At 43.4% G+C, this 72,089-nt stretch overlaps 1 long non-coding RNA gene across 2 annotated transcripts; it reads left to right on the forward strand.

Annotated features, from left to right (window-relative positions):
• Nucleotides 1–905: 905 nt before the first annotated feature.
• LOC128348989 (uncharacterized) lies at nt 906–28,210 on the forward strand. Of its 2 annotated transcripts, none has more exons than XR_008318470.1 (5): nt 906–1,138; nt 1,226–1,257; nt 24,718–24,761; nt 24,892–24,989; nt 26,440–28,210. It is a non-coding gene; the product is annotated as an uncharacterized LOC128348989 (long non-coding RNA). The 2 variants fall into 2 exon arrangements; XR_008318469.1 differs by having other exon boundaries at nt 24,892–24,984.
• The last annotated feature ends 43,879 nt before the right edge of the window (nt 28,211–72,089 follow it).

The raw sequence follows: 72,089 nt of genomic DNA on the forward strand, positions 1-72,089 counted from the left end.
GGAGACATATTTTATTACATACATAGAACAATATCGGACCTCTGAAAAGTATACAGTATACTGTGCTTGATTGGCCAGCAAACTCGCCTGACCTGACCCCATAGAGAATCTATGGGGCATTGCCAAGAGAAGGATGAGAGACATGAGACCAAACAATGCAGAAGAGCTGAAGGCCGCTAATGAAGCATCCTGGTCTTCCATAACACCTCATCAGTGCCACAGGCTGATAGCATCCATGCCACGCCGCATTGAGGCAGTAATTGCTGCAAAAGGGGCCCAAACCAAGTACTGAATACATATGCATGCTTATACTTTTCAGAGGTCCGATATTGTTCTATTCTACAATCCTTGTCTTCTTGGTTCCATGTAATATTCTAATTTTCTGGGATTGTGGATTTGTGGTTTTCATGAGCTGTACGCCATGATCATCACAATTATAACAAATTAAGGCTTGACTTATCTCGCTTTGCATGTAATGCATCTGTCTCATGTATCAGTTTCACCTTTTAATTTGCATTACTGAAATTAATGGACTTTTGCACGATATTCTAATTTTCCGAGTTTCACCTGTATATACCTGCTACAGTCGCCTCATATATTCATACAACATCAATACTTTTGGTTTTCTTATCCATCCATTTAAGCTCCCCCCTCTCTCTCTTACACACACACAACACTCAAAGATTTCCATGGAAACCAATTTCCAGATTTTGCTGCAAGGTTTAGGGGATAAACTGAACCCAGTTGCTAAGGAATGTGGTTGAGTGGAGTAGAGAAAAGAGTTTTATGGTTTTAACATTGTCTTTTTAATAAGAGCAGGATTCAAAAAAGGGTTCCTAAGCTCCTTTAATTGAAGATATTCTCAGATCTATCAGCTTCAGGAGGGGAGTGGGAGGGAAGGAGTGTCAGACGGCATCTATCTCTCCCCCTCTTCATGTGATTGGCTGATGGATGCTCAATGACCTTTCCCTCAGTGTTGAGCCTGTCAGTCAGACTGAAGGAGAGGGGGGCTGAACCAGAACACTAACCAGTCAGGAGAAGAGGAGGAGGGAGAGAGGGAGGGAGAGTAGGACGGTGCCTGATAAGCCTCCCTTCCCTCCCAGAGATGAGTTGAGAGGCAGGAAAGGGAAAGCAAAGAGTGAGCCCATATTTTCAATTTTTCTGGCTGTACAATGCAGATGTACAATGCAGACCACAAAGTTTAATCTAGCTTCTTCTTCCTCAGGTAGTTTCTCTGCCCCAGCAAAAAGCAGATTTGTGAGTATTTTACCCTTTTCTTTTTTTAAAAAAGGGATTGTGCATGCAATATTTTGCATGAGATCTGTTGGATTGGAGCCACTTACTTGGAAGTAAATGCCACTGACTTCAGTATACCTCTTTTCCAAGTAAGTGCAAGCTACAGTCTGACACTTTTATCTTAAACCTATTACATGGGCATTACTTTGTGTTGTGATGTAGATTAAGTACAAAATCCTAACATTACTTCAGAATGATTGTTGTTTCTGAAGAGAGAGATGGAATTTATTTTTTGCTCCTTCCTATGCAGACCTTTGTTGTTATAATATTCCATTAAAATATATTTTAAATATATTTAACATTTTTCTGGTGACATTTTCCACAATCGGGGGGGGGGGGGGGGAGATGGAACCTTTTCTGTTTCATTCAAAGACTTAAAGTACACAGCAAACATATTGAATTTTCTTATCTGAACTTTGTCATTTATTTGCATATCAAAGAAAGCACCTTAACAAAACAAATGTGACTCGCATACTCTTCTAAGTAGAAGTGTGCAACAAAAGCTCAACGACATTTGATGGGGTCTGTGGAATTATATATCAAATGTCTAATTTAAATATTTCTATTGCTTGGTCTTTGTGATATCCTGCTGTTTAAAACCTATTAAATTTGCCCTTCTTTCCCCACAAAAGATAACAAGAGACAAAACATGGGACATGCAATGGGATTTTCAGGATGTAATATTTTAGAGCAATGCTATATTTTTAAAGACAAGTAAAGACTGCAAACCTTCACTAGGACCCTCAAATAAAAATGATATAAAGTCTACAGGTGACAGTTTAATGGGCTCTGGCAGGAGGAAGGGGCTATATAATATGAAGACAGATAGTCCTGAATCCCATGGATAGATTCAGTTACTGACTCTACTGATCAATAATAGCAATGTGGATGGAGATTTACTGTGAAGGAAACATATTTTGGTACTGTCTCAGGCTTGTCTGACAATGCATATTTAAAAGATAGATTGGATGCCCCAGCACATTAACCTTGTCGGTTAAGATTTTAGTGCATATTTATATGGACTAAATTTCATTGTCTTTGGCTGTTTGTTCCTTTTTGCCCTGAGAATTACTGCTTGAATAATAATAAAAAAGTAATTTTCTTACGGTGGTCAGACACTTGGATTTTTTCACAGTGCCAGTTGAGGGGCAGGGCGGGGGGAGGAATTGAAAGCATCTGGAATATTTATGTTGTATTATGATGGGTTTCTGCTTGTTTATACCATCCAAAGAAATACAGGTGTTCCTAAGGAAGACTTGAAGTTTTCACTTGCGAATGGGAACCTCATCTTGGCGCTGATCACACATGCAATGAATATTTGGATATAGTAATCTCCTTGCTCACTGCATTTGATCACTTTTCATGCTGCTATGATGCTCACGCTGCCCATCTAATATTACTTTGACCGTTTATGTGATTTTAGAAAGTGCATTGATCCAGAAATTCTTGCCCCACCTGCTTTAACTTTGGGTGTAGCCTGTGAGCACACATTCAAGGTTAAATTGACTTCTTATCACAGGATACTAAGAACGTGATCCAGCAAAAGTAGTTTTGAGGCCTGTTGATGTCAGTGGGAGATATTAAGCCCTCTATAGAAATGATTGGGGCTTGAAAATGCATCACTTCTGCTGGGCTATATCCTATTTTGTAAGTGATATGCCTTTGCTTTTATAGCACTATAATAATTTCTCTTTTCACTAAAGAAAGGGGAAAGGAGAATGAGACTGAAACTTGGAGTTTTTGAAAATTGCTCTTCTATTGCAAACATTTAAAATCTGAATAAATGTCCTTAAAGAAGCTATCTTTGCGGGGGGGGGGCGCTTTGGCATGACTGTAGGAATACTGGAGTTTTGCCCAGTAAATGAATATCACTGCCCCTTGGTGAATTCTATAAGAGAGTAAAAGGTAAATTCTTTAAGAATCTCCATAGATCAATTAACTTCAATTTTGGTAGAAAAGGATGGATTATGTTACCGATCTTTTTCTTTTCTCTTGAGATAGGGAAGGATTTATCCAGCACAGAATTAACAACTTAACTTAAATCTCTTTCCAAAATATAGGGTCCTGGGAAATCAGCCAAGGTTAGAAATATTCAGCGAAGGTAGTCATGTGAGTTAAATCTTGGAGTGAATAAATTGAGTAATGTAGCTTGCCGAATGCTGGCCAGTACATATTTAAAATATACTAGGCCTGTCTTCTTCACTCTTTCAGATATATTTTATATTAAGCCGTTTGCCAGTCAAATGTATTATTTCTTTAGAATTAAAGCAAATGAACAAGTAAAACTATTTTCTTCTCTACAATCACATGGTACCATAGGTTGTTAAACTGTGCTATGAAATAAAAAACCTCAAAGTAGTATGGCTGGAATCTGAAAAGGTATCATATGTGCACTCAAGATTTGTGGCATGTCCATTGGAATTGTTGAATTTTTCTTTCTTTGAATGGCAGATTTCCATGCCATAAAACAAGCTTTTTTCAAATGTTCATCAGCTCCAAAAAGTGTTTTGCCACGCAGTGTGGAGAGCTGTTTGAGTGAACGACAAGAGACTTGTGTCTCATGTGTAAATCCATCTTGGACATGCAGATCTAGTTGTGGAGAGTTCAAATAGTTAAGATCCAGAGAACCACACAAGTAGGGACAAATTTGTGATGGACCACTTTGAATCTCTTTCACTCATCAGCAGACTGGTGTGCATAAGATATGGAAAGGTTTATGGGTTGTATATATTCTGTATGTTTACAGGGTGTGTGTTTGCAAATTTGCCTACAAATCTAAATGTAGACTCGCGATTTATTATTGTACCAGTTGATTGAATGGGAAATATATGAAAATACTTGAAATAATGTGTGTTCACATTACATGCATATTTCTTCAGCAGTGGAAAAAATGCTGGAGATTCTTGGTAGAAACAAACAAAACAAATAAAATGAAACTCTGCAAAGCTCGGCGGGGGGGGGGGAGAGAGAAGTCCTTTGCCCCAACACCCCCAGCCTCAATGATGACACAACACAAATATTTTGGTATAAAGATTAAATAGCAAATTTGCGAACTAGATGTAGACAGAAAACTCCACCCTGCAGTGTGGGCCCAACCAAGCTGGGTTCAGACTTTTAGGTTTTTCACCAAGCCCCCTCAGGGTGACAGACCCTGGCTCAGAGGTGGAACCAATACAAACCTGCTGCCTCCTCATCAGTGCCAACCCGTAAGGTCAGGGTTACTTCTAGGGCTTAAACTCCCCCAAGCCGCACAGCCTTTAAGGTCTGTGAAGCCCTGAAGTAGGTGTGGTGGCCAATTGCAGCCCCAAAGCCGCAAAGCCTCTAAAGGTAGACAGACCATTCACCTTTTTAAAGCACTAGGGTGCTCACCAATACCAAAACCAGGGTGGATTTGATTTAAATCAAACTGATTTAAATCACGATTTAAATCACAATTTAAATCACTGGCAGGGTGGATAAAAATCAATGATTTTTTTTTAAAAAAAATCAGAAAAATCCGATTTAAATAAAAAAATCTGATTTTTTTTTATTTTTTTAAAAAAATCATTGATTTTTATCCACCCTGCTAGTGATTTAAATTGTGATTTAAATCAATTTGATTTAAATCAAATCCACCCTGACCAAAACCCAACAAAATATCCACCCAGCCCACACTGCATTTGCCACAAGGGAAGCCTAGCTTTGCCTACCCTCCCCACCCTTCCAAGAACTCAACCCCCGCTGCGGGTTGGCCCAGATAAATATCATAACCCCTCACGGACAAATGGAATGCCTCCACTCTGGTATTTAAAGCGTGCAGTATGCCCATATCATCTTCATCCTCAGAAGAGGAAAGTTGAGGCTGAGGCCTTTTGGGTTTTTTCACAGGGCACCCCGCATTTTGCCTGTAGCTTTCTTGGAAGGCATTATCAATAGCCTAAATCAGGAGACAAACAAAAGCACCAACACACTACAGTTAAGCCAAAAGCCCCAAACTCCCAGGAAGACCAAGAGGCCCCTTAGCACCAGTACTTCCACCCCAACTACCCACAATTCAGAAACAGATAGACAAAAGCCTCATACCAGCTCTCCAGACTGCAGGCTTCACCTAACGAACCCCATGTTGGAAGGAGGGATGTAGCCCTTAGCCCCACCACTCTCTACGGAGCCCTAATACAGCCCCAGCAGCCCTAGGGCCAATGATATTAAGGGTGAAATCTCTGCGATCTGTCTGCGGGGTTGGAGAGATCAACTCAGGCAGGGCAGCGGGGCACAAGGAACCCCTAGTCATGAAACAAGCCCAGCTGGGCAATGTATCAATATGCAGCCAAAAGCCACCAACTGGGGTAAGAGAACCCTTTCACCTACTCCCAATCCTCACTGCTAAAAACAAAACAAGGCCGAAACAAATGCTCCCCCCGGTGCTTTCCCCTTTCGGGTAAACCACACTCATCCTCCATTGAGGACCATGCCACTCCACTGCCTGCTGGTCGAAAAGCTGCTTGGCTTCTGTGAGGCCTCACATGCCTCACCGGATCAACCCCCGATCAGCCCAGCCGGCTTCTCCTTCACGGTGGAGAGCCCAAACACGCTCCCTCCTTGAAGCCACTCTGAAGCAAACTGAGAGGGGAACGGCACACTGAGAGCAATGCTCTGCCTAAGCCAACCCCTGCACTGGGAAAACTGCCCAATGAGCTGCCCTGGTGGCTGTCCAAGGACTGGGGTGAGACAAAGAACCATCCCCCCCCACGAGACAGGAGGATGGCACATTTAAGATATTCTTTAAGATTTTCATATAGTGTTAGCCTGGGATGCCTTAGCCTCCTGATTACAGAAATGACAGCCATCATGGATATGGTGTTCTCCTTTTCAGACAAATACTGCTGTAACTGTGAGCGGAGCTGGGGGCTGAGTGACAGGGCTGGGGCGGGACTTCCAGCCCCACTTTGTATGCTTACACAAGTACAACATCTTACAAGAATACCTGAAGATACCTAGATCCGTCCATCCCTAACTGGTTTACAAATACTGCTCAGCAAATGGTGTCTCATTCAATCAGTTCATAAAGAGCTGATTCATACATGCATGCACATCAGATTCATTCCCATCACATGACTATTTAGCTCTCAGCCAAATGTGGGAACAATGACCCTTTAAAAATAATGTGTCTCAGTCAACAGTGATTTGTGAAAGCATTTAGATATACAAGTAATCTCCTGACAAGTGAATGAGGAACATAGTTCTCACTCATCTCCTACACACACACACACACACACACACACACACACACACACACACACACACACACACAGAGTGCAGTATGAATAGCAGGATTCTTCTTTGTTTAAAAGGCAAAGCAGACAGAATAAAACATCCATGGGCATGTTTACTTTGAAGTTAGCAAAAGACAGGTGGAAAGGGGATTTTGTATTATTATTATTTTTTTGTTGGCCGTTCATTGCTATCGCTGAGATTCAACACAATGGATGAGAAGTACAGCTTTTGACTGGGCACTCTTTGGTGGGGTCACTTCATCTTCTGAACCAATCAAGGTACAAATTTGGAGGGTGCTAGAACTGCCTAACTATGCTCAAAGTCTCCCTAAGGAAACACACTAAACCACTGCTCTGAAATTCTTTGAATGTGTCAAGTGTGATTTGGTCATCCCTAGAGTTTGGCTCTTGAGAAGTCGTCCCATCCTTTACCTACTTTTCCACCTCTTGTGGGCCAAACTAGTGTTTTTAACAACCTTGCACCTGCAACTGGATTCTTTGTTAATATTTTTTAAAGCCACAAAAAGATATTTCCTGTCATCACCCCCAATAAGCTATTTTTTTCAAATTGGAATTCTTTACAGTGCCTTGATTTCAAAAAGGAAGCCCTGCAGCAAAGGGAGAGACCACCTGCTTCCCAGACAACTCCCAGAGTGAGAGACTGTTATTGGCTGTCTGCTGCTTCCGCTGTTGAGTACCTGCCTGCAGGAGTACCTGCTGCTGTTGAGTACCTGCCTGACATGTGGGATTGTGGCCTCTGGCAGTGGCTGCTTTGCAAGACTGGGGCCCTGGAGTGACTCAGCAGTCCCTGCTTTCCACCTGACCAGGGAGGCCATCTCTGGCCCTATAAGGGATGCTGCCTGTGGCAGTGGGGTCACCACCGGCGGGGTCGCTACCAAAGGTGTGACACCAAAGGGGGTCGACCATTTGGGGGGAGCCACTTTGGGAGATGGCGAGGGCCAGGTTTCTTCATCCATTTACTAATGGGGCTTCTGTTTTAATTTGTCCTGGGAGAGGCTCTTTTATAATGTGTCTGGGCTTACCTGGAGATGGGGAGAAAGGGGGTGTGTCCACTGACTGTGGGACAGCTATGACTGTGGTGGTGGGGAACATAAGAAGTAACGTTGGCAGGTCAGTGGGCTGTTACAAGGGAAGGGGACATAGAAATTTAATAGCTGTTTCCCCTTCCGACTGTCGTGCCAGCTCTTTGACCTTGGGGAGCAGTGCCAACCACCCTTGGAACCTCACCTTGCTCCTCTGTAATGCCAGGTCGATCCAGAACAAATTAGAAACCATCTATGATTTGATTCTGGATGAAGGCACCGACCTGGTATGTATTACAGAGACCTGGCTGGGAGAGGCTGGGGGCCCAGTGTGGTCCCAGCTTCTCCCTCCAGGGTACTCTGTTGAGGAGCAGGTGAGGGACCGGGGGTGGGGAGGTGGAGTGGCTGTGGTTTATAAGAATAATATCTCCCTTACCAGGATCCCTGTTGGAGTGTCAGACCATATTGAATGTGAGTACTTATGTTTGGAGACCAGGGAAAGACTGGGGCTTCTGTTGGTGTACCGATTACCCCGCTGCTCAACAGAGTCCCTAACTGAGATGATGGACTTGGTCTCGGGTTTGGTGTTGGAGTCCCCTAGGCTTGTGGTGCTGGGCGACTTCAATGTTCATTTCGGGAACAATTTGTCCGGGGCAGCTCAGGAGTTCATAGAGGCCATGACGACTATGGGCCTATCTCAAGTGGTCTCGGGACCGATGCACATTGCAGGTCACACGCTTGATTTGGTCTTTCACTCTGATCAGGGTGGTGTTCCGTGGGTGGGGACTCCTGTGATTTCCCATTGTCATGGATGGACCACCATCTGGTTAAGGTTGGACTCACAGTCACACCCCACCTTTGCAGGGGTGAGGGACCTATTAGGACGGTCCGCCTGAGAAGGTTATTGGATCCTATAGGATTTCAATAAGCCTTGGAGGGATTTAGTGTTGGCTCTGCTGGCGATCCTGTTGATGCCCTGGTGGAGAACTGGAACAGCAAAATCACCGGGGCAGTAGACCTGATCACTCCTAAGCGTCCTCTCCGACCCGCTTCAAAATTGGCCCCTTGGTATACAGAAGAACTAAGGGGGCTGAAGTGGCAAGGTAGATGACTGGAGCGCAGGTGGAGAAAGACTTGGCTTGAATTTGACAGATTGCAACATAGAGCTCATTTGAAGATCTATGCTCAGGCAATACGTGCGGCAAAGAAGCAATTCTTTTCTGCCCGTATTGCATCCATAAGTTCACATCCAGCAGAGTTGTTCAGGGTTGTGAGTGGGCTAGTATGTGTCCCTCCTCCCTTGAATCAGAATCTGGAACTATCGATTACCGCTGTGATGTGTTTAATGAATTCTTTGAGGGGGGAAACTCTCGTATTCGGGCCAACTTAGATTCTGTATCCACAATTACTTCAGTGTCTGATGTGGAGGTGTCCAGTGACTCCTCTTATGTGGTTAGGTTGGATGAGTTCCAGTTTATGATTCCTGAGGATGTGGACAAGCTGATTGGAATGGTGCGGCCCACCACCTGTCCTCTTGACCCCTACCTGACATGGCTTATACTATCTGGCAGGGCAGTTGTTGTAGAAGGCCTGGTAGAGATTATAAATGCGTCTCTGAGGGAAGGTAGGATGCCTCCTAGTCTTAAGGAGGCAATTATTAGACTGCTTCTGAAGAAGCCTACCTTGGATCCCTCAGAGCTGAGTAACTACAGGCCTGTCTCCAACCTTCCGTGGCTGGGCAAGGTAATTGAGAGGGTGGTGGCCTCCCATCTCCAGACAGTCTTCTAGGAAACTGATTATATAGACCCATTTCAAACTGGCTTTCGGGCCGGCTATGGGGTGGAGACTGCCTTGGTCGGCCTGATGGATGATCTCCAACTGGGAATTGACAGAGGAAGTGTGACTCTGTTGGTCATTTTGGACCTTTCAGCGGCTTTCGATACTATCGACCATAGTATCCTTCTGGAGCATCTGAGGAGGTTGGGGGTGAGAGGTACTGCTCTGCAGTGGTTCCGCTCCTACCTCTGAGGGAGGTTCCAGATGGTGTCCCTTGGAGACTGCTGTTCTTCAAAATCTGAACTTTTGTATGCTGTCCCTCAGGGCTCCATATTGTCTCCAATGTTGTTTAACATCTACATGAAACCGCTGGGAGAGATCATCAGGAGATTTGGTGCAGGGTGTTACCAGTATGCTGATGACACCCAAATCTATTTCTCTATGTGAGCATCATCAGGAGACGGCATAACCTCCCTAAATGCCTGCCTGGAGGTAGTAATGGGCTGGATGAGGGATAACAAACTGCGACTGAATCCAGATAAGACGGAGGTACTCATTGTCCGTGGTCGAAACTCTGGAGATGATTTTGATCTTCTTGTTCTGGATGGGGTCGCAATTCCCCAGAAGGAACAGGTATGCAGTTTTGGGGTGCTTCTGGATCCGAGTCTCTCCCTGGTGTCCCAGGTTGAGACAGTGGCTAGAGGTGCCTTCTATCAGGTCCGGCTGATACGCCAGCTGTGTCCGTTTCTTGAGATAAATGACCTCAAAATAGTGGTACATCTGCTGGTAACCTCCAGACTGGATTACTGTAATGTGCTCTATGTGGGGCTGCCCTTGTACGTAGTCTGGAAACTACAGTTGGTTCAGAATATGGCAGCCAGGCTGGTCTCTGGGTTATCTAGGAGAGACCATATTACTCCTGTATTAGAGGAGTTATACTGGCTGCCGATATGTTTTCAGGCAAAATACAAGGTGTTAGTTATATCCCATAAAGCCCTAAACAGCTTGGGCCCTGGGTATTTAAGAGAACATGTTCTTCATTATGAACCCCACTGCCCATTGAGATCATCAGGAGAGGTCCGTCTGCATTTGCCACTGGCACGTCTGGTGGCCACTCAGGGACGGGCCTTCTCCGTTGCTGCCCCAAGGCTTTGGAATGCACTCCCTAGTAAAATATGAAATAAGAGACTCTGCATCTCTGACAGCTTTTAAAAGGTCTTTAAAGACACATCTGTTCACCCAGGCTTTTAACTGATACTGTTTTGATTATTTTTAATGTTGTTTTAGAGCATTGTTTGAGTTTTAAATTTCTTGGTTTTGTTTTTAACTTATGTTTTAATGTTGTTTTTATCTGTTGTGAAGCACCCAGAGACATAAGTTTTGGGCGATATAAAAATATGTAAATAAATAAAAATAAATAAATACAATAACAAAAATCTATCACATACTACAGCACAGGAATGTAAATTCATTGGCATTGTTTATTAATAGGAAGTCAGTTTACTTGGAATTCAAAGGAAAAATATAGTTAAATTCCCAGCCTGACTCCTTTTTAAAAGGCATAGCTTACATGTCCTGTAGGGTAGCATGGATGTTACAGAACCACCTGTGCTATTGTGGGTCTCTAGCATGTGTGACAATGTTGTTGTGCAAGTGAGCATGTCATGACCCAAGTTTGGGGGGTTCGTGAGTCATGACACAGGCCATGCAGAGGCCCATTGTGCAAATGCGGCGGCCTCCAAAATGACCACCGCGAGGGGGGAATGCCCGAAAATGACCGAAGAATGCCCAAACTGTGTGATTTTTGCCGCAAGGAAGGCCAGCAGGGAGAGGGGGAACCTCCCTCTGGGTAAATACTAAAACCCCCAAATTTTTAAATTAAATTTGACTCATAACACCACCACCCCCAAAAAAACACCCCTGAACCAAACTGGTGGGGGAGAGGTTTGATGGGGGGCAAAATTGAACTGGCCCAGTCCTGAGTCCGTTTCAGATTCGAATGGAACGGGACCAGCCGGTTTTGTGCACATCCCTAGTGGATAGTAAACCAACAGAATCCCTAATCTATCCCTAGTTCCCAGCCTCAAAACTGGACACTCAATATGTCAGCTGTCTCACAGGGGCCCTGGTAAGGGAGATGATATTCTTATGGATCACAACCACTCCACACACGCACCCCTAGCAGTGTTCCCTCTAACAGTGATTCCCAGATGTTGTTGACTACAGCTCACAGAATCCCCAGCTGCAATGGCTTTGCTTGGGGATTATAGAGTTGTAGTCAACAACATCTGGGAATCCCTGTTAGAGGGAACACTGACCCCCAGTTCCCCTAGCCTGCTCCACAACAGAGTAGCCTGGTGGGAGAAACTGGGCCCGAACTGTGTCACCCCCATCCAGGTCTCAGTTATACATGCCAGGTTGGTTCCCTCATCCATGATAAAGTCATGGATAATTTCAGTCTTATTCTGAACTGACTTGGCATTGCAAAGGAGAATGGCTAGGCTCTATGGGTAGTTGGAACTGCTTCCCGAAGCCTGACAGTGCTGCTGGAAGGGGAAACAATTACTAAATTATTAGTTTCCCTTCCCCTGTAACAGCCAGCTGATATACTAGGACCAATTCTTCTATTACCCACCACAACCGTAATAGCTGCTCCAGAGCTGTCGGACAATTCCCCCCCCCCACATCACCCTTCCGAAGAGAGCCCAAACATGTCAGCAAAAGGCTTGACACAACCCAATAAAAGGACTAACAAACCTTAGCCCAGACCTCCAACCCCACCTTAATAAAACCTCTCCATCCCCCGCCAGGCCTCAGTCCCACACTGAAGGCCTGGCACCAAAAGCTGGCCCCTTTGGTAGCCAGCACAGTGGTCCAGTGGCTACGCCATCAGCTATGCCTCCAGCATGGCTTCTTCCTTTTCTGCTCCCAAAAAGAAGAAATCTCCACAAATCTCCCCTCTCATGAGAGCTTTCTGGTCCCAAGGGGCATATAAAAGTAAGTCAAGCAATTAGGTAGAAGGCACAGGTGGAACACGGCCTGTTAGCATCAAGCAAAAACAAGCTGCAAGCAAGCTGCTCTTCAGAAGGTCCAGGACTACAGAAAAACTCCCTTGGCCTCCTCCTCTCTCCCAGGTAGAGGAGGGAGAGCTGGTCTTCGTCGGACAAGGTCAAGGAAGCCCACAGAGTCCATCCTCCTCTCCTCTCCTCATCCCCCTCTGTCCTCCCACACTCATATATCACTGATAGGCATCTGCATGGCTCAAGAAGTTACATTCCTGCCCAAAAGTGGTGATGTCGAGAGGGGCCATGTCAGCCTGAGCCAACTGACAGTTGATATTGTCTGTATCAAAAATATTTCTCAGTTCTTTTTTGATGTTGGGATGGCAATTTATAGGACGAATGAACAAGGCTCTACCCTGCTTTCATAGCTCTACCCTGCTTGTCCAATACATTGAAGAGACACCATATGATCAGATTAGCCATTTCTTTTTAAATTCAAGTGATCAGATTAGCCAGTTCTTTTTAAAAGACCGTAAAGTCTGCCAAAGAAATAAATACTAAGCTGGTATGGTGACATTAAATTAAGAATTTTGTTTTTACTAAATTAAAAAAACAACCAAAGAAAAGTAAATGGATAATAAGAACATAAGAACAGCCCTGCTGGATCAGATCCAAGGCCTATCTAGTCCAGCATCATCAACACAGTTGCCCACCAGATGCCTCTGAGAAGCCCACAGGCAAGATAATAATAGGCAGTCATAAATTCTTATGAGAAATAAAAACCCAAATTCTAAAGGCTATGTCTAAATGCAAATTCTTCAGCCAATAATTGCAATAGCCTAGAGAAAGTGTAGATGAATTTCTCCTTTAATATTATTGCCACTTTTTATTAGCAAGACAGATAACAGATTCCCTGAGGGACATATTTAGTAAGAAACTGTTATTATTTTCCCACCCTCTGAATTTACATTTACTCAGTCAGGATAATATATTACTTGAGGCCAAGAAAATATTTATTGCACTGTCCACACTACATAATCAGGGCTCATTAGCAGATTTCAGAAATGACCATTGTAGTAGTCATATCAAATGTAGGTTGTAAATTCTTCAGAGATGTCAAAGTCAGGATCATATTTTTCAGTTACTGAACAAAAACCATTGCTCATGGCTTCTGGTTGCTTTCTCATTGGCATATGCTAAATACTGCAAGCAATTAGTTTGCCAATATTTCTCTCACCTTTTAAAATTCAATATCAAGCCAATCTCATGTTTGCTGGAGATAGTTGCCAATTTCTGGATCCAGGTCAGTCCTGTAGGGTGGCAACCCTATAAGTTCTCTTTGCCATTTTATGTTCTTTCATAGCTCTTTGCCATTTTATGCAACATCTGATAAATTTTGATGAAACTAAAAATTTGGAATTCTTATTGGCTGCCAGTGAACTCACATTTTCATCGAAATGGCTGCCATTGTGGCACAGTAACTTAGCCTATATGCACTCATGAATCTCATGTCAAAGAGAACAGAACAGGCATTGATGCAAATGTGAATGGGTCTTGAACCTAGGGATGGGCAAAATTATTCAAATTTGAATCGATTCAACCCAAACCTGGGTTATTTGTGTGATTCAAATTTGAATGGATCATCTCTTAAAAGGGCAATTTGATTTGAATTCAAATCAAATTTTTGGAATTTGATTCAAGAGCCATTTGGCACTTTAAAAAAACCATTCCGGCATCCAATTGGTTAAAAACGGCTCCAAAACAGGGACAAATTGATTCAAATTCAGTTTGAATCAAATTTTTGGACCAGTTTCAAATTTGATTCAGATTCAAAATAGATTTTCAGAATTCAATTCAAATTCAAATTGAATCGAAAAATTTGTTTGGTGCACATCTCTACTTATTGACAAGCTTCAGTAGGCCAGGGTAATGCTAAAAAGCATAAAAGAAAAGTTTGCTGTTCTAACAACTGCAACTATCTTTTGTCAAAGATAGTTGCAGTTGTTAGAACAGCTAAGTAAGGTCAAGTAAGATATTATTTATTAGGCAGCCACATATTTACAGATTATAGAGTTTGACCGTAACACTGTTTGCCTTTAATAGGGCTTATGCTTCTTGGATAGATTGTTGACCTGGTTTGTTTTAACATCAATTAAGATAAGATTTTATTATCAATCTTCTTGCTGTTATTATTATAGATCATTGCAGAACATAGACTGTACCCAGTCATGTTGCTTTTTATAATTGGCCGATGGTGATTTCTGTGGCCCCTATGGTGTTGAGGTGGTCTTCAAGTTGTTTTGGAATTGCACCTAGGGTGCTAATTACCACTGGGATTATTTTGGTCTTCTTCTGCCACAGCCTTTCAATGTCAGTTTGTAGATCTTTGTATTTGGTGATTCTTTTCTATTTCTTTTTTTTCTATTCTGTTATCCCCTGGTATTGCTATGTCGATTATTTTAACTTGTTTTTCTTTCTTCTCGACTACAGTTATATCTGGTGTATTGTGTGGCAGATGTTTGCATGTTTGTAGTCGGAAGTCCCATAATTTTTTTGCATCTTCATTTTCTACCACTTTTTCAATTTTATGGTCCCACCAATTTTTGGCTACAGGTAGCTTGTATTTTTTGCAGATGTTCCAGTGTATCATCCCTGCTACCTTGTCATGCCTTTGTTCGTAGTCAGTCTGTGCGATCTTTTTATATGTGTGTGTGTGTGTGTGTGTGTGTGTGTGTGTGTGTGTATTACAGTTTATACAGTTTACACAGCAGTTTACACAGAGAAATAACAAACAAATAAGATGGCTCCCTGTCCCCAAAGGGCTCACAATCTAAAAAGAAATATAAGATAGATACCAGCAACAGTCACTGGAGGTACTGTGCTGGGGGTGGATAGGGCCAGTTACTCTCCTTCTGCTAAATAAAGAGAATCACCACATTAAAAGTTGTCTCTTTGCCATGTTAGCAGGGGTTTTGACCACCTTTCCACAATACTCTTCTTTTCCTGAGTTCAATAGATGTAGGAATTTAAGTATTGCTATTTAGTGAGTCTGTTGGCCATCATGTTCTCCAAAAACCGCCTTGAGATTGTTTTTAATGAAAGGTGGTATATAAATTCAACAATAAATAAATAAATAAATAAAATGGGACTGAGAGAGATTCCTGTCTGTAACCTTGTAGAAGCCGCTGACAGTCTGTGAAGCCAATACTGAGCTAGATGGACCTATGGTCTGACTCAGTATATGACAGCTTCCTTTGTTCCTATCATCTGCAAATAAATATTTCATTCTAATGAAGAAATTTTGGGACTATCAGAAGCAGTTTAATCAAACTCACTCAAAGCCACTTTGAAATTATCCAGTGCACTATTTGTTAAAGGGCATCCAAAAGTTCTATACAGCAGAGAATAATTTTACTTTCAAACCACATTTCCTTTTTTAGACTTTCTTTAACTTCTTCCCTAAACAGCATGGCATCTCTCCCATTCTAACAGCATTAACACTAAGATATACAGTAAATTACTGTTCATAATGGCATTTACAATAACTGTGTTTTGTTTACTGAAAGTAGAACTAGATATTGTTCAAATAGTGGAGGCTGCTTAACAGCCAATGGAAAATTCATGGCCAATGCACACAAGAAATGATTGCACAGATGCTGCTGTACATTTCTCCCTGTGGCAACTGACTCCATGTGGTGAGTTGTTCATCTGCAGCAAATCACCATGTGGAGAAGCCTTCTGTTTCTGTTGTACCCCAAACCCATATTTGAGTGCATTTGCACCAGAAGGAAACAAGAGGCTTCTCAATGTGGTAGATGGTCATGGATAAACAGCTCATTGCATGGACGGAGCAGCTATAGAAATAGTTTAGTGCTTTTTGGCTCTTTGTGCATATTGGCCTTCAAATGGATGAGATAAGAGAATATCATAATGCAATGGTATTTAAAGAGGCTTATTATGACAAAACAAATCTTTGTAATAATCTCCAAAACTACAGTCAAAGCAATGTTGTGAAGCATTTTTATCGCCTATAAAAATTACTGATTGAATTAGAGCCCTGGTGCATATTGATTTAGATGCCATGTTTGTAAATTATTAGCTGGAACTACAATTTTAAAAATGAAAGGGCGAGGGAAGAATGAAGAAGAGAGAAAGTGAACATTTCTCATGTAAACCAGTCAGTGATCATGCAAAGCCAATGTGACAACAGGCTATAAATGAAGTCACATGGAAACTTGTAAATATGTTTTACTTTGCTGCTCTTCATAGATCATTCGGACACAATTCAGCTATAAAGGTTGTGTCTAAAGACATTTCACTGTTAACTTCAGATAACAGAATGCATATGAAGCAGAACAGAACATGTGAATCTGCCTTCTACTGAGTCAGACCATTGTTGCATCTGTGGTTCATATGTAACAGTGGGGAAAACAGACAGTATATATCCCCCCCCCCAATACTACTTCCTGCATTTATGTTTAGTGGAATTTCAGAATGGCAATTGAAGGATAACATAAGGCTTATAGAATGATTGCTATAATGGACAATACATGAGTGATGCAATGCTATATGCTGTTGCTGTACTGAGCCAATGGTTCACAGTAATGTCTGGATCAAATGAATGTCCCCTCACCTGTTATGGTCTAGGTGGCTGATGTATACTTCCCAGTTACTGCACAGCACAGCTAGGCCTCCCTATCTAGGTCCTTTCTGCCCCTTTCTACAACTTACTAGGGAACCTTGTGGCTATAAGAGCTATCAGTTCCGTACATCATTTGTTAAATCAAGTGAAAGAATGAGATTTGCTCCCATACCAGTAAATACACGTGGCATTAACATGGATAAAAGGGACACAACTGTATCGAGAACAATGATTAAACTGCAGTCTGGAAAAACTTTACCCCCCTTAACAGTACAGGCATTAATTCAGTCAGACAGCCAGGATGTGACCACTGTCAGATAATCACGCCATAAACCTATTCACACTAGCAGCCTAACCCACACTAGGGCAGCCAAACTCTCATCCTATCTCTAGTTAATGCTTCCCAATAATATCTTCCATACGTTCTTCTACCTACATTATACCTGCCATAGTGACCTAGCAACTCATAACCCCTAACTAAATGCTTGCCTGGAGGCAGTGATGGGCTGGATGAGGGATAACAGACTGAGACTGAATCAAAATAAGATAGAGATACTTATTGTGCAAGGTCAGAACTCTGGATACAATTTTATCTGGTTCTGGATTGGGTCACCTTTCCACAGAAGGAACACGTACCAGTCTGGGAGTGTTTCTGGAGCCAAACCTCTCCCTCACTGCCTCAGGCAGTAGCCCGAGGTACTTTCTATCAGCTTCGGCTGATATGCCAGCGATGTCAATTTCTTGAGACAAACGACCTCAGAACAGTTTATATGTACATATGCTGGTAACATCCAGACTTGACTACTGCAATGCGCTCTCTGTGGGGCTGCCTTTGAACATAGTCTGGAAACTGCAGTTGGTACAGAATGCAGCAGCCAGGTTCCTCTCTGAGCCATCTTGGAGAGTCCATATTACTCCTATATTAAAAGAATTGCACTGGCTACCAAAAATGTTCCCAGGCAAAATACAAAGTGCTGGTTATAACCAATAAAGCCCTAAACAGTAGGGATGTGTGAAACATTTTGGATACAAAATGATTTGTACTCAAAACAGGCCATATTGGGTGTTTTGTAGACAAAACAAAACACCCATTTTCCAAATCCAACAGTTTTGTAAACAAAACGTCCCTGTTTTGGCTACAAAACGTTTTGTTGTTTCAGACCTCCATTTTGTGGCGATCTCTGAGTCAGTCTCCATTTTGTGTTTGATATCTCTTTGAATTTGTGTTTGCCATCTCTTTGTGACATGTGCAGCGCGCACACGCACGTCAGTGGCGGGTGCATGCACAGAAGTTACTTCTGCTTTTACCAGTCAACAAGGGGGCAGGGGCAGCAGGGAGGAACACTGCTGCCCCGAAATTTGCACTAAAAAATGGATTGCCGGAGGGGGTAAAGCGGCAAGAGGGTAGAGTACAACCCCTGCCCTTAAAGAGCCACCCCCTGGTGTCGAACCGCCAGACCGGGCCACTTGCGGACTGGTTCGCAGGCCTCTAACATGGCTTGCGGACCAGTTCGTGCACATCCCTACCTGCACGAGCTCGCAGGGCATGCTGGAGAGACTCCGAAGCCAAGAGGCTGCTTTTCAGTCTCCCGGTTGGGGGGGTGGGGTCTCCTCATGAGTTTCCGCAGCGCAGAGCCGCTGCAACACATGATTAAAACTGCAACACATGATTAAAACCACCCATAGACACGAGTTTGGGGCGGTATACAAGTGCAATAATAAATAAATAAACAAACCGGGTTCGCGGAGCGCTTGCACCCGTGTGATGTGTGTGGTGCACATGTGCACGTCAGTGGCAGGTGCATGCGCAGAAGTTACTTCTGCTTTCACCAGTCAACAAGGGGGCACAGGCGGCAGGGAGGAACACTGCCGCCCCATAATTTGCACTAAAAAATTGAGCGCTGGAGGGCGGAAAGTGGTGGGAGAGGTAAGTACAACCCCCTGCCCTTACAGAGCCACCCCGCCCGGTGTCGAACCACCGGACCGGTCCACTTGCATACCAGTTTGCAGGACTCTAGCATGGCCTGCGGACCGGTTCATGCACATACCTACCTGCGCAAGCGCGCAGGGCATGCTGGAGTGACCCTCATGCCAATAGGCTGCTTTTCAGCCTCCCGGTTGGGGGGGTCTCCTCATGAATTTCCTCAGTGCAGAGCCGCACCACTGCAACACATGATTAAAACCACCCATAGACACGAGTTTGGGGCGGTATACAAGTGCGATAATAAACAAACAAACAAACAAACAAACCGGGTTCACGGAGTGCTTGCACCCAAGGTGTGATGTGTGCGGCGTGCGCACGCATGTCAGTGGCAGGTGCATGCACAGAAGTCACTTCCACTTTTACCAGTCAACAAGGGGGCAAGGGCAGCAGGGAGAAACACTGCCACCCCAAAATTTGCATGAAAAAATGGAGCACCAGAGGGCGGAAAGTGGCGGGAGGGGTAACTACAACCCCCCACCCTTACAGAGCCACCCCCCAGCGTCGAAATGTGCCTACTTCATGGACCATGCCTACTCTGCAGTCTGTGCACATCCCTACGCACAGGGCATGCTGGAGCTTCTGGGTGCCGCATGGCCCCCAAACTCCCAAGCACTTGCCGGCTCCATGACAGAGCTGGCAGTCATGTGGGCGGCCACTGTGGCCACCCAGAGCAGACTGCTCATCTGCTGGGAGAGCGAGCTAAGCCCACTCTCCCTGCTAACCCTCTCCAAGCGGCTCCCACTGATCGTGAGAACTGCCTCCATGTCTTCTTCACTGTGAGCCCTGTCACACATTGAGATCATCCAGAGAATTTCATCTGCAGTTGCCACTAGCTTGTCTGCTGGCCACACAGGGATGGGCCTTCTCTGTTGCCACTCCAAGACTCTGGAATGTGTTCCCTGCTGAAATAAGAGCCTCCTCATCTCTGATAACTTTTAAATGTCTTTAAAGACACACTTATTCACCCAAGCTTTTAACTAGATTCATGGTTTTAAATTGTATTAATGTTTTAATTTCTGTTTTAATTTGTTTCATGTTGATGAAAGCCATCCAGAGACAGAAGTTTAGGGTAGTGTACAAATATAATAAATAAATTAATAACTAAGAGAAACGTGAAGACGGCACAACCCCACTTGATACACACAAGAAGCAAAAAATTCTACTTCATCCCCAATAGGATGACAAACAAAGCCAATACCGTTTCCCTGAGAAATAGGAAGGGATGCCATTTAGGAGTGAGATGTCAGGTAGGAAACAAGTCCTGGTGTATTCTCCTAACCATTGCCACTCCTTGCTTCATGCTTTCAATAGCAGGTGTGGTGAATCTGCCCCCACCCCACTACAATACAGGACATGAGGGGATTTGGCATTCCCTGAAAGAATAAACAGATTTCCCTGCCCACTGAAAGGACATAGAATGATGGTAACAGGGACAGTTGTTCATGACACTATTTTTACTGATGTAGCCTACATCAAACACCGTGGAACTGGGGTGTTGGAAGAGGAGTTACTGGAAATGTTAAGAGTAATATCGAAGAAGAAAAGCATGTATATTAACAATAAGAAGACATGTGATTTGACTTTCATCAGATCTACTGTACCATTCACCATCCCCAAATGCAAACAATTAGTTGTTCTACCAGCAAGTTGTTCTCTAAGGCTGCAATCCTATGCCTTATTTCTTGAGAGCAACTGCCACTGAACACTGTGAGACATCTAAGTAAACACGCATAGACTATGCTACAGGATAATTCTTGTTAGAGTGAATGCTGGTGCTTGCATCCTTTTTTGAAAATCCTGTCAAATACTTCCAGCCAATCTCAGGGAGAAAAGATCATCATTGTGATGGAAGAGCATACTTTACTTCAGGGAGTCTATACTCTGCCTCGTTCTTTTTCTTTTTTCCTTCACAGCTAGTCAGTCTCATTTCTGTAAATGAAGTGGAGGATGTGCCATTGGGATTGATTAACCTTTCTAAAAGTCAGTCTTCCTTTTGGAGCTTTGAGGAAACAAGGCTGCTTGCTTGATTATTGGCCAAAAGGTTGAGCAGTACACAGCAAGATATTCCATATTCAGGATTCTGCTTCAGACTATCCTAGCCATAACATTTCTTTTAAGCCTATTTATTTTTAAGGCTTCTTTGAAATTATATCAATAACTGCTAGAACAAGACCAAATTCAATAGATAATGGACCCTGGGAGCAGCGGGGTATAAATGATATATCTTTGGAGAAGGTTCTAAACAACAATTATGTATTTTTAAAGGCTTCCTATAAAGTTTCAAACATTCTTCTATAACCAGGGCCAGTCCTAGGATACAAAGCACTCTGGATGAGGCAAGCTTTCAGTTAGTTAATCAGTGTTGCAGACAGGGGCAGAGCCACCATTGCACAGAGGGGGTCAAAGAACCTAAAAACATAAGAATAGTCCTGCTGAATCTTGCCCATGGCCCATCTAGTCCAGCATCCTGTTTCAAATAGTGGTCTACCAGATGGAAGCCTACAGGCAGAAGTTAAGGCATGCCCTCTCTCCTGCTGTTACTCCCCTGCAACTGGTACTCAAAGGTATCCTGCCTCTGAGGCTGCAGGTGGCCTATAGCCCCCTGACTAGTAGCTATTGATAGACCTTTCCTCCATGTAGTTATCCAAGCCCCACTTAAAGCCATCCAGGTTGTTGTCTATCATCACATCTTGTGGTAGAGAATTCCACAAGTTGATTATGCATTGTGTGAAAATGAACTTCCATTTGTTGGTCCTAAATTTCGTGGCAATCAATTTCATGGAATGACCCCTGGTTCTAGTGTTACGTGAGAGGAAGAAGAATTTTTCTCTATCCACTTTCTCCACACCATGCATGATTTTATAGACCTCTATCAAGTATTCCCGCAGTCTTTTTTCTAAACTTAATAGCCCCAGGTGTTGTAGTCTTGCCTCATAAGAAAGGTGCTCTAGACCCCTGATCATACTGGTTGCCCTCTTCTGCACCTATTCCAGTTCTACAATGTCCTTTTTCGATGTGGTGACCAGAATTGTATGCAGTACTCCAGGTGTGGCCGCACCATAGTTTTGTATAAGGGCAATATTAGCCATTTTATTTTCAGTTCCCTTCCTAATGATCCCTAGCATGGAATTGGCCTTTTTCACAGTTGCCGCACATTGAGTTGACACTTTCAACAAGCTGTCCACCATGACCCCAAGATCCCTCTCCTGGTCAGTCACCCACAGCTCAGATCCCATCAGCATATACTTGAAGTTGGGGTTCTTCGTCCTAATGTGCATCACTTTACACTTGACATCATTGAACCACATTTGCCATTTTGTTGCCCACTCACCCAGTTTGGAGAGATCCTTTTGGAGCTCCTCACAATCAGTTTTGGATTTCACTACCCAAAATAGTTTGTTATCATCTGCAAATCTGGCCACCTCACTGCTTACCCCTACTTCTAGATCATTTATGAATAAATTAAAAAGTACTGGTTCCAGTACAGATCCCTGGGGGACCCCACTTCTTACTTCCCTCCATTGTGAAAACTCTCCGTTTATACCTAACCTCTGTTTCCTTTCTTTCAACCAGTTAGCAATCCACACATGTACTTCTCCCCTTATTCCATCACTGCTAAGGTTTCTCAGGAGTTTTTGATGAGGAACTTTGTCAAAAGCTTTTTGGAAGTCCAGGTATACTATGTCTACTGGATCACCTTGCTCCACACACTTGCTGACACTCTCAAAAAACTCCAAAAGGTTCATGAGCCAAGATTTACCTTTGCAGAAGCCATGCTGGTTCTCTCCCAGCAGGGCCTGTTCTTCTATGTGCTTTACAATTTTATCCTCGAGGATGCTTTCAATCAGTTTGTCCGGAACAGACATTAAGCTAACCAGCCTGTAATTTCCTGGATCGCCCCTGGATCCCTTTTTGAAAATCGGTGTTACATTTCCTACTCTCCAGTCCTCTGATACAGAGCCTGATTGTAGGGATAGGTTATATATTTTTGCAAGGAGGTAAGCAATCTCACATCTGAGTTCTTTGAGGACTCTTGGATGGATGCCCTCCGGCCCAGGTGATTTTCTAGTCTTCAATTTTTTCAGACAGTTTAGAACATCATCTCCTGTCACTTGTATCTGACTCTGTGAGGCTTCCAATAAAGTTGAGCTACTGTGTTCAGGGGCCACGCATGGTGCCCCAGGCGGGGAATGCATCTCCGCTTTTGCAAGCAGGGAAAGGTGCTCCCATTTGCCAACATGGCCATGACCCCTGTGTCTGATATCAGATGCAGGAGCATGGCTTGGGCAGTCGGGGCCACCAGCTGCAGGCTGGACAGGGGCTGCTGGCATCCTTATTCTGCCACTGGTTGCAGAGCTCTATGGCCTGTGAGGTTTGCAAAACCTAGCAGTTAACTGGCCACACTACTCTTCCTAGGCTTTGCCAGCAATGCCCATGAAAAGGGCCCAGAGCCACGTCTCAGTAATTTGTGGCTTTGCTGCCGGTGCTCTGCTAAAGTCTCACAAGCCTTCTGCGGCATCTTTTTCAGTCTTTTCCCCTTTCTCAAGCTAATTTATGGCAGACAGTAAACTCAGCAAACAAGTTCAGCTTCCTTCCCCATTCTGGCATGGCTCTAATATATCCCATAGTCAGTATTTAGCTGTATTTGCTCTTAATGACTAATTGCATAATTCTTGTTCCCATGTATATTTGAACAATACAATCAATGCTTAATAGAAATAGGCTGTCAACAACAAATTAGCAGCGAAAATTTAATTGATTGATTGATTCATAACAGAGCTGAACAGAAAGGTCTTGTGAATCCCCCGCCCCCGCAATTTGAATCCAGGGCTTTTTGGTGAGCGAAAGATTTTACAAAATGGTTGTCCTATCATTATTTTAGCAGCCACTGTCAGTACATATGATACTGAAGGCAGCTGCAGTCACGCTGCTCCTGGGCATCATTAGTCAGTTCTTCCTACTAGCTTAATAATGTTCTAGCACTGAAGCTACCGTTGGATGATGTCAAAGCTACTGACCAAACGTCACCAGTGGTGCTAGTCCAGTGGTAGTTTACACTCATTTACCTCAATACTATAATTGGTCCTGGAAAATTCTTCTAGCCTAAGTACTGCTGCCATCCTGGCTGGAGTTTAGTGTAGCAACATTCTCCATCATTATTTACTCAGTAGAAAGTAATAGGTGTGTTTCATTGTTTCTTTACTGTATTTTTATGTGTTTTGCTGTTAGACACCTTGAATGCATTTTTTAATGCAAAAAGGTGGAATATAAAATAATAATAATCAAGATGTGAAATAGCCGCTACTATTTTTGGTGCACACAGCAGCCACATCAAGAAGCCACAATCATAATTACCTCATGTTTGCATCAGAAAATACAGCTCATCTCAGCAGTATCACATTTTGCATTGTTGGAAGATGCAAAGTTATCTCAGAATTATTATTATAGGGAAAACATCCCCCAGGAATTAAATCAAAGCTACTGAGAAAGATTAGAGTAATCATTTCTACACACAAAAGTGTTCTTTGACCAGGGAATGCACTAGAGGATGGTTCTGTTTCAAATCCATCAATTCTAAAAGATTTTTGTAAAACCAAAAGCAATGTTTTGCCTGATAATGATCAAGCCAGCACTTGTTTTAAGTTGTTGGTTGTAACTTGAACAAAGTTTCTCTTTTTGCAAACAAATGTGTGCCTGATATTTTCTTTTCTCTCTAATCTAGTCTAAGAACGTTACTTCTGAGGCAGCTGAAGAACTGTGAGATCTGTGAGGCATTTTTCTTGTCATTAGTGATACAATAATTATGCTTATTTTAATACTGGTTCTATTACATTTACATTAAATATGATAATATAGTTGCTGCAGAATGTATTAATTAAAACCATAAATGTCTCAGGATGAAGACATGTGAAGGACCATCCCACACGTATCTGTCCAACCCACATGAGCTTTTTGAGAGCACCTTTTGCGTGTCCCACCACCTTCAGAAGTAAGGTTTGTGATATTGCCTAAACGGGCCTTCTCTTATTGTTTCTATCTTTTGGAATACATAATATTTATTTATTTATTTATTTGTTCGATTTATATACCACCCTTCCAAAATGGCTCAGGGTGGTTTAAACCCTTATAATACACCCTTATGTATTATTTGCCCTCCTATGTCTACTTTTATGAAGAAGCAGAAGTTGTCAGACTTTCAACAAGCCTTTCAAGGCTTCTTCTGATTTCTGTTTGGCTGCCTGCCATTCCTTCATTTCCCTGGATTGCTGCTTTTATTTCAGTGTTCTCGGTGGATTCTTTTTTATTTGTGTCCTGTTTTTTTTTTATTGTGAGACTCTGAGTAGTGAATTATTGCCTGAGATATTGCACACGGCAGCTTGGATGGTAGCAACACTATCCATGCTGCTGTGTCTATGTAAACACCGTTCCCAGCATTGCACACCGGGGCAATTCAGCTCCAGTGTGAAGTTGCATCAATGCAGTTGTGTAATGCAATGCTCACTGGAAATGATGTGTGTCCCAATGTGCAACTGTATTCCAGCAGTGTTATGTTGGAGCAGAATCACGCAGGTGTGTAACACTGTTGATGATATTTATACAGATGCAGCCATGCGGGCAGTGCTCTTGCTTTCCCTAACTCCTTGTGCAGATTGTTAACCATTATTTCCAACGTTTATATTGTGAACCTCCTTATGTTTCTAGAAGTAGGCAGGGTATAATTTTTAAAAAAACATTAAAAGTGTACCATTGGCATCTTAACCAAATATGCACACAGTTGTACAAGAGTGCTGTTGCGCAACTGTGTGCATGTTGCATTAAAATGCAGGTGGAACATTGCACAATAAGTCAGCCAAAATAAATTAAAATGTTGTGGTCAAGGCACAAAGAGCAGCTATGAACAGATCTAAAGGCTTGGAGACACTCAGGAGGAATCCCACCCCCTGAACATCAGATTCCTTTGCAGTGTGACAATGCCTTTGAAAAAGATTCTCCGTTTTTAAAAGCATATTTCCATGCATGCTTCTTTTCAAGGATCAAAAGCTTCAAGACCCATTAGAGTTGGGTTGTGAGGTATTTTGGATCCAAGCCTTTAGAAACATGTTTATTATAAATCCATACTACTTTTACATGGGATATTTACATAGAGATTTGAGTCAATTAATTGTTGATCAAATGTAGACTTAAATGTGGAGCATCCCTAAAATTACAACAAATATTAACTTCAAGGAGAGCCTCTACAAGTCATTATATGCCACAAGGAATCATATTTATTTATCCAGCATAAATTGTTGGAGATGTGGGCAAACAGATGTGGATCAGTTCCATCTTACAATGAATGATAACTTCAAGCTATGAATGATAACTTAAAGTCAAAGGTATCCTGAACTTAACTTGCTAACTTGGCAAAGAGGCACCTTTTAACGTGGTTATTCTTTTTATTTAGCAGGGGGAGAGTAACTGGCCCTATCCACCCCCACCACAGGACCTCCGGTGTTTATTGCTGCTGTCTATCGTATGTTTCTTTTTAGATTGTGAGCCCTTTGGGGACAGGGATCCATTTTATTTATCTTATTTATTTATTATTTCTCTGTGTAAACTGCCCTGAGCCGTTTTTGGAATGGCGGTATAGAAATTGAATGAATGAATGAATGAATGAATGAATAAACAAATAAATAAACTTAAAGATACCTTTAGCTTGGTACTTTATGCCTCCAAAATTCAGCCATACAGTGATACGCAGCATACAGTGATAAATGCACCACTTTAAGACCAGCCTCTCTCTTTCATGAGAGCATCTATGTTAACAAAAAAGGAAGATGAACATATTTCTTAATGGTTTCTGACACCAGCCCTAGAGAAAGCTGGTTGTCAACTCAAGGGCTGTTTGACTGAAATAACCTGTAAAGATTTCAAAATAATAGGCATCATTTGTGAAACTAGTTTTCTTACTGAATTGTACATAGTGGAAATAGGGCATACTAATGCTACTTTGCTACCCGACATACAAATTCCTTTCCCATGCCCTGCATCTTGCTGGAGGGTGGGAGAACTGTATTTTGTCTTCCAAGGCTTTCCCATTGACTATTCCATGTCAGTACAGATGAATTCAAACCTTCCTCAGAGAAAAGTGTGTTTTCTCCCTCTTGCATAACAGTAGAATCAGGGGTCATCACATGAAACTGATTGCCAAGAAATTTAGGACCAACAAAAGGCAGTACTTTTTCAACCAATGCATAATCAACTTGTGGGATTCTCTGCCACAAGATGTCATGACAACCAGCAACCTGGATGACTTTAAGAGTGGAGGTCTATCAATGGCTACTAGTCTTTGGAAAGGACAGGTCTATCAATGGCTACTAGTCTGAGAGCTATAGGCAACCTCCAGCCTCAGAGGCAGGATGCCTCTGGATACCAATTGCAGGGGAGTAACAGCAGGAGAGAGGGCATGCCCTCAGCTCTTGCCTATGGGCTTTCCAGTGGCACTTGGTGGGCCACTGTGTGAAACAGGATGCTGGATTGGATGGGCCTTGGGCCTAATCCATCAGGGCTGTTTTTCTGTTCTTATGAATTTGTTGAGGCAAACTGCATGTCACTTTCGGCTTGAAACCACAGTTGCACAAATTCAGACATAATGGAGTTCCAAGCCCTGCCCCATTAAACTCTGGTTTCATACTGTGTCTGAATTTGGTCAATGCACAAATAGGGTTTATGATGTATTTGTTCTGTTGTTGTTTTCTTGGGAAATTAGGTCAAATCAGATTTTTGACAATATTTATTTATTTTCCTTGATAAGTTCATAGTTGCTTATGCACAATACAATTTTTTTAAAAGAACAAATGCTTAGGAACTAGTTGAAAATGTAGTTGAGTTTCTGCTTTTACTGGCTCTTAGGATCCCTTCTCCTAACTACTTTCTTCCATCATTTGCTAAGCTCAGCGGGGAACGTTTGAAATACAAGGGTAAAAAGCTGTGGATCATTTTTAAATTGCTCTGCATATTGTTGTGAGTTTTGCTGCTTGATTACTGTGAATGGGTTTGTCATTATGGTTTGCCTAAAGTGTTACCAGATGTGAGTCAGGGATTTGACAAAAGAGCCTTAATGTGCCTTTAATGGCTGTGGACATACCCTGAATGGGCAATACACACCTGCTGGGGTGGGGAAAAGACCAGTGCTCCATGGATGAGTGTGTGAGAAACAGCAATTTGCTGATGGAATGGGGAGATGAGAGGGAGGGAGGGAGAAACTGAGGGAGGCCCTTGCACACATTCAAGAACATGCAGGGAGCGGTATAATGGCAGGCTCCACACTCACTATATGTGTATTCACCAGCATATCTGCAATATGTGCATAATGATGTATGTGAATAGGTATTTTTTAAGCTTGATTAGTAACACAGTTACCCCAGGTTTGGAGGCAGGGCTTATTTATTTATTTAAAATATTTCTATACTGCCCCAAACTCTGGGCGGTTTACAATTACAATCATTTAAAACATCAAATCAATTAACAATTGAAATCATTTAAAAGATAGAAAACATGTAAAACCCAACATTAAAACTATTAAAACTATTAATCTAATTAAAAGCCTGGGTAAATAAATGTGTCTTCAGTGTTTTTTTAAAAGTTGCCAGGGATGGAGAGGCTCTTATTGCAACAAGGAGCGCATTCCAGAGTCCAGGGGCAGCAATGGAGAAGGCCCATTCTGGACTACATTCAAATGCCTCTGAATACCTGGATGCCTCTGAATACAGTTGAGCCATGGTGGGAGGGGGGCATGACCTGCTTGTGGGCTTCCCAGAGCCATCTGGTGGGGCACTGTGGGAAACAGGATGCTGTGGGAAACAGGATGGCAGGCCTTGGGCCTGATCCAGCAAGGCTTTTCTTATGTTCTTGTGTTCTAATAGTGCATGTGGAAACAGAGCATATGCTTGATTTCATAGAAGAATGTTGCAGATGTGAGATAGTGGCAGAACCTGTCACCATACTGCCTCCTACCGAACATGCATTTACTCGATACATGGAGCTTTGAGCTATACAGTACATATGGAAGAGGTTGGAACCTCTTCCAGCCTCTGAACATCTGGAACTGAAGCTAGCTACTGTTAATTGAAACTGGGATACAACCCTGAGGGACTGCCAAAATGTTATCTGGAAAATCTTCTGCCTGCGATCGGAGTGCCTGTTTGCATCCACATATGATCTGAATGTATCTATGTAAATAAAGCAAATATTGCAGAAAAGCCACTGAAGTTGTCTCCAGTGTTTTATTACCCAAAGGCAGTAGTGTAGTTAGGGCAGAGGAGGCCCCACTTCCTACTGGCACACATGGCTCCTCCTTGGTGGTGCACACAGCCCCTTCCTGGTAGCAGATGCATCCCCGGCAGTGTGTGCACACTCACATGCATGCACACAGTCCCCACATGACCACCACTCTGGCTGCACACCTGCCTTCAACTGCCACCTCTGTGGCTTGCCAACCCTTCTTTATTGTGGCAAAGGAGGCAGGTAGACAGGAGAGGAGGAGGAGCAGAAGCAATGGTGGAGGAGGAGAGGGCAGGGTGGGAGAGTGAGGCTCAGTGTGATGGTGGCAGTGGTGGCGGCAGAAAGCAGCACTCTTCAACGCTCTTGGTGATGGCCAAGAGCATGAGCAGCAGCAGCAAAGGAAGCTGCTGGCCGGGGAAGAGGGGCCAGGGGAAGGGGAGCAAGGCAGCTCCCAGGATGGGTCAGCTCGTGTTCTAAGGACACCTTGGAACACTAGTAGCTCTGCCCCTATCCAAAGGAAACCAAATTGAGTAGTTCTACTCTTGATTATTTTATGTTCTGGAAAGTGGAGAGCATGTAACAACATTTAATAGCAAGAAAGCAAAACTAAAACAGACTGACCAGCACTTCAGATATGCAGAATTCACAGAATGAATTCCACAGTCTAATGCTACAAAAGGAATAATGTTTTGCTCATCCAGCTCCTAGTAACTTAGCTTTGTCCCATGACAGGAAGTAGACAGATGACATTAATACAGTAATATGCATATATATCTTAATAGTATTTGTCAAAGGTTCTTGTGCTTTACACAGGTCTGAGAACAAGGGCAAAGATTTACATAGACCTACAAGTTCAATAATTTTTTGCCAAGCTATTTTTGCAATCACAGCTTCAGCATACTCAGTGCACAGGATATAACAAACCTGGCCTTTTGAAACTATTAAATTAATAGAAGCTCTACATTAGTTTTTTGTCTTCTGGGACATTTCAGAATCCTAAAATCTTTTCGTGATGAACCAACTTCAAAATTCAGTAAATAGAGGTAGCCTATATATATATATATATATATATATATATATATATATATATATATATATATATATATTTTCTGTTGAGCAGAAACCAAGTAGATGGGACATAAAGATAATATTTAAATGTTTCTTGGGGAGGATGTAAAAATTGAAATATAAAAATCATAAATATGCTAGTTCCCTAAATTAATGGTTGGAGTATTATATTACTCTAGATGAAACTTAACAGTTTTAGAGCTATGACCTCTAGAGTTATTTGCGGGAGACTCTCAGGCCTTCTTATCTGCTGCTATGAATTGTAAGCTAGAATTCATTCAATCTATTTGCTAGCATAAAAAGCAAATGTTAAGAAATCTAGTTGCTTCATCAAGCATGCTTGCTACTGAACCTTAAAATTTCTCATTATAAAAGTCAGTAAGGAGAAAAGTATTTTACTCCGTGATGGCATAAAAATTTGAATATATGGATAGATATGCACTGCAGGGGAAAAAAATTACCCACATTCTTTAACATGAAGGGTTTAGTATAGTAATAAAGGCACAGTATTTACAGACACAAATGACCAGAGCTATCTTATGTTTTGTTGCGCATTTAGCTGCAGGATGGCAATGCTGTATAACTGAATGTAAATAAACTGGCATGTACTAATGATTAGTTTCCATTTAAGTAATTATATTTGATAAGAGTGTATACAACTGTGGATCTGGGCATATGTGCATAATGGATGTTTGGAAACTGGAAAGACATGTGCATAATCAGATTGCAGTGTATGTTTGAAGGAGCTTCATATAGATAAAAATGTCTATTCCCAGTAAGCAATGCAGATGTGCATCATCTAGTACATGTACCCTCTCTGAAGGCTGTAGGGAAGCTATGTGTCGATGTGTCTAAAGGTATATGTGGCTTGGTATAATAGTAGGCTGGGTTACTTCATAGCTTATAGTTATAAGTGAATAGCAGATGGGAACCTTAGCAAATGAAGGCACAATGTATAGCCTCCTCTTCCATCTGTTTTGTTTGTGTTTATTTATTTTGGTGTTCATTGGTATTCACCTCTGGACACAATGCATTATGTGGTGACATCCCTTGCATTCCATCTCTATAGATGTCAGGACTCATCAGTGCTCAAACTGACAAGACTCCATAAAGGAGGCAGTGGACCTTGCAGCAGCACCACACATAGATGGGAACAAGGGAGTCAACCCCCTGATTGACAGATGTTACCGGACAGCCTCACCTCCACCCTGGAATCCAGCTTTAATTCAGACTGAGTGAGGTTGTTGCAGAAATAAGCACTTGGTGCCCACAGGGAAAACAAGTTGTTATGAGCCAAGCCTGATTTGTATACCCGATATGCTCCAGAGTTAGCATATGAAATTAGGCTTGTTTCACCAGTGTCACAAAATGACCATTTCTGTATACGGTGACCATACAGTATATGATCTGGGCACAAAGGTAGATAGAAGACCAAAACCCTCTCAAACAATTCAATGGGCTTTATTATAGAAAGTTGGTCATCAGGATCAAATTCAGACAGGTCATCCAAGTTAAACATGCTTCTGATTCAAAGTGTAGTGTAATGTGCCTAGCTATCAAATGTATGTGCAATCTTTAATTACAGCTGTCTAATAAAGCCTAAGAAACAGAGAGAAAACAAAGAAGGGAGGGCTTAGGAAAGGGATGGCAGTGTTTAGTAGGGAGGAGGGAAGGGGGAGCAGGCTGAGCTGTTTGTTGAATGGGCATGTCACCAGTTTCATGAAGAAGGCTTCCAAGGATTTGTTCATTGCTAGGGCACAAGACTTGGGAAATGATGGAGGCTTCAGGTAGTCAAACAGGCTAGTGGTAGATGCTCAGAGCAAGGCAGAGAGAGAGAGAGAGAGAGAGAGAGATGGCTTCTCAGTATGCAGCAGATGTCACAGACAGACCCTATCCATGGAAAGAATTCCTGATTCAGCTTCGTGGCTCGAGCAGCTAACTCTGCTCGAGCAAAGGTCTGCTGGTTAGGCAAAGCTGGCCGGCCATGTCTGAGGTAGCCCCTTTTATACAAGCTCGTCCTTTTGATTTGGCATGAATCTCAAAAGTGTAAATTGCTGTTATCCTCTAGATCCTGTTTCCTGACAACTATCAATCAGTTCAGGATATTAGTTCAGGCCAGGGTAAACATGATTGGGGTTCCATCTCCTGCTGGCTGCTACAAGAAAACATTGAGGCGGGTCTCACAATTAGTGAGACCTGCTTTTGCCGATACTGTGGGGAGACGATCGCTGCAGGAGCCCTGGGTGGCCGGTTCGGCCGCCCACATGATTGCCAGCTCCGTAACAGAGCTGGCCGGGGCCTGGGAAGCTTGGGGGCTGCGCAGCCCCCGGAAGCTCCAGTATGCCTTGTGTGAGTGCACAGGACATACTGGGGAGACCCCTGGAGCCGGGAGGTGGCTTTTCATCTCTCCTCCGGGGGTCTACTCATGAGTAACCACGGCGCAGAGCCATGCTGTGGCTACTCACGGTCTGATAGCCCGGGTTTGCAGAGTGCTCGCTCTGCAGACCCAGGCTAAGGGGAGGGGTACTTGAGCGGGTTACCCACTCTAGAATCACCAGGCTCGCAGCCAAGCCTGGTGGTTCTCACGATCAGCAAAAATTGGGCTAGCGAATCCTAGCCCAATTCTTGCTGATCGTGAGACTAGCCCGATTGTATTCTTCTGTACTCCATACATCTGCATTTCTTAAGCTGTTGGTTTGTCTTTGCCTAAGAGGCAGACCCCTGGCGCCTCTTGCTCCAAAGAGTGTTAGAAGTCAGAAAGGTATGAGAAGGAAGAGATCTAAACTCTATTTATGTGAGATAGACAAATTACTTGTGTGTGTAAACCTACCTAACATGCATCTTTAAAGGCATTCCACCGTGACAGCATTTGAATATATGTGAGACAGAGAAACAAGCCTGGCCATTGTGTTTCTTGATTGCACAAGCATTGTGAAACATCCTTCCATAGGAAATGCTGGATTACCTCTACCTTCACAAAGCAATTGCCATTTGTCACAAAAGCACATCATGAGGTCTGGATGCCATGTACTGATCAGTTCATTCAGAGCTGAGTGAGACCTTGCATCAGTGCCTCTCTGAGCTGAGCATTGCTATTGTAAATAGGCCTGAGTTCATAGGAACATAGGGACATAGGAAGCTGCCATATACTGAATCAGACCATTGGTCTATCTAGCTCAGCATTGTCTTCACAGACTGGCAGTGGCTTCTCCAAGGTTGCAGACAAGAATCTCAGCCCTATCTTGCAGATGCCAGGGAGGGAACTTGGAACCTTCTACTCTTCCCAGAGTGGCTCCATTTCCTCAGGGGAATATCTTACAGTGCTCTCACTTCTAGTCTCCCATTCAAATGCAACCAGGGTGGACCCTGCTTAGCTAAGGGGACAAGTCATGCTTGCTACCAAATTCTGGGTCCAGTCCACTAACGTTGGCCATGCTGGCTGCAACATAATCCCAATTAAATAACTTCTTTTGTACATTTACCTAGTGTTGGAGACTAGTTAATACATTTGACTAAGGCAAAACAATAGAGGTGACATCAACATGGTAAACCTTCTGTCAGAGGAAGAACAGGATTAGCCTCCAGCCTTTCCAAAGCCATTACCAGGGAGCAAACTCCAGACAATTTTAGAAGTTAATCATTTCACTTAGAGTTCAGTCATTCCCTGCAACAGGGAATCTCTCAGTGGAGAACCTGGCAGAGACAAGAGGCCTCAGCCTGGCCCACTGGGCTATGAGTTCTGGTCCAATATGAGTGACCTGGGTCACAACAAAGACTCCATTAGGACCAAAACAGCAGCCACAGAACCTGGTGCAAATAGTCCAAATTTCCATATGGCATAAACAGGGATCTTAGACAAGGACAAACTCTGAAGTCTTGAGGAACCATAACCTAAAATGCAATCAAAGTAAGGTTTAAGATAGCTTATTAAATTTGGCATACTAATGTCTTTAGTTGGGGTGATTAGCAACCTCCCCAGCCCCCACCTCCACAATCGAGATTTTTGTTTCCTCTGACTTGAATCATCCTGACATTGCAATCCGTCCTAGGAAACCAAAACCTATGAATAGTCATTTTGTCTTATTGCTACAGCTACTGCCTTTTGTAACGTAAAACATCTTTTGAAACTATGCACATTGACATCATGCCAATTTGATTTTTGAATTTTGTTAGTTGACAAAGAGATATTAGAGAAGAAATGAATTCTGTCCTTTTTTATTTCTCTGGGCAATCCTTGGCTTAGCATAGCTTAATGCCACAGACATCCATTTTGCTTGGAGAGGAAAACTTTAGTTGGGATAAAGTATATGTTCTTGGCAGGAACACACACACACACACACACACACACACACACACACACACACACGAGAAAAGAGAATTAAAACATTAAAATCATTTAAAATTTCACACAAGGTTAAAACTGTTTTTAAAAACCTATTAAAAACTGTAAATCTAATTAAAAGCTTGGGTGAACAAATGTGTCTTAACTGCCTTTTTAAAAGTTGTCAAAGATAGGGAGGCTCTTATTTCATCAGGGAGCACATTCCAAAGCCTCAGAGCAGCAATGGAGAAGGCCCATCCCTGAGTAGCCACCAGACAACCCAGTGGCAACTGAAGATGAACCTCTCCAGATGATCTCAAAGGGTGATGGGGGTCATGGCGAAGAAGACATTCTCTTAAATACCTATATATGTCCTAATCAAAAGTGCTGATATTCTACAATAAGCTCTTCTTCATTGGAGGTATTCAAACAGAGGCTGGAGAGCCAACTGCTCTGGAGGTCCAGCGCTGAGCAAGAGGTTGCACTAGAATGATGAGATGGCCTACATGGCCTGTCTAGCTCTAAGGATCCATACAAGATGTGCCTTTTCTGTCTGACTCCCCCTGCCCCAATGATTACAGGAAACAAGTCTGATATTGAGAACACTTTGGGGTGATCCAGATGAAGATCAGCCTGCTGCCCCTTTTACCTTCAGTAAGTCTGCAACATTGTGGCAAATGTACCCACCCCCTACATCACTCAAGGACATGCTGAGATCTGTGCTCAGCACATCCTTTATTTGAGTGTAAAGGGTGACCATCCGAATAGCTCCTCTACATGTGCTGCAAATCCCTGTTTAAATATGTGCATCTGAACTGGCCTATTCATTATTCAGGTGGCTTGGTGTTATTAGCATTAGTGTTGTGTGTCCTAAGTAAATCATTGGTCAAATGGATTATCAACTGCTTATCTTCTAGATATGGTGATATTTTGTGCAATTGTTCAGACTAGAATAGCCATCAAGGTTGAGACTTCAATACCTAATCCTTAAACATATTTACCAGAAAAGGAATCCAGTTGAGTTTAGTGCGACTTATTTGAGTCAGGACTGAACTGGAAATTGGTCTCGGGTCTTGAAAGTTATTGAATGGGTATTAAAATAGATTCTGCTATTCATTTTCAAGGGAATAGGCCTGTAGCACTCAAGCCCCATTGATTGAACTGAGTTACATCAGTTTATATGCCGTAAAGTGGAGCTTTTGAAATTCAGTGTAATTTGATAGCTGCATTGTGTTTAAAGAACAGCAGTGTACAAAAACTCTACAACTGATGTAAAGGAGAAATATATTCAGCAAATAAATATATGATATTCTGAACTTGACATACCAAATCACTAGAACTAGTTTTAATCAATAAGAGCCATAATTATTTTTCTAGACCTCTGTCATTTTCAAATGACAGCACAACAATTTTAGTATTTTCTATTCCATCAAAAATAGATTTACTGCATTCAAGACTACTGAGAAGGTCCAAGGGAAGATGATGAAACACAAGGCAGCTTATGTCGTGAACCCATTGGTACCAAATGTTGAAGCTTGCCTGCAACATCTTATGCTTCATTTCCCCCTTGCTGAAAAAAGTTCTTTCCTCCCCCATGAAACCACTTTTTCATTCCTTGCCTTTCTGTCCCCAGAATAGGGAAGTAAGGCAGTAACCTTAAAAAGGGAAGCAATGCTTTTCAGGGGTCAGGACAGGGGTGAGAAAAAGAAGTTAAAATCTGAACTCTAAAAATCCCGGGGCTCACACATCTCAGGCTATGGCAGTTGCACCAATATGCAGGAATAGGCTAAGAATCTGTACATCTGGAGCTCTGAGAGACAACTTTAATGAAGGAAGTATGTTGTCATCATTAGGTTTTTGTTTTTTTTAATCCACCTTCCATACAAGGCAGAGCCTTACAAATTATATCGACCACTTCAGCATTACAAAGAGCAATTGCACACATTGCCACACATAATAGACTTGTGGGGGGAAGTCACTAAGAGAAAGAGTGATAAATATCCAGCCATTCAGTAATCAGGTCTCCTAACCATCCATCTCAGCATCAGCATGCATTGCACACTCCAGAAAATTGGTATGACAGGAATTCTGAATCAAGGCTTTGGGGATGTTTTGCTTTCCTGGCTAGTATTCTGACTGATGGCACCACAGCTGACGTAGGCATTGTGTTGATTTCATGAAGTCCTATAAATTTAAAGAAGACAGGGACCTGCAGTTTAAATAGAGAAACAAGTACTTCACTTTTTTATCCATCCTCTCTAATTCTGTAAAAGGCATATCCACACCAACCACTCACAGTTTTTTGAATTGCATTTTATTGCACCCAAAGCTTTACTAATAGTGTACTGTAACATTATGTTTATGAGGGAAATGATGTGGTTTGAAGCTGACTATAAAGGAAACCATTTTTTTTTAATTTTCCTCAAGACTAATGTTTGCAATTTGCATAAAGCAATGACAATCACATTTTGTTTTCATTCTGCAACCCAGAATCTAATTTTCTTGCAGCAGCCAATTCTTTATATTAAAGCACCCTCAAAAAGCACACTAAGGACTGAATGATGTTTATATAAATAAGGAAATTAAAAATGAAGGCTAATAGTATGTGTCAATTTGTGACTATTGTCTGGCAGCATAGTTGTACTGTATGACTGGTTCCATTAACTATAAAGATGCCTTTAACCAGGCACTAATTATATTCGGATTTGAGCTGGGAATGAGAGCGTTATCAACACTCAGAGCTGGGGTAAAAGCAGGTTGTAGCTTTAGTAGAAGCAATCTTGATCTGGCACAGAAATTACAGGGACACAAGAATGGGAGAGTCCAGTGGTACTTACAAATAGTTTAGTAGGAGGAGAATTGGAGGAGGCTAAGCAATATAGGCTGATGTTAAGAATGTTGGTATGGCTTTCCTTCTGCAGCTAAAGTGATTATTGGGGGTAGAGTTGGGAGCAGACTTGCACTGTGGAATTAGCATGAGAGAAAAAGTTAACTCTGACACATGCACATCATGACCCTGAGTCAAATCAGAGCCCCAGGGGTCTGCTTCCAGAAAAAGAAAATACATGTTGAAATAAAATAGCAATAGCAATAGCAATAGCACTTACATTTATATACCACTCTATAGCTGGAAGCTCTCTAAGCGGTTTACAATGATTTAGCATATTTAGCATAAAATCATGACCCCTCACATATTAAGGTAAAGAAAATGGTAAAGTACGCTGTCAAGTCAATTTTGATTTCTTGCACCCATGGAGCCCTTTGGTTTTCTTTAGTAGAATACAGGAGGGGTTTACCATTACCCCCTCCCGTGCAGTATGAGATTATGCCTTTCAGCATCTTCCTGTATTGCTGCTGCCCAATATAGTACCAGTGGGCATTCGAACCGGCAACCTTCTGCTTGTTAGTTAAGCATTTCCCTGCTGTGCCACTTAATTGACCGAGCTTGGGCTTATTATGGAATAGTTAAGGACTTCAGTCCAGTCATAAGTTTATTGTGAGCCCAAAGGCAGTAGTGGCCCGGGGGGGGGGCACATTGGGGGAGAGAAGAGCCAAGCTCATGCTAGAATATTTCCAAACCAAAGTGTCTATATTTCATATTAACACCCCAACCCTAAATAGTTGAAATGATCCATTGCTACTTGACATAAAAATGCCCTGCTGGATCAGGCCTAAGGGCTATCTAATCCAGCATCCTGTTTCACACAGTGGCCCACCAGATGCCTCTGTGGAGCCTACAGGCAAGAGGGGAAGGCATGCCCTCTCTTGCTGTTGCTCCCCTGAAACTGGTATTGAGAGGCATCGTGCCTCTGAGGCTGGAGGTGGCCTATAACCACCAGACTAGTAGCCATTGATAGACGTGTCCTCCACGAATTCTTCTGAACAAGCAGCTGTACTGGGCAACCTGCATACTAGATTTGCCAAAACTAGGTCTTTGCTGAAAGATTCCTTTCATTTTGCCACTTCATTTGTAGGTCATGAACTTGGGGTGTCAAGGTGGGTGGGTGTCACAGCACTCCCAAGAATCCTGATGATGTCCATGAACCCCCCCCCTAATTCAGGCATCCCTAGAGTGAGGCAGGACACAGCCTGGTGATGGCACTATGGGACTCCTAGAAGCTTCTTAGGAGTCTTCAATGGGTGGGTGAGTGGGTGGGTGGGAGGAGTTTCATCACTTTCATTATCAGTGTCAGGAACATGCAGGAAATGAAAGGTGAGTTGAGGGGCAATTTAAGGAACCTTTTTACAACACAGAGTCCTCAGATTTCAAGCAGAAAGCTCTTTTAAGAGAAACGTTGGCTCAGCCATAGTCAATGTTATCGTGCTTGCGTGGACCCATGTTTCTTATACAAATGTGCACTTGGTTTGTGTACTTGGGACAATTACACCAAATCCAATCTGGGGGACTATTCTTTGAAGCTGGGTAAATTACTTGGATGCAAAGGGACATCTTCCATTTTGTAGACATTTGTAGCCAACCATAAAGCCAGGAAATCAGGCAGCTACTCATCTGGTAAAGTGGCCCAGATTAACTAAAGTCAAACCAATGTATAACTCTGGATCAGGTCCAGATAGTGAAGTGTCCCTAAAGTACTCCAGAGAGCAAAGAGAGTCATGAAGCCAGGTTTCCCCCCCCCCCCAAAGAAGGAGGATTTTATTAGAAGACAACACAATAATCAGTATGTGAATATTGGCTGTCAGAGCTGATGTAGCAAGGAGGATGTGAAGGGTATTTCAATGAAGGCAGTAGCAAGCAAGGTCAGACCGCTGCTAGGAAAGTGTAAGTTCAGCTTGAAAGAGAGGGAGGAAGCAGAGAAAAGAGACAAAAAGAGGAGTTCATACTTTTCCTATTCTGTTGGTGGGAAGGGGTTAGGGGTAAGGCCTTTAGCTGGCTGAATTTATGTCCCATCCTGCTTCACAGCTCCATGCATGGTGTCTGGAGGGAGCAGGGTTGTGCCCACCCTGGAAAGGAGGTGGGATTCTGTTGCAGGTCTGGCAGAGGCTGCATGTGGTCTCATTTTAGTGGTGTGGTGCACTGTTCCCAGAATCTGAGGGGTATAGTCATGTGAAATAGGGGCTGTAACCCAGAATTTGGCTTGAAAAAACCCTGGTGTGGTGAGCTAGGTTGTAACTGCATAGCTGTAATCAGAGGTAAGCTATGTTGCAACTGTATAGCTGAGTTCCATACTTCTAACAAACCTCTTTTCAGTGAACTCACACACGATCATACATACATCTAAGTCTCAGTGCGTTACCAGCTGGTTGCCATTCATGGTAAGGATTTATTTTTTTTTAACTTTCACCTGATTGGCCTGGAGATGAAATATTTTTTTCTTGCTCTGTATGGTGTCTTTGGACTTCGTTCAGCATTAGAGGGCAGCTGTGTTAAATAGCATAGTCCCTTGTCTACACTTGGTCAAAGCAGCAGTTTAGGGAGACTGCAGAGAGAATTATGTAGGACCCAAAGGCACTGGAATGGTGAAAACAAGATATATGGATCAATTTCTTATGGCTTTGGTACTTAGGATAGGAACAAAACTGAATCTTTGCAGGGCTTGCCTGCCCTAATCCACTCAGTCTGTTGGGCTTGATGGGTAGTGACTCAGGCAGACCTCCAGGACACAGATGACTGTGGCAAGGGAAACATGGAACAGTCTGCTCCTAGAACCTAGGTTGTTTGCTCAAAAAACACTATGAGCCTATTCTTATGATCAGAAGGAACTGGGCTAAGAAAGGGGCTTCAGAAGCCAACTGAAACTAGCCAGTAGGAGCTAGAAGATCTATACTTATAAGTACTAGGGATGTTCATGAATAATTTTTTTTGTTTTGATTTGTACCTGAATTTGAACACCACCGATTTGTTTTGGGTCTGAATCATACCCTGCCCCGAATCTCCGCAGATTTGATTTGGACTCAAATTTCCCAAATCCAAATCTGAATCGATTCAGATCAAAAAAGGGGCCCAGGGCAAAAAGAGTTGGGGGGAGGTAGTGCCCCAATGGGTGGAAGCTACCACCCAAATTTCTAAGAAATTGGACAAAGGGGTGATATTTAAAGAATTTTTGAAGTTTGTGCGTCTTTAGAGCAGGTTTGGGGCAGAAAGGGGGTTTCGAGGAGCAGAAGAGTGGGTCAGGTGTTCGTGCCACCTGAAACTACCACCCGACCCACTCATCTGCCCCCGAAGCCCCTTTTCTGCCCCGAATCTGTCCCAAAGACATGCAAACTTCAGAAATTCTTTAAGTATCACCTCTTTGCTCAATTCCTTTGAAATCTGGGTGGTAGCAGGCTCCCATTGGGGCACTACCACTTGACCCACTTGTCTGCCCCTGAAGCCCCTTTTCTGCTCTGAATCTGCTGCAAAGACACGCAAACCAGAAATTATTTAAAAATCACCCCTTTGCCCAATTCCTTTGGAATCTGGATGGTAGATTGCAACCATTGGGGCACTACCACCAGACCACCTCTTCTGCCCCCAAAGCCCATTTTCTGCCCCAAAGATGCCCCAAAGATGCTCAAACTTCAGAAATTCTTTAAAAATCAACCCTTTACCCAATCACTTTGAAACCTGGATGGTAGCAGTCACCCTTTGGGGCACTACCACCCGACCCACTGTGGCACTCCTAGGAGGCAGAAATGGGCACTGTCTGTCCCCATTGTCCCATTGGGTAGATGCAACACACATCATCAACAACAGCAGAGCTTTGCTAAGAACAAGGTTTCCAAAGGTCACACACATCCACCACGTCACACACTCACTACATCCATTGTGCCCCCCCCCAATGCAATTGATCTACACACAAAAGTGTGAAACAACAATGAAATGCACTTCCCCACACTCCCCCTCCCAACGCAGGGTAATAGCAGCAGCCAGCAACAAGCAAGCAAGCACGCACGCACGCAAGCACTCAAGCAAGTGTGATATCACAGATGCAGCAGACTAGGGCAGCAGACGAGGGCCAACAACAGCATCAAATGTGCCCTACCTTCCCTCCCCCAAGCATTTTTCATTCACAAGCAACAGACACAGCTACAACTATGGCACCCAGCAATAAAAATGGGTTAAGTAAGGATGGGTGCAAAATGTGCAAAACCACATTCTGCCAGTGGATCAGCAAGGTTTAGCCCCCCTCCCACCTACACAAGTAAAAGAGTGATGATGACAACAATGGCACACAATTTTTGGCGCATTTTCTAACATTTCTGCAACAGATCGGCGCCTGTGGCACCAGCACAACCTATTGTAGATGCAAGCATTTTAGTCTGAATAAAAATGATGATGATGCTAGCATCATCATTTTTATTCAAATTAGAATGCTTGCATCTAAGTCACAATATTTTATTTTTGCATTTATATACCTCCTTTCGTTAAAAGACAACCCCAAGGCAGTTTCAAAAGTTAAAACATACAATAAAAAGACAATAAAAACATCAAGCTAAAAAGTATAAAAACATATAAAAACAGGCATAAAAACAATACAACATATAAAAACACACAGAAGCTGCAGTAAAAACGATTATGTAAAAGCCTAGGTAAAAAGCCAAGTCTTTACAAGCTTTCTAAAAGCCGTGATGGAGTCCGAGGAATGAATGGCCACTGGGAGAGCATTCCAGAGTCTGGGGGCAGCAACAGAGAAGGCCCTGTCCTGAGTGCACGACAGCCGGGCCTCTCTCATTGTTGGCACCCGGAGCAGGGCCCCCTCAGATGTCCTTGTCAAGCGGGCAGCAACCCTTGGGAGCAGGCGGTCCCTCAAATACCCTGGGCCCAAACCATTAAGGGCTTTAAAGGTCAAAACCAGCACCTTGAATTGGACCCGGAAACGAACCAGCAGCCAGTGCAGCTCTTTCAAAATGGGGGTGATGTGTTCCCAACAGGCAGCTCTGGACAAAACCCTCGCTGCTGCGTTTTGCACTAGCTGCAGTTTCCGGATATTCTTCCGGAAGGGCACTGAAGAATAAGAGTACTGATATGTTATGGGCACAGAGGTGGATAGGCTTCTGTTTTTTAAAAAATGCAAAAGAAATCTTTGGAATGGGAAAAAAGACAGAATTGTTTTTTTAAACCAGGAGGCTACACTACCCTTCTAACCACCTACTAGTACTAGCTAATGGGGATCCTTCCCACACAGAACCCCTGTTTAAACTTCTTCTAAACTAAACTACACACAACCTTTTAAATTCAATTGTAACCAAAAACCTCCCTCCAAACAGGAAAAAAACCCCAAGAATACAGAATTCCAGAGCGGTGTGTGTGTGTAAATGGGGGTACATTCACTCAGTCTAGGCCTTCACCCATGTTGTATCCAGTTGTCCACATCTGTGGTCTGGTCTCTGAGTCTGCTCTTCTTCAATCTTCTTCTCCTTCTTCCGTCTTCAGATTTTGGGGGGGGGGGGGGCTAGGGCAAAAGCCTGGAAAATGTGGCTGGCCAGGTGGCAAGTGGCCACAGGGGCTGGGGCCGGGGGCTGGAACAGACACAGCAGGCACAGGCAGGCAGTGATTTTCTCAGCAGCAGGAAGGGGGTGGAAAAAAAAATCTCTTCTTCTCAGGAACAAAAAAGAAATGCAGCAGATAATCTATTCCCAGGCTGCCATGCAGCAGCCAACAGGGGCAGGCAGGCTGGGTCACAAGGCAGGCTGGGCTCAGGCTGGCAAAGCAGAAGGCAGAAGGCAATCGGCAAGGCAAAGCAAAGCAAAGCAAAGCAAAGCAAAGCAAAGCAAAGCAAAGCTCTCTCTCTCTTTTCTCCCATGAGGCAGAAAGGCAGAATGGTGGCTGCTGCCTCTTTAAATCTAATTGAACATCCCTCCTTTAACTCCCCCCACATCCTTGCATCTTCTTTGAACCTTCCCCTGGCCAATGCGGGGTCAGTCAGCAGTGACAAGAGCCAAAAGAGCCAATCTGGAACCAGGAGGGAATCATCAGCAGATCAGCCCATGCTTTCATTTACTGATTTGGAGCTTGGAAGGGCGGGGAATTCAAATAGACATCAAACACAAAATGGAGACTACATGGAGATCACCACAAAACGGAGGTCCGAAACAACAAAACCTTCAGCTCTGAAATTTAGGCAATTTGTTTTGGAGCCAAATATTTCAGGACTTGCAGATGGGTGATTTGTTTTGTGCACAAATCACCCCAAACAGGCAGATTCGGGTACAGATTGTTCTGTACCCAAAACGTTTCACACATCCCTAATAAATACTAAAAAGAAATGGCATTCCAGAAAGATTTAGCATTAGATTTACTGAAAGTAAACTGGAATATACTTAGAAACTGAGAAGTTAGACTAGGTGTACCATAAGTAGGAATATAGCATTTGTTAAATTCTAGATAATGAAGGCCAGGACATAGTCTTCTTTAGAATCTGGGGAGAGAAAAAAATGAAATGTCCAGATCTCATCATTCCAAAAACACATCAAAACCTTGGTAGCATCCCATGGCTGTAAGGCCATCTGTCAGAGGTGGGTGCACATATTTTATTTTATCATTTTTATCCCTCTGTGATCCTTTATATTACTGACACCGTTTATTCTCTCTCTCTCTCTCTCTCTCTCTCTCTCTCTCTCTCTCACACACACACACACACACACACACACACACACACACGATCTCAGGACCTAAGTATGTAAAGGGTAAAGGTCTTCTGCTGAGATAATGCAGTATTGTAGGCATGGAGTACAGGCTAGGTTACTCCCAGATTCTTTAAAGATGAATAAAACAGAAGTTTATTAATTATAAGTTCTGATATTAGCTTGGTTCTCAGTAGGATAGTTTACTTGCTCAGTTTACTTGCTCAGGACTGTGGTTTTGACTTTTACAGCAGCTTTCCATACACTTCAGGCATATACAACTTGCATGAGGATCTTTGTTTTTAAACTATGAGCCTGTTGTCACACACAGGTAAAACCGGGCTAAGGTCTTGCCCACACATAAGAACCAGCAGGATCATGTCTGATCCCTGCGGTGCCTTGGTGGCAAACCTGCCTAGGCAGCCACCTGCTTAAATGAGGTTAAGGGAGCAAGCATTCCCTCAGCCCCATTTTGTTAATCATGTGGCAGCATCGGCTGCTTTCAGCCGATGCTGCGACACTGATGGGTGGCTGCCCGTCACTGGGGGAGTACCCATAATACCCTGTGCACTCATGCAGTGCATTATGGGAGTTCTGGAGGCTGGGGCTACGTGTCCTGCCCCCCAACCCTCCACGCTGCCAGAGAATGGGCAGGGCCATCTTCCTGCTCAGCAAAGATCAGGGGATTATCTGGGCGGGGGAGGCTTTTCAAGGCTTCCTCCCCTCACCCCTTCAAGCCCTTTCTCATGAGAAAGGACTGTTTCTCTTCACAGCTCACACTGATGATCTTTTTTAAACAGATGTTACACAAAACAATACTTTTGTTCTTTCACCTGACCTTTTTCAGAGGCTGTGCATTACACAGTTCACCTTCGGTTCCAATGCTCACTTCAACAGCTGAACTCTACATGAAGATTTCTAAACTGCCCCCCTTCTCTCTCCACTACAGTTATCCCAGTCTTGGATGCAGGACATTATAACCCCTTTTTGCCCAGGGAACATTCCAAGCTCAAACAACCATATAGAACTATATAAACCTATATAAAACCCCATCTTATCACAGCATTTCATGACTGTAAGAGGTTCATATAAGTTACCGCTTCTTGCTATTTCATTAGCACAAGTGATAAGCTACCTGCCTTTCTGTGGATCTAAATCAGGGGTGGACAAACTTGGTTCTCCATTTGTTGTTGAACTACAACTCTCATCATCACCAGCCAATCTTTTCTTTCTAACAAGATTTACCATGTTCAATATGCTGCCATTGTTGTTTCATGAGAACATTGTACACTAACTAGCAGACCCGGCACATAGCATCTGTGCGGCTAGTTTGTCTCTGCCCAGCTAGGCTCCACTGCTTTCTCTCCCCACTGCTTCCCCTCCCCGCTGCTTCCCCCCTCCCTTCCACTCCACTCCATTCCCCAGTCCATTCCATTCTCCTTCCACAGTCCGTTCCCTGCCGCTTCCCCCTCCCTTCCTCCCCTGGGGACTTCCTGGGGAAGTCTGTTCCCTGTCATTCCCCAGTCCGTTCCCCACCGCTTCTGCCCTCCCTTCTGCCCCAGTCCGTTCCCCATCGTTACCCAGTTCGTTCCCCACTGCTTCCCCCCGTTCCTTCAACTCCAGTCCATTCCCCATTGTTCTGGAGGTCCCCGCCCTCCTCCTGCCACGGTAGCTTCCCCTCCCTGCTCCCCAGCAGCGCTTTCTCTCCCTGCCGGGCATCCTCCCTCCCTCTCTGACATTTTCACCCACCTGCTCGCCTCCTCTGCCCTGGCCTGCTGCTGCCGCCGGGCTCCCTCATGGGGCTGCCATCCACCGCCGCCATTATTTCTCCCTGCTGCCACCTCCTGCCTCCTCCTCCAACCTCATCACTGCCACCATTTTTTCTCTCACCACCACCAGCTCCCATCTCAAGCTGAAATAATCATTCCCTTTATCAAGCACACATAGGTACCGGTAGATGCTTGGCTCTGCTGAATTATTTACAGTCTTTTAATGTAGCTTTTTGTATGCAATTCTGTATGTTGTGGCTGTCCTATCCTTAATGAAAAGTTCCTCATTAAAATGAACTGTAGAACAGTGTGTTGTTATTTCACAGGTTTAGCACTCTAAAGCAGCTCTTTGTTTTATAGCATATTTACACCGTGATCACTGAATGCATTGGAGTAAAACAGTGCAGTGCTGCTAATTCTCTGGTTAAAATATTTAATTGTGGTTTTGTAAGACCACCAATTCTATTGAGTTTATAGCAGGGGGAATAAGTAAGCAAGAGGCCAGTGGCAATTAAGGACTCAGGCATTACATAAACTAAAGCTTTTACTTCTATTTCCTTTGCCTTCACAAACTGTATATGGAAATCAGTCTCCCAAGATTGATAACGAAGAACAACCTGCTGGATCTATATTTCTGATCTTATATTTTCAGACTCCTGGGTTCCATAGCTAAGAAACAAGAAAAGCTATAGCATGTCAATTGAAGGGGAAGCAGAATGTCAAGTAAGTGCAACTCCCATTTGTTTAACTGTTATCACCTGAAGCAATAAAATGTCAGCTCTACTCTTTTCTTCTCATCAAATATTGAGGACTGATGCATTCCTCAGGCTTGCACACTGAGTTTTAGACTTGAATTCATTTGTCGAAATTAACTCTGAACAGTTAATGAAGAAATCTAGACATAATCACAAATGATATATCGCATCAGTGCAATTACCAATCATATATTATTCAAAGATTCTCATCTGCTTTGTACCATTTCCCCCCTCAGCTTACATATTGCTTTCTTTTTCCAAACACTGAACCCATTTTTACAAATAGAAGACCACTATTTTTTGATATTAACATTTCACTGCACCATGCAAGCCACATTACCTGTGCTGTAATTGAGCTGGTCATTCATCTTCTCATGATATGTCAAGAAGCTTTCAAATGCAGCCAGGGCATAAATGTAATGATTTGCACCTTTGTTTCTGTGTTATTAATGAGATACATTAAGGATATCAATGTGTAATCATTCTGTAGGATTATGTTTTATCAGATAAGTCCAGGATGGTTTAGTAGTTATGATGAAAAGATGTTGCATGTGGTAAATAGTACAGTTGAATGAGGGAAATACAATAATTTACTGCTCACCTGTGATCAATATGCTTATATCTACCAAAATGAGCTGAGAAATGTATTTAAGCATGTGACGAGGAAAGAAGGATTGTGAAATGAACAATGCCTAGGATGGCTTTGTGAACAGCAATAGCTGGAAACTTCTCTGAACATTGTTGCCAGTTCACTAAACCTCTCTTGGCTTCACTGAAAATTCCTCACATGCTTCACCTCAGGAAAATCATCCAAATTTGCTTCAGACTGTACTTCAGATGAAATCCTGTCACAACATAGGAACATACCTGAGTGGTAGGGCAGATAGTATAGAACATCGACAAAATGACAGTTGGAAAGAGGACAATTAAGAAAGACAGTTGAAAGTAGAGCAATTGAGAAGGTTTGAGAAGAGAGTCCAGAGGCTTAGAAGGTCCCTAAAAACATAAGAGATTCATAGCTTCAGTTCATCTAAAGTGTGAAAGAGATTTTATTTTCACCTATTCAGTCTTTAGAAGAACCATGTCTACAGAACATAGGCAACCTCATACAAGTAACTGAGGTCACTTTTCTGGAGAAATTGATACCTGCCCTGACTCTCCAAAAGGGATACAGTAACAAAGAGGTTGCTAGACTGTACAACAAAGAGGGATGTTATATATCGTACAGCCATTCTCTCAGGAATTTACAGTGAGGATCATGATTCCCACTCAATATAATGTCCTGCCAGTGGATATAATATCTTACTATTTTTGGATTATCATTCCACCCACAGTATTCCAAATACTTTGCATAAAAGGGAAGGAAAATGTGTTTATGTTATAATCTAAATAGATAGTAGGTTTGTTCACATGGCCATATGGGGGTGGTTTGTGGAGTTGAGGATCTCCTACCCTGGTGCAGACAGACAAGCAGAGCCTCCACTGTGATCTGAAAACTGGTCCTATGGTCCTCCAAACTGGTTCTAAGGTCCGGTAGTTCAGCCAGTTCGATGGCGGGGGGAGGGTTACCTTTAAGTAACAGGCAGGGTGCTTCCCCGTCCCCGCCACTTCACCCCCCTCACTGGCACTGTGATTAAAAACAGTCCCATGAGGCAACAGCATACCTCCTTGTTGCCCCGGTGTGAATTGGACTGGAAGTACCTGGTGCACGTGCGCACGTCAAACATGTGTGCATGCACGTTGGGTGCACAAACACACATTGGGCACTTCCAGTCCGACATGCACTGGGATGGCAAGGAGGTACACTGCCACCCTGTGGGACTGTTTTTAATCATAGCACCAGTAGGGGAAATGTGGGGGGGGGGTTAGAGCACCCTCCCTGCTCCTTAAAGGTAAGCTCCCACTGCCATCAAACTGGCCATCACTGTTTCTGTGCACATCCCTACCTCAAGTATTCCACAATGCATTATTCTCCCAGTATAGATGCCACCCTCATTGCACAAGCAACACCCCTTTGCTTGGCCCCTCTAGCCAGAGAACTCTCTGTTAAAGATGGCAGCTGGCAGCTGGCAGCCAGCAGCTGCTTAAAACAGCGCAAACACCCTCATTGCCAAATTCCAAGGTAGGATAGCTGCTATTTTCATCTTATCTCTCTTAAGACCTGGGTGTCAGGCTATGCACATTTTCAGAGGATGGGCCAATGAGATTCCCATGGCTGCACATGAGGGTTTATTGCCTCCTGCTCCAAAAATGTTGGTTGTGAGAACAGCCTCCCTATGTTACAGTTTTGGTAATATGTAGTGTCAAGGTTTGTTGATTATTAGTTTATGTCAGAACCACTGATGATTAGGTCATTAAAAAAAAAATCTTGTGTTTTTAAATGTGCATGGAGGCAGTGGATCTGAACAAACCCCACAATTATGTGGCAGAATGTTACCACCAATAAACAAACAGGATGTGGTCCTGACCAGTAACAACAACTCAATAATCAATATCAGGATAAAAACATACTATTAGACTAATAAGAAACCTGGAAATTTGTGAGAATCACATGCTAATGTACAAATATATCTAATTGTAGTGTTTCTAATGAAACCATTTCCTGTTCCAGGTCAGCTCCTGAACAATGCTTTAGATTAGATACCACTCAGTCTAGCACTAGATTCAAGGCAAGACAGAGAACAAGCATGAAAACAGGAAAGTAGGCTGGATTGCTTTGTTGTGCTAAAGAACTAAAAGACAAAAGGCTGCTCTCAGGAACAGCCTAACCCAGGCTAGGGAAACCCAGCCTGCATTAGGCTTTGTGTGAGAACCGCTGAGATTGGGCCCAATCCTGGTGGGGCAGCACTGCCTAGCCCAGCTTTTTAGCCCAGCTTCTAGTTGGGGTTGGGAGCAAGCGCTCACTTAACCTGGGCTCCACAGTTGTGTGTTTTCTCAGGCTGTATGCAGCACAAGGAGACACAGAGATGGGAGTCTAGACTGCCGATCCCCTGAGGGAATCCCCAATGCACCGTGCTTGACACATGGTGCTTTGTGGGATACCCGGAGGCTGGGACATGTCATCCTGGCCTCCAGAGCTCTGTGCTGCCTAGCACAGTGCTGCACGTGTGGGAGTGCGATTGTACTCCCAGCAACCTTTGAGGGATTGTCTATGGGGAAGGTAAGGTTCTGCAGCCTTCCCCCAAACCACCCTCCCACCCTTTCGAAAGATTGTGTGAATACCCACTTTCTTCATTAAGTACTTTATGTTGTTGATTGTACTGTACTGCCTGATCTTTTTGTGTTACAGACCTTCCTCTGAATTTTACACTAACGTAACATATATCACAATGTAGAGTTCATTTGAAAGATGCATGCACATAAAATGATAAAACAGAATACACACAAGTGCAAAATCCTCAAAACACAGTGCCTAGCTCACACATTCATTTGAATCTAGGTTTAATGCAGGCTACCAACATTAGTGTGATTGTGTGAATGCATGCCAAGGTGGGAACCTTGGACTATAAACCACTTTGTCATGAGTTCACGCAATGATGTCATTGTTAGTAGCCAATATTAAGCCTAGAATCAAATGAATGTGTGAGCCAGGCCATTGGCTGACATATAGAGCAAGGATGCAATGGTGCATTGAGAGAGCAGCCTAACATAATTTCACAACTAACTGCAGTTGTGCAGAGGGGGAAGCACCTATTTTTGATGGCCTCCTCTTCCCAAGAAACCATTTGTACCACCTGAAAATATGTCCTTGAAGGCTGCACAATCCACAGAGAGCTTCCTGTGGAAGGGAAGGGCATCCAAAATTGCCACTGAACTGGTGCAGTGTGTAAGTTCTGTTAAGCTGCTCTCTTGGTGCATCAAGAGTGCTCTGTATGTCAGCCAGAAAGTAGAAAATAAAGGAGGAAGTGTCCAGTTGTTCAAAACCAGGGAACTAGAGAATCAAGAAGTCCAGCCAATCATGCTTCCTCAGTATCAAATATAAACAAAGTAAAATATAAATCCCACTTATGTGATTCCAAGGGAACAGAGTTGTCTTCTGTATTGGTACACTTCCTACTGATTCATCTACGTCTATGTGCAAAGACTAAGAACTATATAACTGTTTGCATAAATTCTAATACAAGATGCTGGCCACAAGTCAACAACCAATAATGGCTATTGATATTATATCCTTCTTGCGAGCTTCCCAGAGGCAACTGAAATGGCAAAATGCTGAACTAGATGGACTTATGATTTGATCCAGCAAGGGAAATTCCATCTTCTTATTAACTGCTTCAACCTGCCCTATGGGCTGTAATTTGATTTCAGAAATATATGTATGATCTACTGTGTGAAGGTTAAATAGCTACAGGCTACTTGAAATGTGAAGAGCAACAGAAAATTTACTGGTTGAAAATCTAGATTTATTGAGATCAGTCGTGTCAAAGGCCCTCAAAAGCTTGAAAATCAGGATGGATTTTTGCTGCTGCCACCACCATTATTTATTTGTAGGCATTCAAAAAATATGAGTTTCACTCAGTGTTTTTTTTACTTTGTGGAAGATGTTTTGGCTAACCCACTTCCTCCAGTCCAGAAGCCTTTCAGCCAGCTGTGAACAATAGTACAGACAACCGTATGAAAACAAACGACACCAGACAATCATAATTCAATAACTAATCCCATATCATATATGAGAAATACAGTATATTTATGTGAATAGACACATAATAAACACTATTCAGAAATAAGGACATAGTGGCTTACATGCAGCACAGTATATCGCTAATGGAACTGTGGGGTGTACATGCTAGCTCCACATGAGTCTAAATCATGTCCTCATTTCTACCAAGCTTGCAGAACCTCTGTGGCTCCTGAGAATTGTGTCATCACTGGGAGGAAAGCTGGCCTTGTGGTAGCAAGCATGACTTGTCCCTTAACTAAGCAGGGTCCACCCTGGTTGCATATGAATGGGAGACCTGATGTGTGAGCACTGTAAGATATTCCCCTCAGGGGATGGAGCCGCTCTGGGAAGAGCATCTAGGTTCCAAGTTCCCTTCCTGGCATCTCCAAGATAGGGCTGAGAGAGATTCCTGCCTGCAACCTTGGAGAAGCTGTTGCCAGTCTGTGAAGACAATACTGAGCTAGATGGACCAATGGTCTGACTCAGTAAAGGGCCTAAGTAATGCTGCTTCTATTGTTGTCAATGGGAGCAGTGTTGCTTTTGCAATGACACAGTTCTTAGGAGCCATGGGGACACTGTGAGCTTGGTAGGAGTGATGGTGTCATTTGGACTCAGACAGAGCCAGTGCTTGTATCTTACTCTTCCATGGGCTGTGTGTTGCACTGTGTGTAAGCCACAATATATATATACACAATGGCTGACATACTGCACAAGAATACATCAGCCTAGGAATCTTGCACAAATGCAACATTTGCACAAATTTCATTACACAAGTGTAAGTCCATTATTTCTAATTGTGCTCATTCTTGTATATCACAATTTGCACAAATTTTGTGTTTGTTCAACTTGTGCAACTTACCCAAATTGCACAAATACAAGTTAGTATGCTGACAATATACTCTTGAGCAGTATGTCAGCCAAAAATCCCATATAGTACTACATGCTGAAATAAAAGTTAATGCATATTATCCGTGGTTTCTCAAATCTTGGCTTTCTGAAGAACAGAGCTCAACAAACCTCTTAGTAAGTTATGGAGACAGAATGGGACTGGACAATAGTAACTCCTTCACTATTCCATTTTTCTTTCTTTTTGGGGGGGCGGGGGCATAGTTGGCATGGTGCTAAAATGGTAAGTCTACATTACAACTTAAACTAAACATTCAGTATTTCCAAACAGAGTTAGGGTTAGGAAATGATTGGGATCTCCATAGCAAACAGGAAATGATTGGGATCTCCATAGAGAAGTGTCAGTATATCACCATGCTACAATATGCAGGATTCTTTGGATGAAGCATGATTTTAATTTTGGGGAAAATCCTGCATATTCCTCCTCCCGCATTGCAACCACTAATTATCATTTTCTGAATAGAGCTATCATTTGCAGTTGAGTTCTCTTTGTTATCACCACTGAACAAATTGTATATGCATCAAGCATTCTTGATTAAAGTCTCCACATTTAAAATAATGTTGGGAGCAATTGTACATACACACATTGATGTTTTCTTACAATGAGCCAGCTCAGTTGACACATCCATGACCCCTCCACATCACTGTGATGCACACATTTACTTCCCTCCATCCAGCACACTTCCCGCTGCTACATATTTGCACAGGGCGTGATTTGTCCAAACTTCTCTTAACATGCAAATGAAACTTTAGTATTTAGTTCATGTGTTGAGGGATGGTACAGATGAATCACACCAAATGATTATGATGTGGTAGGACAACCCATTGGATGGGAGAGATGTGCACACTTATGCTCCTGTCCACATGATGTGGAGGGGCCACAGATGCATTATCTGAAACCAGATCATCATCTGAACCAGTCCAACATAATATTGAACATATCATCCAAACTGGCCCACTATGAGAGTCCAACAACCTGAGCAACATGAATTGCCAGATAAAGATCTCACTGTGTTAACCAGTCTCTTACATACAACCAGCATATCAAACTATTTCAGTTTCTGGATATATTCCTCCAGACTCCTGGTAAAGGATTGCATTTATGAATGATTCCTCCCAAAAAACAAATCCCTTCATATAGGAAATGCCAGAGAGGTCTAGTTTTCACCAGGACCTAATTTTCTATGAACAGTGTAGTTTGTATCACAAATCCAGGTAGTTTTTAAAACCATGTGATCCTGTGTTTGCATAGTTTGAAATTTTGAAGAGAGTTTACACAAGTGCAATGTTGCAAAATGAAGAGGGAGAAGATACTACAGCACAGAACTGTAGTGATTCCGCAGTCTTCCCCTGCAATTCTTTCATGTGTTGTAAAGGTCTCACATGCTAGCAAAATAATGCTCAGGATCATGCAATGCAGATTAGAGCCCTATGTGGAAAGGGAAATGCCAGAAGTTCAAGCTGGTTTCAGAAAAGGCTGAGGAACAAGAGGCATCATTGCTGATGCATGCTAGATTACTGAGAAATCCTAAGGATACCAGAAAGAAGTCAATATGTGCTTTATTGACTACAGAAAAGCCTTCGATTGAGTTGACCATGTCAAGTTGTGGAATATCCTTAGGAAAATGGTCATCCCAGAACATCTCATTGTTCTCATGAGAAACCTATACACAGGGCAGGAAGCTGCAGTCCAGACGGAACATGGTGAGACAGACTGGTTCCAGAGCGGCAAAGGAGTAAGATAAGGCTGTATACTTTCTCCAATTTATATGCTGAATATATACTGAGAGAAGTTGGATTGGAAGAAGATGAGCGTGGTTTTAAAGTTGGAGGAAGAAGCATCTATAACCTGTGCTATGCTGACACCACTCTGATAAGCTGAGAATGCGGATGATCTGCAAGCTCTAGTAATAAAGGTCAAGGAGCACAGTGAAAACATGGGACTACAACAAAATGTAAAGAAGACTAAACTAATGACAGCCCAGCCTCAGAATTAATAATGAAGTCATTGAAGAGGTGGATAGCTACTGCCTTTTAGGATCAACCATCAACAGTAAAGGATCTAGCAGTCAAGAAATACACCACAGACTAGCACTTGGTAGGGCTGCAATGAAGGCCTTGGAAAGGATATTTAGATGCCGTGAAAGATTAGAATCTACAAAGATTAGAATCTACACCTACAAATATTAGAATCGTTCAGACAATGGTTTTCCCCATGACACTCTATGGATGCAGAAGCTGGACATTGAAGAAGCAAGATAGAAAAAGTATTGACACTATTGAACTTTGGTGCTGGAGAAGACTTTTGAGGATACCATGGACAGCCAGGAAAACAACCAAATGGGTCATAGAACAAATCAATCAAGAATTTTCACAAATGACCAGGCACAAATGACCAGGCTCAAACTATCATACTTTGGACACATTATGCGAAGACCCAGCTCCCTTGAGAAGTCCACAATGCTGGGAAAAGTTGAAGGAAAGAGAAGAAAAGGACGACCAGCAGCAAGGTGGATGGACTTGATTACGACAGCAATGACTGCACCACTGCAAGACCTCGAAGGCCAAGCTGAAGACAGATAATCCTGGAGAGAATCTATCTATGTGGTTGCTAAGAGTCAAAACCGACTTGATAGCACTTAATCAATCAATCAATCAATCAATCAATCAATCAATCAATCAGAGGTCTCCAAAGGTTCAGGGTTTACTCTTTGTTTTTTTTACTAACCCTCCCCCCCCCTGCTCATCCCACTCCTTCTAGAAGATCTGCCTAAATATTGCCAGTGCTGCCACCTAGTCCTGTGCAAATATTTGGCTTTGAAATTCGAAGTCAAATAATGTGCACCTTACTCCTGACCCTGCAAAGAGGCAGCTGCTCCCCCTACTTACCTCCACGCACAGCACCTGGGATGGCCCTTAAAGAGAAGCTGCAGCAAGCCCCTATGATGTGGTGGAAGATGTGCAAGGAATGTTGAGAAATGTAGTCTTTCTCAACTTTCCCCCATAAAGTAGCTGCCTCAGTGAGGAGCCAGGGACAAGGTACACATGCTTTGGCTTCTGTGCTTCCAAGCCAAATCTCTGAACAGGCTTAATGCCACTTCAATTTTTTTTTTAAACAATATATCTGTGAAGACTGCCTCATTATGCCAGTGTGATGGGGACAAGCTTGTGCAATGCTGCTTTTACACCAGCAGTGCTTTCATATCACCCAATCCCCTTGTGATATATAATTCCATCATTCATTTAAATCTAAGGTATTGTACTATGTCTACATCTTAACAATTTCTTTTAAATAAGCTTCTACTGAGGAGTTTGTGCTTCAGATTTATTTTCAAAAGTCTTTCTGAAGCTAAACCCTTCAGTAGATTAATGTTATTAAAATACATGCCAATTTTCCTGTTGTATGTCCGTGGCTATCTTTCTCCCAGAGTGGCTAATTATGGCAGATAAATGTTCATTAAACATTCTCCCCAACAGCTATCTTCTCTTCCTGTGGGTTTGTACTAAGAAGATTCTTTGCTGTAATCCTCAGTTTGCGCTATCACAAATTGTTGTTATGGAAATAGGTAGGTTACTCTAGGCACTTCTTGGCTTGTGCAGGTCATTTGTTAATGCAATGCCAGCTTTGCTGCTAAGTGTACTCCAGTTTTGTTGTGGAGCTTGTTCATGTGTGTGTGTGTGTGTGTGTGTGTGTGTGTGTGTGTGTATATATATATATATATATATACCTTTGAGGGATTATAAGGAATTCACTGTTTCAAAGAGATCAGCCTCAAAAATCAATGGTCATGGTCCAGGGTACAGCTGTGTGTATTTAAGTCTTCTATAACTAGATAGAACCAAAACTGATATAGCAACGCTGCTGCAGTATCAGTTTATGTTTTGATCATGAACTGTGTTCATATGATAAGTCAGGATATGGGGTATCCTCTTGTGCCAAATAAATAAATAAATAAATAAATAAAACAAAACCTAATGATGAATAATGGCTGACATACTTAAGCATTGCTTACACCCTGGGTGCATATAAACAGTTGTGAGGAGGCTGTGACACAGGGCAGTACTTGGCAGTAAGGGTTCTGTTCTCGGAGTTCCACGCCATGAAACACGTGACTTCCAATAATAGGAATACATGTTAGTACTTTAGATAATGAATAAACTGTAAAATTAGAAAAGTTGTGCAATAGTTTCAACTACCCGCTTTCCCCCTATGGTTTCTGTAGAGTATGGAATAAGAACTTGTTCATATCACAATTGTATATGGGATAAGACAACTTCAGGTAACTTATCCCTCAGTCTTCACATACTGTTATGCTGTTCTCTGCCCGATTGGGCAGCGTGGCTGCTTTTCCTCCGTCCCCCTGCAAGAAACACAAGGATGCAGGCAAAGCCTGATTGGCCAGCCTGCACGAGTGTGGGTGTGGCCAAGGTCCATGCAGTCCATCCAGTGTTGCCAGCTTCATTCTGCTTATCGGAGGCAAGCCGGACGTACGTGTGAGGAGAGTCTCCTCATCTCGGCGTCTGTGGGGTTTAGTGAGAGCAGCATTGCTTCTTCGGGGATTTCCCACCTGAGTGGTGGTCAGCTGCAGCTCCTCCGGTGGTGGACATGGCACATGGAGGGTGGTCTGAGGACTCCCCCCCCAACGGTTTGAGAGGGCCCCCTCCCCCCTGAGTTTTTGTTCAGGCTGGGGCAGTGGGGCAGGGTTTAGGCTGTGCGGCGGCGGATGAGGTGCACTTGGTTGGCAGGCGGTTCCCTGGCGGCTGACTCACTTCTGGAGTGCTTGCTGGGGCGGCTGCTCCCCCCGCTGCTGTCTTTCTTCCCTCCCTGTTTTTTCCTGGCTTCTGCCGGGCGGTTCCCCTGACAGGCCTCTGGTTTCAGCGCCAGCATTACCTCCCCTTCCCTGCCACTTAGGCCCAGGCCTTTATTGGTGCTCTCTTCTGGACAGCTAGGCTGTTTTGCTCGGGGGGGGGGGGGGCGCTTGTTCATTTTTCCTGCATGCTCACACGCAATGCTATGGGACCCAAGAAGGCCAAGGCAAAAATGGGTGGAAAGCCTGTGCGGCCTCCTAGGAGGCCTGTCCTTGTGTCTGATTCTTCTTCAGATAAGGACACTGATCTGGATACCATACGGGCCCTTATAGCACACTTGGAGGCTTTGGAGAAGGAGAAGCGGGTGGCGCCCATGGGTAAAGACAAGGGTGGTCCTTCTGGGGTGTCATCTGCCCCCGTCAGGCATACCAGGGGTGCTAAAAAGGCAAGGCTGATGCAATCCCTGTCTGATATATTGGATGCACTTGAGACAGTGAAAGAAAGGCCTTTGGCAGTGCAAAGCAAGCTACCTGAAGACAATTCAGTGCTTATGCCTGCGGTGGAGTCGGCGGAGGGCATGGGGCCCATGTTGGGCATGCCAGGACATGGTGAGTCTCCACACTACCTGGGGTTTTCCTCCTTTCCCCCTGCTGGCCAGCCTTCCCTTGGTCAGGCAACACGGACACCCAGTGAGGCTTACCCGCCTTGTGACTCTACCCTCCCATTGAGAGACCACCTCTTACCCACCATAAAGGAACACATTTGGCGGGGTGAATTTGTGGACTTGTTCCAGTTACTGTTTAGGGAGCCTGAGGATGAGGAAAAGTCCAAACGTAAGCCCATAGAACATAACTGAACTAATAGGCTTTTAGCCTACACTGTGTACATGGTAGTGGTCCTGCAGTTCACGTTTCCAAGGGTCCTGCCTTAGTCAAGTACCTCGACATAATTCATTATGGTTACGTGGACTTTGTAGGTAACGCTTGGGAGCGGTACGACCACTCCTTTCACCTTTGAGTTGCATTGGACCCTACCATTCCATGGGACAAGCAACATCAGGAGCTTTGGCTCCTGATCATGACACCATCTCAGCCTATTCTGGGTGAGTGCTTGGATAGTGGGCACATAATCTCCAGGGCACCCACAGCGCAGCCATCTGGGCGGTCACCTCTTAGTGTAGGTGTTTGTTGTACTTCTTCCAGGACCTCTGTGGGGACCTGGGCATCCCCCCTAGCCCGTGATAAGACTGAGGGACCAGCTCCGTTACTTATGTTCCTGGGCATAGAATTAGACACACACACTGGCAGCTCCAGGCTGCCTGGTCCTAAGCTAGCCACAGTAGCTAAACTAGCCCTGCTGCTGGTGTGTTGCAAGGTGCAAAAGGTCACACTTTGCCAATTACAACAACTTATAGGCCATCAAAACTTCATCTGCTGGATGATTGCGCCCAGTCACTCCTTCCTGAGATGGCTTTGCGATGCCACTATGGGAGTGTGGGCCACGCACCACCGCCTCATGATCACCGCCCCTATCTGTGAAGACCTCGAGCTCTGGGCATCCTTTATGGACACTTACAATGGCATCTCCTTTTGGAGGGACTCTCTCCTGCTGGGGGCTGAGCTCCGGGTCCAGTCTGATGCAGCAGGTGGGCTAGGCTTTGGAGTGTATTTTAGGGGGCATTGGTGCACTGAAAGAAGGCCTCAGGATTGGCTGGTGAATGGCATTTCCAGGGACTTGACCTTCCTGGAATTTTTTCCAGTAGTGGTAGCAGTACACATCTGCCTTTAGAGATAAGACAGTTTGCTTGTGGTGTGATAACTGGGCCACGGTACAAGTCATCAATCGCCAGATTTCTAGATTCCCCTAGAGATGGTCCTGGTTAGAGCTTTTGTGCTTGCATGCCTTAAAAACAACACCCTGTTCATAGCCTGCCATGTGCCAGGCATACAGAACAGTCTGGCAGATGCACGGTCTCATTTTCGAGTGCAGCACTTCTGTTAGCTGGCACCGGAGGCCGCAGCATTGCCAGATGTGATGCCTGCATGGCTGTGGAGCCTTGGTGCCTAGAGGCGCATGAAGCCATTCTGGCATTGCTGGCACCAAGCACAAGGGCTGCTTACGCTAGGCAGTGCAGGGACTTCCAGAGATTTAGGGAATAAGATCGAATTTGAGTTGGCCCCACCAGCTGAACATCTCATGAGGTACTTGGTACAGTTAAGGGGTAGGGGTTTATCACCCAGGGCCATGGTGAGTTACCTTGCGGCCATCGCCTTTTTTGCCAAGGCACAAGAACTTTGCGACACTACGGCTGACTTTAGGGTCAGGAGGATGCTGGAGGGCTGGTCTAGGAAACGCCCAGCCCAGGCCGATACTTGCAGGCCATTTACTCCTCCTGTGGTCCAGAGTGCACTAGATCGGTATGGCAGCATTTGTCACTCCCCATTTGAGGTGTCACTGTTTCGCACAGCCATGCTGGTTATCTTTTTTGGCGCATTTAGGTCCGGGAAGTTGTTCCCTAGGGGTCAAGGTGGTGACACCAACAGACTAGTTCAGTATGGGGATGTGCTCCTGGGGGAGGATTCAGTCAGGCTGTGGCTTAGGTTTTCCAAAATGGACCAGCGGGGCAGGGGGCAGTCCGTGGTCTTGCACCAAGCAGTCAACACAACTTTGTGCCCGGTATGGGCGCTGCGGGACTACGTAGAGGTCAGGGGACAGAGGGCTGGCTGCCTCTTTATTCATGAAGATGGCAGGGCTCTCTTCCAGTACCAGTTTTGGGCAGTGGTGTGCAGATCCCTGGTGATGGCTGGGATCTCCACTGAGTGTTTGTCTCTGCACTCATTTCATATTGGCGCCACCACAGCAGCTTCCAGGCTGGGATTGCCTGGTGAAATCATTCAGCGCATTGGATATTGGTGGTCCAGTACGTACAAGCGATACGTGTGCTAGGTTCTTGATGGTAATGACCTGGTTCTCTCCTTGCAGGCCCAGCACGACCAGCAGAAAGGGCAAGAGTCCTTAGCCTGGGCCACTCTATTGTGTGCTGGGCCACAAGGTGGCGTGTGATGTGTTGCCCAGAACACAGCTAGGACTGGGGGACCTTGCATCGATCTCCTGGTCGATGCAGTATGGTGATTGCCCTGTTTCTGCCCATACTGCTGGATTTCCTTGTGGCTAATCCTCCCCCTGATATTTTGGTGGTACACATTGGTGAGAATGACTTACTTAGGCAGTCAGGGCTTGCCATTATGCATCAGATCCATGCCAACCTCATGCAGGTCTTGGACCTTCTTCCCGGGGTCCTTCTGGTTTGGTCCGATGCTTCAGCACAGAATTTGGTGGGGGGCCAGGAACCCGGGTAAGATCAAGCAGTCCAGGTATAAAATTAATGCCCATATGGCGTGTTTGGCCTCTGATTTAGGGGATAGTTACATCATTCATTCTGACATCATGTTTTAGGTCCCCGAGCTATTTAGAGGGGATGGAGTTCATCTGTCCCCCGAGGGGACAGTGTTATTTTTGAAGGACTTACAGCAGGGAAGTATAGTTGTGTTGCATAGTTGTTGGGAGGCGTGGGATGCTAAGCTAGGCTAACCCCTGCTGTGGCAGGTACAGTGCAGTCTAGGGATAACATCTGAAATTGGTGAGCCCCTGTAGGTAAGTCTTTTGGCTATAGCTTGGACAGGTCAACCCCTAGAGGCTTGGCGGCTTAGGGAGGTCCTGCCTGGACCGATCTACTCTGTCAGGCTAAATCGCTCAGAATGGTTTGGCGGCTACTGGGGGCTGTGGCTATGACTGAGGCCTGGCAGTAGGCCAACTGATATGGGCAGCTCCTGCTTTAGAGCATTGGAGTTGCCCGGAGCCCCGGTGCAGTCGCCCTAGGCCATAGGGTAGGCATGCCCCTTTTGGGTTTTGGGGGGCTTTGCTAGACAACTGGAGAGCATGTACATCACTTTATTTCTCTTATTTTTGCCTTTTAAGCCCTTTTTTCACCTCCAGGAACCTAATACCCCAATTCCCATTTCCTCACGTTCTTGATATCCATGGTTCTAGGCAAGAAGGGAACTCCTGTGGATAATGAGGGCCACCTGTATTTCACTTTTCTCCTACCCTGACTAGGCTAAAAATTGGACATGGAGTCCATATAGAGCAAGTATTTCTGCTGACGGGGGAATACCTCCCACCAGAATATGTACTTTGCAGCATCCCACCCATGTTAAGCATTTGCTAGAGCATCTATGTTCTTCAAATGCTTGTCAAATTTCTCTGTTTTGTAAGCCCAATCACCTAATCTATACCATGAGCCTAGGTTAATATCTGGTTAAAGACATCCATGTTCTAATAAGAACATAATAAATAATATTAAATATTCTTGGTAAAAAAAAGTCCAGTGTGGTAGATAATGTTAAACATTCTGAATACCTTTACTTTTAGAATAACACTGTATTCCACAAACAGTGGGGAAAATACACCTTAATCAGTTACCGGCATGCTAACACAGCACACATGTGGCAAAGGAGATTATTTTTATCAATACTCCTTTCCCTCTGAAACACTGTAAGAGCCTCAGGGACATATTTTTGGGTGGCACAGAGCACTTCAGAAGGAAGGTGAGATCAAGTCTTTCCCATTTAGTCTGGAATGCAACAGGTTCATGCATGCTTCTTTTGCTGCATGTGTGCTGTGTTAAGAAGTTGGCCATTGAAGAAAATCATAGTCATTTGGTTATATTCTTCACTATACTATTTTTTTTTATTTGTGGCATCTTACAATCCTTTATATAGAAACCATTGAATCTTCTGTAGTACAAATGTAGTAACAATTTGCATTGAAAATCTCATTCTTCATAATTTTATGAGTACGTATTATTAATTGGCACCAAGCTAAAACTTGGCATATCATTTGTCAGAACTGGAGGGAGAAAAAACACCTTGAAAATCAGTTAAATATTTAAACATCAGCTGCACAAAAACAGTTTTTCTGTGTTTGTAGTTTCAGCTCAGGTGCAATTTGTCATTTGGTCAGACTGTAAAAACTTTTTTTTAAGGGGGAAAAATACGTTGACATGATAATTGCTAGAACTATTTTTCTTTTTAAACTCAAAGGAAGATTTGTTTACATTTTGGCTGAATTATTGCCTTCTGAAAGGAATCTAGTGTCTAAATGCAAATGCTCACTTCTGATGCCTTTGTAGATAAGCTTTTAACAAATGCAGGAAAGCGTGTGCTAGCAACTGAATGTTAAGTCTTGAAATCCAGTAAGGAAAGCTGAAGTGTTATCTAACCATAGTATGGTGGTAGCAGATCTGGCCCATGTTTCCTGGACTGCAGACAGTTGAGACTGTGTGGCAAACCATATTCCTCATCCCCCATGATGCTCTTTGCATAATACATGCCATTTTTACCTTAATCCTCCATTCTAGATTTCCCCCTCAATTTCCCCCTATCTGGAGATATTTGCCATTGCCATTACCATTTCTCTTTGTAGTCAGGTCACCTCCCCGCTGGGAGTGTGATATGAAGGAAAAGAAAACCCTGGAGTTGAAGCAGGGTATGGAAGAGGAAAGGTGGCACCAATAGCAGCAGCACTACCACCGCTGCCAGCATTGCATAGGGATGGCCACCCATCCACCCATGAAGGGATCTCTGAGGCAGGCAGCAAGAGATGTTGAGTCAGTAGACGCAGCTAATTTGCTACCAGTTCTCCACCAATTCCTTTACAATCCGCCATACCTCATTTAGCTGGCCACTGGTGGTTTCTTTCTATTTGTGTGGTTAAGTATTTGTGTAGCTCAAGGTATAATTTCTTTGAGTCCTGTACCCCAAGGTTACATTTAGCTTGAAAAGAATTTTTTTAAAAAAGTTATTAGCTGTGGAATTGTATAAAACTGACCACCATGAGGGTATGGAGGAGTATATTTGACTGAAACCATAATGCCAATACAATGAGAATAAAATGACAATGTGCATCTTTTCGGCTTCCCCCCCGTCATAAATAATTCTGTGCATTGATGTAAGTGGGAAAGAAAGTATGGTTTAATAATAATAATAATAATAATAATAATAATAATAATAATAACAACAACAACCTTATTTGTTAGCTGTCCCATAACAAATTGTTCTCTGTGCAGCTTACAACACAACATTAAAACATGCGATAAAAACGCACATTAAATCATAACAGAAAAAAGGGGGGGTACAAAATACAATACCAAGATAATTAAAAATTTTTTTTAAAAAAAATCAGATCACAATTTTTAAAAATTTAAATTTAAAATGAAAAAGGCCTGAATGAACAAAAAGGTCTTTACCTGGCATCTAAAAGAACAAAGTGATGAAGCCAGGCAAACCTCACTGGGGAGGCTATTCCATAAACGGGGTGATTTCGTCCACTGTAGGAGATCCTTACAGTGCAGTGGTAGGCAACCTTAGCTCTCCAGCTGTTGTTGAACTACAACTCTCATCATTGATGAGACGGGGTTGATGGGATTTGTAGTTCAACAACAGCTGGAGAGCCAAGGTTGCCTACTCCTGCTACTGTGGTTTCTGGTGGGCAGACATTTTATTTTCCCAACATTCAGTCTCACCTTACAGATAGGCATGACAAGACCGGACTAGGGAAGTTCACAGAATTTTTTGAACCTAGGTCCAGGGAAGAATGCTTGGAACTTGAAAAAGACCCTTCAAAAGATAGGCAAACTCCCTAGCTTTATGAGTTCTTTGAGAACTGCAAAATACATATAGCTGTAGTAGCCTTGAGAAAATTCAATATCCAAATGCCACTGTGAGTTTGTTCTGGCATTCCTCAGAGCAGCAAGTCAAAGCAACAGCAGCTGGAGAATAAAGAGGGGAGGAAAGGCTTATTTGGTTCTGGATGGTGTGATATTTTTGGTTAATTTATTCCTTGATACAGGTCAGCTTTTGAATGGTGCTTTAGTTATTTTTAATTCAGTGCTGAAGTAGAGGCAGTGCTAACAAACAACCATCAGCAAGAGCATTGAAAGCAGTCTGCACTTGCCTCTCTGTCAATCTGGGTCTGTAAATTCGGGTCTGTGGGAGAGCAGGCTAAGCCCACTCAACCCGCAGATGATCAGAGTGCAGCCCTGGGTGGCCGGATCAGCTGCCCACACAACCACTGGCTCCATTAACCTCATTTAAGGGGAGGGGAAATTAGGCAGACTAGCCGCCTTGCGAGCACCAGGCTCGCCTGCGAGCCCAGTGGTTCCCATGATCCCTGGAAAGTGGGCTAAGCTCCCTTAGCCCACTTTCCAGTGATCGTGGGAATAGCCTCAATATCTATTTTCATTAAACCATTAATATTCCTGATTCTACTCCACTGTCTTGTCCTTGCTTGCTACAGCTCTGTCCTCTGGATTCTACAGATGGCAATGATACCATTTTTTCTTGGGGCAAGTTCCCCTCCTCCCTACTGCTAATTTTACCATCACTCTGTAGCCACCAAACTGATAAGTAAAGGGTGCGGGCTGAAAGTGAAGTTAGAAGGGAGGGAGTTGAGACTCACAAACCTTTTGGAGTTCTTTGAGAGTGTCAACAAGTGTGTGGATCAAGGTGATCCAGTTGACATAGTATACCTAGACTTCCAAAAAGCTTTTGACAAAGTTTGTTTGTTTGTTTATCTATCTATCTGTCAAATTTATACTCCGCCCAAACTTATGTCTCTGGTTCCTCAAAGTTCCTCATCAAAGACTCCTGAGGAAACTTAGCAGTCATGGATAAGAGGACAAGTACATATGTGGATTGCTAACTGGTTGAAAGACAGGAAACAGAGAGTAGGTATAAATGGAGAGTTTTCACAATGGAGGGAAGTAAGTAGTGGGGTCCCCCAGGGATCTGTACTGGGACCGGTGCTTTGTAATTTATTCATAAATGATCTAGAAATAGGGGTAAGCCGTGAGGTAGTCAAATTTGCAGATGATACCAAACTCTTTTGGGTAGTGAAATCCAAAACTGATTGTGAGGAGCTCCAAAAGGATCTCTCCAAACTGGGTGAGTGGGCGACAAAGTGGAAAATGTGGTTCAATGTTGGCAAGTGTAAAGCGATGCACATTGGGATGAAAAATCAAGTATACACTGATGGGATCTGAGCTGTTGGTGACTGACCAGGACCTCTCCTGGTCAGTCACCAACAGCTCAGATCCCATCAGTGTATACTTGATTTTTCATCCCAATGTGCATCGCTTTACACTTGGGGTCTTGGGGTCGTGGTGGACAGCTTGTTGAAAGTGTTGACTCATGTACGGCAGCTGTGAAAAAGGCCAATTCCATGCTAGGGATCATTAGGAAGGGAATTGAAAATAAAATGTCTAGTATTATAATGCCCTTATACAAAACTATGGTGCGACCACACTTGGAGTACTGTGTACAATTCTAGTCACCACATCTAAAAAAGCACATTGTAGAACTGGAAAAGTGCAGAACAGGGCTACCAAGATGATCAGGGGCTTACAGCACCTTTCATATGAGGCAAGGCTACACCACCTTGGGCTTCTTAGTTTAGAAAAAAGATTACTGCGGGGAGACATGATAGAAGTCTATAAAATCATGCATGGTGTGGAGAAAGTGGATAGAGCGAAATTCTTCTCCCTCTCCCATAACACTCAAACCAGGGGTCGCCCCATGAAATTGATTGCCAGGAAATCTAGGACCAACAAACGGAAGTACTTTTTCACACAACACATAATTAACTTGTGGAATTCTCTGCCACAAGATGTGGTGACAGCCAATAACCTGGATGGCTTTAAGAGGGGTTTGGATAACTTCATGGAGGATTGAGCTCCTGGTGGCGCAGTGGTAAAACTGCTGCCCTGTAACCAGAAGGTTACAAGTTCGATCCTGACCAGGGGCTCAAGGTTGACTCAGCCTTCCATCCTTCCGAGGTCGGTAAAATGAGTACCCAGAATGTTGGGGGCAATATGCTAAATCATTGTAAACTGCTTAGACAGCTTCGGCTATAGAGCGGTATATAAATGTAAGTGCTATTGCTATCAATGGCTACTAATCGGAGGGCTGTAGGCTGCCTCCAGCCTGAAAGGCAGTATGCCTCTGAGTACCAGTTGCAGGGGACTAACAGCAGGAGAGAGGGCATGCCCTCAACTCCTGCCTATGGCTTCCAGTGGCATCTGGTGGGCCACTGTGTGAAACAGAGTGCTGGACTAGATGGGCCTTGGGCCTGATCCAGCACGGCTGTTCTTATGTTTTTATGTTCTCTGAGCCACCCAGCAAGGCACCAAATGTTCAGAGATCTTCCCAATTTGGGGGTGAAAAACTCAGATCATTTCTGGGATAATCTGAGGTGAGATCTGAGAAGTTTGCCCATTTCTAGATGGAAGAGAAGATCGTGTTAAAAGCAAAAGAATGTTACAAATTATATTAATCTGTAAATGAGCCACACTGAGATCAGTGGGGTTTACTTTCTAACAACCAAGTTTAGGATTGACCCTTATAACTGCAGGCTTAAAAACTAAAGCATAGACTAAAATACTAAAACATTTAAGAGAGCACCTTATTTGTTGTGAACCGTGTTGCCTATTATGATCTTCTATGAGATCCAGTTATGGTTGTCGCCAGATCATTTGGTGGCAGCCTGGAACTGGACTTTCTCTGTGACTGTCCTGGGACTTTGGAATATGTTCCCTGTTTAAATAAGAGCATCTCCTTTTCTGTTTGCTTTTGGGGAGACCCTCAAGACACATGTGTTTTCACAGGCTTTTGATTTAAATTAATTTTAATAACTTGTTTTATTTTATGAGATTGTTTTATTGTGATTTGTGGAATTTTAACTTTTTAAACTCTTATATTGTGTTTTAAATTTTGCATACTACCAGAGATGTACATATCAGGTGGTATAAAAATAAGATAAACAAACAAATACATACATACATACATGGCAGATGAGAAAGAAATCATGAAATCAATTGCCAAGAAATTAATGAAATGCATTATATAAGCAAGTTAATCAATGAACCAGAAACAAACATGAACAATGTTTCAAATAAATCAAACATGAAAAATTTCTTATCAGCTGCATAGCAAGCAGAAACTACTGAATCTTTCCCCATCTCTGCATCTCTATCATGTGAAAATTTTCACTTTTACATTTGTGCTTGTTATGCAGCCGCTAAAGACACAGAACCTTTACAGAAGGCATGTCCGTAAAAATGGTGGCAACCCCAGGTCAATTATGTGACCAATGAGTGAATTAAAGTGTGAGGCTAATATACGGGGGGCGGGGCGGGGGGAGTCAATGAAGTCTCCCAGTAGAAATGCAGGGATCAAAAATTAAGCAAACTATGTCGTGAGTGATTTAGGCAATGGTTCAGTTGCAGAATACATTAATTACAGAGGCAATCATTTATACAAATAAATGTTGGAGAGAATTAAAAATTAGCATAGCTCTTTTCCCCCTTAGGGGCAATGTTCATAAATTATATTTTTTTCTTAACATCGTTGTTGCTAAATTGTGGTACATTGAATGAACTTTGAAAATGTGTCTGCTTGTGCTATCCTCTGTCACTGCCATAATAAGGACAGGAAGCTAATGCTGGTATCTGGCCTCAGAGGTGGCACAGATGTTACAGAAAGATTGGCACATGTGGTGTAATGGGGTTGTTGTAAAATACGTTTTTGCTACCTCTTAAACTGTCTATGAAAAGTGGGCAGTTAGGCACTACCACTACAGTTTCTCTGAGGCCGTTATCCAGGGGTGGCCCAAAATACTGCAGTTCATGAGGCAAGGCACCAAATGCAGCCTTGCCCCATAACTTTGGTGTGGGCCAGCTCCATTTCAAAATTGTCCTTTGCAAGCAAGGAGTGAGGAGAAGGAGAGGTTGGCAGTAGTCTTCCTTCCTTCCTTCCTTCCTTCCTTCCTTCCTTCCTTCCTTCCTTCCTTCCTTCCTTCCTTCCCACTTTTCAACATAAAAATTCTCAGAGAAAGAAATAGAAAAAAGAACAAGAATAAATAGAAAAAGAATCAGAATAACAAGGAGGATATGATTTCCTGTCCCCAAACGGCTCACATGGTAGATCCTAGCAGCAGCCACTGGAGGGATGCTGGGCTGGAGTTGGACAGGGTCAGTTGTTCTCGCCTTACCAAATATAAAGAGAATCACCACTTTGAAAGGTACCTCTTTGCCCAATTAGCAAGGGTCCATCTTGCAAGCTTTACAAGGAGTCCAAGAAGAGACAGTCCATGCAAAACTTGCAGGGGTCAGTTTGATCATATAGATGCTTCTACAGGAGCTCTGGCGGGAGTGGGGGGGCATTGTGCCACCCAGTGCTTAGTCCAATAATCTACTGCCTGCAGCTGCCTCATCTTCCCTCATGAAAGGGCCACCCCGCCTATATCTAATTAATTTCATAATCCCTATACACAACACAGACTTATCCTCTTTTTTCTTCTTACACAGCTCTCGGGCTCATCTTTAAGTTCATTCCAGTGTCCAGTCAAAATGTGGCTTTTCAGCGAGGCTTTTGGGAGACAGTGAATGGGCTGTGCATTTTTGTTTGTTTACTTTTGCTGTTGGGGTACAAAGCCATTTTCGCTAATGTATCATACTGCTTTTGCTGCTTAATTATTTTTATATATATTTCTCAAAGGCATACCCTTTGCTAAGTGGATGGGGGTGGGTGGGGAGAAAGCTGTGGCGGGCAAACTAGAGGCACAGATGCTCTGCGCCCAGCCCAGCTAGTACTTTTAATTTTGATTCTGTAATTTTATTGGTGTCTTAGTTGGTTTCTATTGCATATTCTTAGCCATTTTGAATCTTATAAAGGAAAGTGAGATATTCCTAAGACAAATAATATTGTGAGGTGGGTAAGGCTCCAGAGGTATTTGAATCTATGAGGCCAATCACATAACCAAGCAAGAGGTGGGGTGGGGGGAGAACGCTGCTGCAACTCACCTTTCCCCCAGACAATCACAGGAATGCTGCCGGGAGCACAGATTGTGCTCCCAGATGATCAGCGCTGCACCATGGAGAATGGAGCTCCAGAGACTGGGATGACATGTTCCTGCCTCTGGATATTCAACAATGTACCACCACAGAGCACAGTGCATTGATGGGATCCCCCATCAGATAGGTAGTCTAGGTGCATGTCTCTGTTTCTTGGGCTGTGTGCAGCTTGAGGAAACACACAACCCCAGCAGCCGGGTTAAGGGAGCACATGTTCCCTTAACCTCAGCTAAGATCAGGGCTTGGGAGCAGGGTTATGCTGGGTGGGAGTGCCTTCAGCACTCCACATGAGCAGCGTAGCCCACAATGTGACTGCTCTCATGAATAGCCTAGCCCAGGCTAGGCTGCCCTAGGGCTGCCTGCACTGTCGGATACTACCTGGCAATCTTTGTGTGGCCCAGTGCACAGTGGGGGATCAGCACACAAAGGAATGGAGCCCAGGGGCCCAGTGCAGAACTTTGCTCCTGGGCCCAGCACATAGCCAGCCACTGGCCTGCCCTCACAAGGTGCTGTGAGCATAAAAAGGGCAGATAGCTATGTATGTCCTGAATACCTTGGAAGAAGGGTGAGATTAAATTTTATATAAAATATCCATCACAAACAGTAGAGTATGGGACTAAATTATGCTGTAGCCATCTTACCTTAGTCGGTTAAATTTTATTTATTTATTTATTTATTTTATTATAGTTATATACCGCCCTTCCAAAATGGCTCAATTAAATTACAATTTAATTACAATTAAAACAAACCAATTTAATTACAATTAAAACAAACCACTGAAACTATAAGAGCTAAAACAAATTAAAAACAATATAACAACAATTAACAATTTAAAAACATTTTAAAAGAACAATTAAACAATTACAGTGATTAAAAGCCCCCAAATCGGGTTAGAATATTAAAACAATATTCAAACAAAAAAAATTAAAAATGAGCACATTTATGGAGCACATAATCATGAAAAATCCTGTTTATTCTGAAGAGACATTTCATGGGAAGACACTATCTACATCAGCAGATTCCAGTACCTGACAAGTTAATGCAAATCTCAAGCAGACTCTTCAGTGCTGTTACTTGGATGTACAAATTGGAAAATAGAAAAACTGCACTTGGTCCTGGGAAAGAGAATCTACCTAACAGCATTCTCTGCTTTCTTGAAAGCAACCCCCCCGCCCCACACCACCACAATATAACACAATATAACACAAACTAGCAAGCTGAGAACTTTACAAATGTAGTACAAAAAAAGCTCCTCATCTCTGAGCCTGTTAGTGAGGTTGAAAACACAAAAATAATGTCTTCCACATAATCTACCTCACAAAGAAATGACATGAAGCAGTTACTTCAGGCAGCAGATTCCAGAGGGAGTGCCAGCTTCCTGGCTTCAACCTCCATGAAAATGAACTGCTGCCTCAAATGAGGGAGAATAGTTTAATATGGTCATCTGGCCTCCACTTTCACCAGATCTGCCTCTAGGCGTAGGCTAGTGTTAGAGACACACCATGGTACTTGGAGAACTGTTCTTAGGAATTTTAACTGGTCAAGCTAGAATGGGGAAACATTGAAAAAGGGGACCAGTTTGGTGCCATCAGAGGGGTAACTAGGGAAAACGGCGCCCGGGGCAAGCACTGAAATGGCACCCCCCTGTGCCCCCCGCCCCCCAACATATTACATTATACTTAGGTTTTTCCTCACAAGCGCCCGCTGCCGCTGCCAAGCCAGGCCACTGACTGGCCGCCAGGCACCAGCAAAGCAATGGGGGGGGCACAGGCGGCACAGAAGGGACCGCTCGTGGGGGAGGGGGCGCCGACATGCTCCCTTGACTGCTGCAGCGCTGCTGCACTGAGCAGGAAACATTTGTATTAACAATTTTTTTTAAAAAATTTTTTTAAATTGTCATGGTGGCGCCCCCCATGTGACCAGAAAAGATGGCGCCCAGGGCACGTGCCCCCCCTGCCCCCTATAGTTATGCCTTTGGGTGCCATAGAGGAGTCGCGCTAGTGGCTTGGCTTCAAATAGTTAAAGGGCCACAGGTATGTAGTAACTCTTGATCAAAAGAATTTTAGGATGGCAGCATTGTGTGTTTGGGGCAATGTGAGAGCTGTGAGTTTTTCTGATGCAAGAGACACAGAAGACCCCACCCCACCCCGGTATTTAAAGCATGAGACCTGTTTGATTTTTTGCCTGATAATATGCCAGGAATGTGTCTTGGGACTCTTAGAAAAGACCATTATTTTGGTTTTGTCATAGCTGATTTCCAACTTGTCTTCCTTACAGTATTGTGCAATGGCCCTCAGAGCTTTTCTGAGACCTATGGGGATCCTAGAGAGAATTGTTACATTATCTGCAGAGTAGAGATGTGTCTATCTGCGAGCTTGGGAGAGTGAAAATCTGATTTAGTGAGGTGACCCACCATGGCACTAATGTAGAAGTTTAAAAGGAGCAGGACAAGAATACAGCCTTGTTTGATGCCATCATGAGTTGGAACAGCACTTGATAGATGTCCTTGGGGTTTGTCCCTTACTTTAAGGGATGTATCAACATGTAGGATGTGGATAAGGTATAGCAGGCACCTGTCAATTGAGAAGGCTCCCAATTTCCCCCAATTTTTGACTCGTGAAATGGAATCAAATGCAGCCTTGAGGTCTAAAAAAAAAATGCATATAGGGAGGTTGTAGCATGGGTGGAACTTCTCTCAATTAGATGTTGTAGAATTGGACACTAGTCAATGGTGGATCATCCCTTCCTAAAGCCGGCTTGGTCCTCCAAGAGGAGGTTTGCTTGGTCCAGCCAGTGTCTAAGCTTCCAGTATAGATGTCTGGCATAGAGCTTACTCACTATGCTGTTGGGTCTGTAGTTGCTGGGTCATCCTTCCTGCCTTTTTTGATGAGGTGTGACCAGGTGGCTTTCATAGTAACTTTTATCTTGTCTTTAAGGAGTTGTTTATATTGTCTCTTCTGCTTGAGGTGGTCCTGCGCTGACACTGGTCTTGTGTTGGTTTTACAGGCATG

This window comes from Hemicordylus capensis, chromosome 3 (assembly GCF_027244095.1).
Source record: "Hemicordylus capensis ecotype Gifberg chromosome 3, rHemCap1.1.pri, whole genome shotgun sequence".
Taxonomy (NCBI): domain Eukaryota; kingdom Metazoa; phylum Chordata; class Lepidosauria; order Squamata; family Cordylidae; genus Hemicordylus; species Hemicordylus capensis.